The sequence below is a fragment of the Hakea prostrata genome, chromosome 11 (assembly GCF_041222555.1).
Source record: "Hakea prostrata isolate BN-2017 chromosome 11, UWA_Hpros_2, whole genome shotgun sequence".
Taxonomy (NCBI): Eukaryota; Viridiplantae; Streptophyta; class Magnoliopsida; order Proteales; family Proteaceae; genus Hakea; species Hakea prostrata.
The window spans coordinates 6,089,725-6,150,672 of record NC_142610.1 but is presented as its reverse complement, the minus strand read 5'-3'; the positions used below and the strand labels follow the sequence as shown (position 1 = coordinate 6,150,672).

The 60,948-nt window shown below is 38.2% G+C and overlaps 2 protein-coding genes across 3 annotated transcripts; one reads left to right on the top strand and one right to left on the bottom strand.

Moving 5' to 3' along the window:
* The first annotated feature begins 5,080 nt into the window (after window positions 1-5,080).
* On the top strand, window positions 5,081-9,211 carry LOC148999771 (glutathione S-transferase L3-like). 2 transcript variants are annotated; one of them, XM_089140803.1, is made up of 10 exons: window positions 5,081-5,383; window positions 5,531-5,602; window positions 5,719-5,779; window positions 5,911-5,997; window positions 6,139-6,237; window positions 6,363-6,462; window positions 6,546-6,622; window positions 7,297-7,404; window positions 8,754-8,835; window positions 9,096-9,211. In XM_089140803.1, the coding sequence occupies exons 1-10, from the start codon at window positions 5,286-5,288 to the stop codon at window positions 9,101-9,103; spliced, it is 792 nt and encodes a 263-aa protein (XP_088996929.1). In that variant the 5' UTR covers window positions 5,081-5,285; the 3' UTR covers window positions 9,104-9,211. The 2 variants fall into 2 exon arrangements, with proteins under 2 accessions (XP_088996929.1, XP_088996930.1); XM_089140804.1 differs by lacking the exon at window positions 9,096-9,211 and having other exon boundaries at window positions 8,754-8,843.
* A 46-nt stretch (window positions 9,212-9,257) lies between these two features.
* Window positions 9,258-55,468, bottom strand: RH1 (RNA helicase 1). The gene is made up of 11 exons (XM_089140802.1): window positions 55,084-55,468; window positions 51,326-51,480; window positions 47,929-48,163; window positions 43,613-43,867; window positions 42,319-42,470; window positions 32,915-33,092; window positions 25,559-25,746; window positions 24,169-24,373; window positions 10,833-10,938; window positions 10,300-10,437; window positions 9,258-9,577 (listed from the first exon to the last, which is right to left on the bottom strand). Exons 2-10 carry the CDS (start codon window positions 51,442-51,444, stop codon window positions 10,325-10,327), a joined length of 1,551 nt encoding a protein of 516 aa, XP_088996928.1. The 5' UTR covers window positions 51,445-51,480; window positions 55,084-55,468; the 3' UTR covers window positions 9,258-9,577; window positions 10,300-10,324.
* Window positions 55,469-60,948: the final 5,480 nt, after the last annotated feature.

Sequence of the window (60,948 nt, the reverse complement as noted above, 5' to 3'; positions counted from 1 at the left end):
CGGCAAAAATTTAACGAAGGCATCCAAATTCAAATCCAGACTCTATCGGATATCCGATAATAATCCAATCCGATTATTGATTGGTAATTGTCATTTTTTTATTTTTTTTATTTTCGATTTACAATTTTTGGTTACCGATTACCGAAATCCAAATCCAATTATCAACCATTTTTTGTGAAAAATGTTTAATATTTTACTCTAACCAGATAATTTTTTATTTCCGATTATCCGATTACCGATTTTTGAATCCGATTACCGGCTTCCGAATCCGATTATCATCCATTTTCAGAGAAAAAAATGTTGAATACTTTACTCTATTCGGATATTATCCGATCCGATAAGCAATTATCTGAATCCGAATCTGGTTGCTTAACGGACGGATACAAATATTTTTCGGTAAGAAAAATTTTGGATACGAACACCCATAAATGAATATGAATGCGAATTCAGAGGTGGATTTCGGCTATCCATTTACAGGTCTACTTGGTGGAAAGCAACAAGCAAAACAAGAAGAGGAAAAGTCATCAAGACTATAATGAGTCTTCTAAGAAGAATAAATTGGCTTGTTTTGTTTGTGGAAAGGTTGGTCATTTCAAGAAAGATTGTAGATTCAAGAAGGGAAAAAACTAAAAAAAATGTTTTCCTCCAATTCCATGTGCTCAAATGATGAAAATGCATTTGTGGGAAAGGAATACCTTAATGAGGATTTGTTTATTCTTAGTGTTTCAAATGTTGTAATTGAAAAGGCTACCACTTCTTCTGCTTACTTTGTTGTTTTGTTTAATTCTTTTGATTTGTGGCATGGTAGGTTAGGGCATAGTAGTGTGAAATATATTTCCAAACTATGCAAGTTAGGGATGATCACCAATAAGGTGTAATCTCCCAAGTACAAGTGTATAACTTGTGTGGAGGCTAAGTTAACCAAAATGCCTCACAAGACTATGGGTAGAAAGAGTGATCTCTTGGAATTGATCCATAGTAACTTAAGAGACTATAAGTCATATGAGTCAAGGGGAGGAAACAATTATGTTATCACCTTCATAGATGATTATTCTAGATATATCATGATATATTTGCTCAAATCAAAGGATGAGGCCGGAAAGACATTTATATTTTACAAAACGGAAGTTGAAAATCAACTTGGCAAGAAGATTAAAAGACTTAGAACCGATAGAGGGACTGAGTATTTTAATCTTGATAAGTTTTGTGAGGAAAATGGAATTTATCCATGAAATGACTGCTCCTACCAACCAGAATCAAATGGGGTAGCGGAAATGAAAAATAGATCTCTTAAAGAGATGATGAACTCTATGTTGTTGAGTTCTAATGTACCACTTGATATGTGGGGGAAGCCATGTTGACATCATTCAAATAGAATAAGGTGTTCAATGGTAAATGGAGGTATATACACCTTGAACACAATATTGTGCGATAATACATAGATGAAGGAATGATAGCTATCGATTATGTGAAGTTAGAAATGAATCAAGCTGACATGTTCACAAAGGTTATGTCTGTCAAAAACTTGTGTATTGCATCTATAGGAATGGGGTTAATGCCTAATCCTCGGGTCACATGATGGATACCCTACCTATGTGAAGAGGCTTAATACTTGAATTAGGTTCAAGGGGTACAAACGAAGTTGTTGGAAAAGGCCATGTCAGCATTTGCCACATCAGCCTCCATTGGTTTTGATGATAACAAACATGAATTACTAATGGCTATATTGAGTTATGTTGTTTTAGTTCAAGATGAGAACAAGTGAACCAACTCCAAGTGATAGCCATATGCTCATGCTCAATCAAAGATCATACCAAGATGGACATGAAGACCATGCCAAGATGGACATGAATGATCACGAAGAATAGAGTACAAGAAGACTCAAGAACTTCAATGATCAAGACTTAGTTGGAATTAGGACTTAGGACACTCTTGCATACACGCATATGTAAATATATTGAAAATATGTAATTCATGTCACTAAACTAACCTAGGACATAGTAGAAATGTGTTTGTGGCTTTGGTTTGACCAAAAAGTCCGAAAACCCAAGCCAAGTCCAAGTCCCAAACTAAGACAGCAAAACTGTGCCAGACGGATGACCGTCTAGTTTGCTAACAGAAAAACTAAGTCACAAGAATGCCGACGGACGACCGTCTGAAGCAGACGGTCGACCGTCTGGTTTTACTTAGCCAATAACGGCTAGTTTATAATGGCTCTTTTCCAGACGGACGCTCGTCTGGGCTAAAAACAAGACAAAAATTATATCTGTTTTCTATCCATTGGGGATTGGGTTTAGGCACTCAAAGGTGCTCTATATAAGCCCAATTCACCTCATTTGAGAGGGTTGAACTCCACACTTGATCAACTACTCCTCAAGTGATCTCAAGCTCTCGAATCACAAGCAAACAATTGTGCTTTGCTTCTCACTCTCTCCCAACCTTGAAGAAACATACCAAGGTGTTTACTAAGCTTGTGGACCAAGTTTGAGGTGATTGAAGGCATCGGTGGTACATACATTTCATATATTGAGCATACAACTCTTATTGCATCACATTCACATAAGAGGTAAAGTATCACACCTCTTGTAAGGTAACATCCTTCCTTTGTAACTGTTTCAATTCTAGTCTAGGTTGGTAGATTAGAATTGGTCATTGGGTGCTCTTGCCCGTGAACAAAGATTGCTTGGGTGCTCTTGCCTTAAACAAAGATTGTTAAATGGTGGTCTTGCCCTACTTGCTAAACAAAGATTGTAAAGAATTCTCTTGCCTTGTAACAAAGATTATTGTAAGGGTTTGATCTCTACCCATTGTATTGAAAGAAAATCATTAGTGGAACACTCTCTTGAGGCCAAGAGAGGAGTGGACGTAGACTTGTATAGTCATACCACTATAAATCTTGTGTTGTGGTTGCTTGTTATTGTCTAATTCGTTTGAATTTTCAATTTACATTGTATTTCCGTACAAATCGCAAAATTTGGACAATCCACTAGTTGGAACTAATCAACCCCCCTTTAGGTTGCACCAACAGAAGTCATGGGAAGACCGGTTCAGTACTACTATTTATAATTATTCCATTCTAGGGTGTAGATGAATTTAATAGTACTACCACAAGGGTAAGGTTGAGCGAAGCTCTTAATTAGTCTACCCCAATGAATGCGGGGGGGGGGGGTGTTAGTTGTGGTGCACATCAAAGACTAACCTACGTGGATGTAGGGGGTTTGGCCACCGCCAATGAGAACTTATAGGCGAGTTCTCTAAACATTCATGAATCCAAGATAAGGGACATGGCAAGTTCAAAAGTCCAATGTGTAATATAAAAGGTAGCTCCAAAAGTCGATCTTTAGGACATGGATGATGGGACGGTCATCTACGCTAATGAGGAAAGGTTCAAGGAGTCTGACTCTACCCGTACTTTGTAGCGCAACTCATTAGACCTAGTGTAGGTTCAAGTCCGAGAGACACCTACAACGATGTGTCTTTTAGTGTCTAATACAGTCACAACACATGTTCTTTTTTGTAATTTTGAAACTTGTGGGGGATTGTTAGGTTTTTTATTAAAATCTATATTAAGTTTCAAAATTAGTTTTTGCATTTCTTTTGTTTAATTGTTTTGTTAGTGTGTAGGACCCATGAGGTAAGGGTGGTAATGAGGCACCCATGAGTAAAGGAGTCCCTTCATCACCTTGGTTATGAGGCTCTTCATGACATTGGTCATGGGTCTTAAAGGTCTTGATCATGGTGATGAGGTGGGCTTACTTGAAGGGTGGAATTTACTTAAATTCTAACTCTTGACATTCAATTCTCATTTCAACTTCATGACCACTCATGGCCATTACCATGAGTGGGGTTAAGGTTATTGAATGGATTAAATCCAATTCATTGCCTAGAGAATCTCAAGGGGTGTATGGTGAGGTTTGGGCCTATATAAGCCCAACCCTTCCTTGCATGTGATGTGCAATAAAGACACTCATCACACTTGCATAATTTGTGTTACAAAGTTAATTTATTTCTTTGAGTTGGTCTAAGTGTTGTGTAGTAGCTTTTGGTTCCTTGAAGGGACTAGAAGAACTACCTCATCTTCTAGTTGGAGGTTGTTTTATCTTGGAGGTGGTGGTGCGAAGAACCCTTGGTAGTAGGGTGCATTAATTACCTTAAAGACAGCATTCAAGGTGTGACTTAACCTCATTGATCGGTGGTTCCGTTCGGTTGCAACATCAAGTTCTCCGGATTGGCTAAGGATTTTCATCTTTCAATTGTGTTGCAATTTCATTTTTTGTATTTTGTAGAATTTGTAATACAATTACCCTAGCAAGTTTGGAGGTTTCAATGAACTTATCTATATTTTAAGCTTTATCATTATTTTTCTTTAATTTTCATTTTCTTAGGAGTCAATGTAATCTCAACCATTAAAAAAAAATTGAAAAAGAAAAAAGAAAAAAAAAAAAAGAAAAAAAGAAAAACAATGACTCAGAATATGTAGTAATATTAAAGATTTGTTTTCTTTTTCCTATGAAGACTTTACATGTCTTATTTGGTGGAGAATATAAATTAAAGTTTATGAATAGTACCTTGAGTATTTTGTTAATACCATGATGAATACTCCAAACCTAGAAGAATTACTAATAATGTATTTGGATATGATTTCTCAGATTTCAAATTTGTTGGATAATGAAATCAGTTTTTAGTATTACCAAAAAAAAAAAAAAAAAAAAAAAAAAGAAATCAGTTTTTAGTAACTGTTTAAACGGTTTGCTTCAGAATCAAGAATCACATGGAGTTATGAATTAGGCTTAAAATTGGAATCATTTAGATTTTATGGTTTGAGGTTAAATACATGAATTCCTCCAAATTGACCTTGATGTGGCTTGTGTTGAGTGGTTCATCCACAGTGGCTGATGTTGTTTCTCCATGTACAGGGTTGTTTAACAAACATATCAAATAATTTTGTTTAGTTTCTGTCAGTTGTAAGTCTTCAGCATGAAACATGCATAGAAATGAAGTAGCTAGTGGCATGCAACATTATAATTCAATAAAGATACTTCTTTCTTCTTGTCTAGATCTTTCCTTTTGATTTGAATCCTTCCTTTTTTATCTCATGAATCAGATCATTCTTATATTTTCTTCCTGTTAAGCAATTTTCATGCTTGCTAATCAGATTATTTTTTGTAACTTCATGCTTGCATGCCATTCTTATATGACCATAACTTGCCGTTACAAATACATCACCATTAAACCCATATCCCCAAGACCTCTAGAAATCCATTTCTTTTAAGTGATCTATATATATGCATCTTAATATGATTATAAGAAGCCCTCTCATAAGAGTAATCGCACCTTCTATAACTCGAGCACCCAGAACTCGAATAGCAACAATGGCAACAGTGTAAGATTTCTAATCTCAATCCTTTCTGGTTTATTGGAAGTTCTCCATTTTCTTTTTCCTTGAGATGGTCTGGATTCAGAATTACTAGTTAATGGTGTTTTGGTTCTTATTCTCTCTCTCCCTTTCTCTCTCTCTCTCTCTCTGAAGTATTCAAGAAACTCTGCCAACTCCTCTCATCTCAACTTCATCACCACCTTCTCTTTTTGATGGAACAACAAGGTCAGTGCTGTTCACTGTAAATGTTCAATGGGCTCTCTCTCTCTCTCTGTAAGTACAGTTAATGTGGTTTATGACATGCTCTCTCTATTTCTCTTTTGGGGTTATGAAACTTGCAGGTTGTACACAAATTATCAATGCCCATATGCACAGCGTGTTTGGATAACCCGAAATGCTAAGGTTGATTGTTCCCTAAATGAGTATATTCCATGGAATTCATAGTTACTGCCTAAAGTATATTTTCACTCCAACTTCAACTAATGTTAAAGAGCAAATGTAGATATAAAATTTTCTTTCCTTTTTCCGCACAGGGATTGCAAGACAAGATAGCATTGGTTGGTATTGACCTTCAAAATAGACCTGCATGGTACAAGGAAAAGATCAACCCTGCAAATAAGGTCAGATTCTGCATCTACATTACTAAATAATATCATGCTTTAGATAAGTTCAAGCACAGAAATAAATTAGAAGTAGTACAAATTTTATTCATCTTTTAACTTTACTGGTTCTATTTGAAATGTTCTTTTCTTGATCTATAGGTCCCAGCACTGGAACACAACAACAAAATTATAGTAGAAAGCCTTGACTTGATCAAATATGTCGACAGTAACTTTGAAGGACCAAAGCTTCTTTCTGATGTAAGATTCCAGGTTTATCTCCCCCAACCCCTCAGAAAAAAAAAAAGAAAGAGTTCAACTCTTTTGTATCATTTCCTTGTTTAGCTCTAGAATCCTAACTTCGGATGTCACTGAAACATCTCTAGGATCCCAAAAAGAGAGAATATGGAGAGGAGTTGCTAGCTTATTCAGACACCTTCAATGGATCTGTATTCGCTTCACTTAAAGATCCGAAGGCAGAAGTTGGTAAGATTTGATTTTACATCGTTTGTAGAGATTTATCATGACAATAAAATTATCTGCTGATATGTTTCAACATCATGGATCAGGTTCTCCTTTTGATTACTTAGAGAATGCACTATCCAAATTCGATGATGGACCTTTCTTCCTCGGTCAATTCAGTCAGGTAATCTGTTTTACATTATTTATTTTTTTTTTTGGTGTGTGTATGTGTAAATTTTAGTGAGAAAAAACAGAATGTCATGAAGAGAGAGTGTGAAACAAATTAAGAATCATCGTTCTTTGGATTTAAATTAGAGCCAACATCCCCATCCTTGTCAAAAATGATAGCTCTTTACATGAAATATTTTATGATCCAAACCTAAAGATGGACATGGATAAAGAGTTATCAACTATTTTTTTTTTTTTTTTCTTTTTTTTCCTTTGCAACAATAATATGCTGGCTCTTTGGAGGATAGATTGAGGGGGAGAGTAAAAATTTTAGAGCAAACATCTTTATAAATGGCTTTTCAAATTTCGTCCTAGTACCTAAATTTGAAAGTTTATATATGAAGACCAGCTTCCTAATTGTTTCAATGATGGAGCTACCCTTAAACATTGCTGAAACACAACTGGGTTTGCATTCGAGGGGTCGAGGTCATCTAGAACGATGCCCTTAAATGAATTGGAGTGTTGTTTTCATATACTTTTGTACTTGGTGGTTTTCAAGATTTTTTACCTTATTTTTTTTCACTTTTGTTTCACATTTTCTCCCCCTTGTGGTCATCAGGTGAGGTTCCAGAGATAAATTTATATTTCAGAATTGCTAAATCTGACATGTAAATAATATGTAATTTTCAGGTGGATATAGCCTATGCTCCATTTATTGAAAGATTTCAACTTCTTTCACTAGATTTGAAGAAATATGATATTACCACAGGAAGGCCAAAGCTCGCAAAATGGATGGAGGTACAAAAATCCGTTTTTTTTTTTTTTTTTTTTTGGAGGGGGGAGAGAATTTGATATTTTTTTATCTAAATTACAAATTTTGTCATTGGTTTAAGAAATTGATCTTAGTCTAGTGTGTTTGAGAAATTCACTAAAAAGTGAAATTGTTTCTTAAGTGAGTGCTCTATCCATGAGAATGATGTTCATCAAACAAACAAAAACAGTTTTTTTGCTTGGTAATGACCAAATAAAAACATGAAAGAAAGTAAATGATGAAAAGAAAGAGGTGAAAATGAATAATAATAAAAAAAAGGGATAATTACTGTTGCCCCCCTGTACTTTGATTTTATTACTAATAAAACCCTGTTCTTTACAAAATTCCTGTTGCCCCCCTTCCTTATAACGGTGTTAAGTAGCCGTTAAGTTTGAATATGTAATGTCCACTTTGTCCTTCATTAAGATTAAGAAATCAAAAGCACGACCCCATTTATAAACCGTTAAATGTCAATTTTACCCTAACTTCATTTATTTTGAATTAAAAAAATTTGGTTTTCCACCTTCACTAAACTTATTTATTTTGAATTAAGAATTGGCAAAATTCAATTGGTTTCCCACCTTCTCCTCTAGCATACATAGGGAGGAAATCACAATTTTTTTGGGGGGGTGCTTTTTAATATTGGAAGCGGACGTACCCTCCCCATGGGAGTTTAGACTTTTAACCACTTTACTAACCCACCATTGACGAAACCACAAAATCTTGCCAGAGAAGGAATTAACAAAGTAGGTGATATTCAGTTTCCAAATTTGAGTTGAATTCTATCTTCCCTCCTCTTCGGTTTCTATTTTAATTTTATTCAATTATTATTTCTTTATTTTGGTATTTTTTTAGAGTAAAGCAGTTATGATTATTTTTTCTCTACAATTAATTAAGGGTATTATTTGCAAAGGGTAAATAAGTAAAGAGATAAGTAAAGGGTATTTTGGGATTTTAAAAATATGGAGATGCCACATCATCGGTAAACTACGGAACTTAACGGTAGGGGGGCATTAGTAATTATAGACAAAGTTAAAGGTTGGATTAGTAATTTTGCAAAATACAGGGGATACATTAGTAATAAAATCAAAGTATAGGGGGGCAATAGTAATTATCCCTAAAAAAAAAAGTCCATTCGATTCACCAAAAACCTTTCAATAAAACTAAGGAATAATAATGAATACATCAAATCTAGAATCTAAGGAAAGATTCTCATAAAAGAAAATTAAATTTCATAAAAAAGAGAGAGAAAAAAGATACTGGTTCAATTATTTCTTAACTAGTTGAGCTGATAATATACATCTTCATGCATATATAAATTAAATTTGTTTTGTAGGAGATGGACAAGATTGAGGCCTATAAGCAAACCAAATGGGATCCCGAGGCACTAGTTACAGCTTTGAAAAGGCATATTTTCCGTAAGTAATTTCTTTTCGAATCTAGATCTTCTACCCGTCAAGATAGAAGCCTGCGTTTTCCTTACATATCTTCATCACATATTAAGAAGGAGACCTACGGGAGTCACTATAAGTTTCATCTCTGAATCTTTTTGTAGTGAAACCCTTCTTAATATATGGCAAAGAGATTAGAGAACCCAGACTCTTCAGTAGAATGATCTACTCATCTAATTTAATTTTGTTTTTTCTTGAACCCCATTGATGAAATCAATTATTTGCAGGTAATTGAGTGCACGGGATCTCTAAAAATAAGGAACATAAGCATGAGCGAGGGTGCTTCGAAGTTCGGATAGAAGCATTTTTCTTATAAATAAATAAATAAAATAATGTTTGCTTCTAAGGTCTCATTGACCTATACTCTGATGAATGACACATATGTAACATTTTGAGGAATAAATAATATATATATTTTCTGATTCGAACCAATAAGCTTAGTGCAACTCTGATATGTGAATGTATATTTTGCCAAATCAAGCTTTACAGAACCAAAAACCATCAAAGACAACACCCAGGCAAGAACCACCATAAAATTGATTCTAGCGGCAAAGAAGTTGTCTGTGTCTTCAGTCATATAAGGTGACAAGCTTCAGACTTGAAATTCATTACCATCCAAACACCATCCTCTGGAGCAGCTCAGCAGGTTCATCCCTGGAGGGGTCACAACCATGGCATGAGCACACATCCGATGCTGTTCTCCGAACACCTGAAATTACTTTCATGTTAAAATTACAGGAAGTATGGAAATATAACAAGTGTTAAGCTCAAAGAAACTCAAAACAGCCCAGGGCACAAGAAGGTGGAGAATAATGGATACAAGATTAGAGATCCATAAACCCCCCCCCCTCTACAGTCTAATCACTATTCATGCACTCGTACTCTAAACTTAGAAAGATGGATATCTTGCTGATATCCATGCATATCTGGAACAATTTTGACTTCAATTTTCTGAGGCATATAGTCCACCTCACATCCCGAAGACAAAAGCCTTGCCACGTGCATCGCACCTCATGCACCAGGACTATACAACTCGAGTGTGGCCCGTGCACTTAACAACTTTCCCACATGATTACTATGGGTTCGTGGAGTTGCACAAACTGGAAACTCTTGCAAGTTGCAACCACCCTTAGTGAAAATTAGGTATAGAGACACAAGAAAAACAACAAAAAACACAATTGTTGGAACCAATTTTTGCATGTATCAAATTAACCAATGAACAGGATAATGATTTTAAAGAGTGATATGGGTAGAATCATGAACACTGCCAATTGAATGGTTTGGCCAACTCCCGAGTAAAACCAAAGAGGTTCACTCCCTTGGATGGTTCACGGGATTATAGTTGAAAAAATAAACTTTGTTAGTCTAAAAATACTAATTAAATGCCGAATGTACTAACTTATACCACACTATTTTATGGAGAAAACCGACCTGCTTGGAAGTTGGAATACAATATTTAATCTTTTGTATTGCTGACTTTGCTCCGTTTGCCTGCTTTTGAGGGCATGAAACTTACTGTATGTCGCTTCAATGTTTCTGATTCCACACACACTTTCAATTTTTCCAGAGCTGATACAATATAAAAGAAACAGTAAGGTCCAATGTTTAAACATCAAACAGATTCCGAGTCTTTGAAAATTCCATGCCGCCATCAGATTGATCAGAAGAAAACTACTAGTTGCATGATATTACAGTTGACTCAATTGCACAAAGGTACTGTTGAACACTCTATGGTCACCAAAGAAGGTAGATTTCTCCCCATTGAAAAGAAAAATAAACGGGTTGGACCGGGTTGGGTTCCCTTTTCCTTCTTTTTTTTTTTTTTTTGGGGGGGGGGGGGGATGTGATTTTCTTTCTAGTGAGACCAAGCTCACCGATGACTACTGTAGTGCCAGGAATAAATCCCAGCTGGTCCACATCTAGTCTAATAAAAGAGATCTAGGAAGGGAAAACCAGCACATTACCAGATGTATAAAGCGGGCGAAGTGATTCAATTGAATCTGAAGGCAAAGAATAATCATTACAAGGATTGTTATCAGCTTTCTGCATTACTTTCTTGAAACGTTTAACCTGAAAAAAAGTATGTCAGAAAGGGCAACTTTCACAATCTTTAAACAGCTGAATGATACTACCAAAAATAAACTTGGTTCAGAAAAACACCAGTTACTTATATCGTCTTGTCCAGTGAATCCCACCCAAGACAACTTCTTGATCTCACATTCCCACTTACCAACTGAATTGCTTCTATTTTCTTTTTCTTTGATACAAAAAGTAGAGAGTAAATAAAGCTGAAAGTTAACAATACACATGCACTTTTTGTTTCATTTTGTTCTTATTTGTCATAATACAGTTCAAGTTTGAGCAAGAGCAAGAGCAAGAGAAAGATGAGTTAAAACACTGCAGGGGAATGCAAAATTCCCATGTTAGTTCTGCCATGGACATTTTTCGGCATTTAGTTTTTATTCGTTACTACCAGTTTTGGCATAGTCGGAGAACTCATATTTTTTGAGGTCTAGTGGATATGTTGGCGGAAGTTTATATTCTACTCAGTTTTTTTCTTTTGGGGGTCTGAATTCTATTCAGTTCAAGCAGAGGTTTATTTGTTTTGAGTTGTAATTGAAAAAATTGAGGGCCTGCAATAGAGAGCCAATAAAAAAATGTATGGGCTCCAAGATTGAGGACATGTTAGATACCACTCAGGCAGCAAGCAATGGAAATCAAAGCTCATCAATCAAACTCATCCCCACAGACATAGCTTGATTGATTCTCTCAAACTATTATCACATAATCTATGGGAACATGTCTACAACCGCAACAACTCAGCTGTATACCAACTAAATAGGGTCAGCTATATGGATCCTTGCCTTCCAATCAGCTTAATTCAAGGTCAGACAACATACAAGACCTAAGTCATACATGTCTTTTCTTGCCACTACTTCTAAGGTTATTTTTAGTTTTTCCCTAACCCTTGCAGTTCCTTCAATCTGCATTAGTCACTCCTCAGTACTGGAGCATTCAGAGACCTCCACTGAAAATGGTCATGCCACCTCAAATGACTTCCTCTTTGTTCTAAAGCCACAACAAAAAAGAAGAGCAACATACATAGGTTGCTAGAAACTAGTCATTCCAACAAAAAGGCTTCAAAGTCATCACTCCATTCCCACGGTTCTACTTTATGTTTTCAATTGAGGCTGAAGACATTGACCACCTCTTCTTTCTTCGTGTCCTCATATATTGGGTAGAGGCTGGACCACTATATGATTATAATACTCGCTACTCCAAGGATTTTCATTGCTCAAAGCTAATTGACAAGGGATCGCTTAAGGAAAAGATTTTCAAGCAAAGGGTTAATAAAATTATTTGTCATACTTTCCGCCACTCAAGAAGTCATCTTATTAATCAGAAATAACCATTAAATCCTTTAACATTCGTTCAGAACACCAACTGTATATTTCTGTTCCTTAGGGATCCTAGATGGCAATGTTTTGAATTGTGAGGAAAGTATATGGCAAACCTTGCCACACTTCCATGAACCAGCAAATAAACTTGACTCACTCCTTGCTTGTTATAAAGTGTAATGATGCTTTCATTAAAGCAGGTGAAAGAGGAGAGCTAGGGAGAATACTAAAGGGTAACAAAAAAAAAAAAATTTGCAGCAGACAAGGACTGCAGAAAATTACTTCAGCTTATTATCTGACAAGCCACCCAATGAAATACTAACCCAAGCTTGGAAGACCTCGAATGCTATTTCATGAGGCAATCGACATCCATGTAATGGAACCGATGAGCTCATGACAATGATGGAGCAACCTGAACAATTTACCCAATTACAAAATGGTCTTGCGAGATCTTCCTCCCTCAATTTTGAGCAGGTTGAGATGGAATTAGATGCCATATTCTTATTCATTTCTATTACATCAATGGCCTTCACAAAACTAATGATCTTGTCTCATAACTCCATAAAATCCACTACGGAATCAGTAGAAGTAGAATAAATGATGGCATAATCTATCTTATCTTCCACCTATACCTATTTTTTGTAAGTCATAACTTGAGTTCAGTTAGGAGTTTTAGTCTAGTTGGGAGTTTGGTCTATTAGAGTCTTTATTGTTTATGTTTTTAGTCCCGCATCGGGGAACATTGTACTTGCTCATTCATCCTATTATTATGAATAAAGCCCTGTTATGTCACACAGGACATAAGTCAGGATTCTCTCAAGATTTCAACATGGTATCAAAGCCATGCCAAATCTAGGGCACCAACACTCCATTGCAGATTCCAAGTAAGTCAGAAGAATTCAGAAAAAGCTTCCGCCTCTGAATCTCCACACCTACCATCATTAACACCTCTACAGCTCTTCATCACCCATAACAGCCATCGCCTAAGCCTTCAATACCATTCTAACCGAAACTGAACCACCAACTACCCTTCCTACACCTAGCGAATGACCCTAGGAGTCTCGTTGCATCACCTGCGACTTTTCTGTGTTGCAACGACTCTCCTCGGATGATTAATGTTCCTTTTAAGAAAAAAAATATCTCTTGGTTGTCGTCTGCCTTCTTCTTCCTTTTACCTGCCATAGTTGCTAGAAGGGTTTATATGATTCAAAAGTCCCTCTAGAACCTATCGCCTGACCTAACCAAATCTTTTGAATGTTCCTAGAACCATTGATGTCTCTCAATGGTGTTTTTTAGGACCATCGCAGGCTTCCTTCCATGATCAGAATTTTTTTCTTTGAGGTTGATCGTGGTTCTGAGATTTCATAGGGAGTTGTTTTGTAAATTCAAATAGTTCCTAGGGGGCAATTTTTGAAAATTCAAATAGTGACAAGATTTTTTTTTGCAAATTCGAAATCAGGGATTTTTTTGTAAATTCGGATAGTTCCAGCGAACTGTTTGTAATTTCGCATAGTTCTAGGGGGTTGTCTGTAAATCCGAATAATTTCAGGGAGCTGTTCGTAGAATTTGAATATTTTTGTTCCTTTGATGGCTGATTTCAACACATCTCCCTTGTCTGGCACGTCTGAAGAGTCTCCCATGTCTTCCATTCATAGGGATCGTGAATTTTCTCCCCTTTAGATGACCAATATGAAACTCAATGGGACAAATTATCTTATATGGTCTCGTTCAGTTTCCCTTGCTGTTGGTGCTCATGGTTTTACTTCTACCAAACCTTCCACACCTGGTCCGCAACTTTCCAAGTGGTACACAGATGAATGCTTGGTCATGGGTTTTATCATCAACTCCATTGAATCAAGCATAGCAAACAATTATCTCTTCCTTCCTGATGAGGCAACTATTTGGAAGGTCGCTAAGGATACATATTCCAGAGTAGGCAATGATGCACAGTGCTTTGAAATTAGACGGAAGATCAATCAGTTGTAGCAAAAGGACCTTATTCTTTCTCAGTACTATAACACTCTTCGGAGATATTACCAGACTTTAGATTTCTATGGGAAGTTTATACCAAAGAATTTTGAAGATACCATTGTCTATCAACAATGAGAAGACAAACAGAGAGTTTATGAATTTTTGGCAAGATTGAATATAGAATTTGATCAAATTCGTGCACAAATCCTTTCTAGAGAGTCTTTCCCTTCTCTGGTAATCCTAAGCCTAGTTTTGGTAACTCTCGACCATAGTAAAAAATTCGAGGGAAACTCAAGTTTCGACCGTGTGAAAATGGGAAACTTAGGTGGAAACTTGGGAAATTTCAAAGAAACTGAGGACTTTTCCGTACAAGTTTTGACATCAAGTTTCGATAGGTTTTAGAGAGTATTTGGGGTGGGATCCTGTATTTAAACTAATTAGAGTATAAAGAATGCGTTTGTTGTATTTTACTAAAAAAATCAATGTAGAAATGTCATTCAATGTACATAATATCAATGTAGAGTTGTCCAAAAAGTACATTATAAACTTAACTACTTAAGCACATAACATTCAATATATAATTTCTAACTTCAAAATAGTTGACAATAAAAGGAAAATACAGCTTAGTGTTAAGAGGAGTGCCAAGAGTGGATTCATCCTGTGAGCTGAGTAGTACTATGCCTGTAACATCCTCTCCTCCAACAAACGAACATAGACATCCCATGACATTTTATGCCTATGGTTGTCAAGTTAATCGACAACTGTAACTTTATGAGTCTTGTCATCAATATGCTTAAGATAACCAACCTGAGGGAATACGCACTTTGGATAGGGAAGTTCTGATGGACAGGGTATTTGTCGTGGGTATTTGGGGAAACATGAAATAAACAAAAAAAATTGAAAATTTGGGAAAGCAACAAAATTTACAGGAAAGTCCCAAGTTTCCATAAAATTTCCTAGGTTTCCACGAAATTTCCCAAGTTTCCACGAAATTTCCCAAGTTTCTATGGATTTTCCCAAGTTTCCACGAATTTTCCCAAGTTTCCCACGAAATTTGAGAATTTTTCCCCCTCATGAACTAGTTGGTCCAACTAGGTTGAACCAAGTTCCGACAGGTTTCAAGGTTTCGACAAAATTTCGACAATTTCGATCGAAACCGACTTTTTTTCGATCCTCGTGTTTCGTTTCGCATTTTCCAAAACGGAAAATTTCGCAAATTTCGATGGAATTTTGTTCTATGCTCTCGACCCATGTGAAGTGTGAATATTGTGGGAAGGAATGCCATACAAAGGATAAATGATGGAAATTACATGAACGTCCAACCAGTTCTTGTGGAGGAGGAAAGAGTGGTAGTAGGGGCAGCAATCAAGTATCTACAAATCAAGCTTTTCTAGACATACAGAGTACTCTATCACCTACTTCCATAGACGAGATCCATAATCTTTTTTGTCAATTGATGACCAGACTTAACAGATCCTCTTCTGGTTTGACTCCCAGTGCGAGTGTTGCATCTATCGTTGCCTCTACCTATGGTTCCCTACCTCCTACAGGCATTTTTGGTTGTCATAGTGTCAATTAATTTATCCCTCCTAAATAATTGACTATGGGGCAACCGACCACATGATAGACTCATCTTCTTTATTTTACACTTATTCTTCTATTCCACATTCAGAATGTTTGTATAGCTGAAGGATCTCTGTCCCCTATTTCTGGAAAGGGCTCCATCATCTATTCCCCTAACCTAAGCCTTTCATCTATTTTGCATGTTCCTAAATTTTCATGTAATTTATAATCCATTAGTAGCCTAACCGGTGATATGAATTGTAAAATAACATTCTTTCTATCTCAATGTGTTTTTTAAGACCTGAAGACAGGGCGTACGATTGGAGCGCTTAAAAGGAGGGGCTCTACCTATTGGATGGTTTTGGTTCTCCATCTGCTCTTTCTACATTTCCTGCATCATCCTCTATTGCATTAGTGACTTTATTACAGTGACATAATCGTCTTGGCCACATTCCTTTGTTAGTTTTGTTTAGACTCTTTCCTAATTTGGTTAAAAAATGTCATTTGAATGATTTTCATTGTGATGCTTGTATTTTGGCCAAACAAACAAGACATATTTATCCCATTTCAGTTAATAGAAGTAAATTTTTTTTAATTTTATTCACTCTAATATATGGGGTCCTTCTCAAATTGTGTCTATATCTGGCCATCGTTGGTTTGTCACATTCATTGATGGTTGCACCCGCACTACTTGGGTTTATCTCTTGCTAAAAAAAGTGATGTGTTCTCTTGTTTCCAAAATTTTCACAATATGGTTAAGACTTAGTTTGGGGCTGTAATAAAAATCCTTAGGACAAATAATGGGACTGAATATTCGGATGGCAGTTTTCGCTTTTACTATTTTGATCATGGGATTATCCATCAAACCAATTGTGTTGATTCACCTCCTCAAAATGGGGTTGCAAAGCACAAAAATAAGTATCTCTTGGAGGTGGCACGGTCCCTTATATTTACTATGCATGTACCGCCTCAATTCTGAGGTGATGCAGTTCAAACTGCCACCTATCTCATTAATAAGACGCCTTAATGTGTCTTCGATCAGTGCAGTCCTCTTGAAGTTCTCCTAGGTACAACCAATTTTACAGAACCCCCTAAGGTCTTTGGATATGTTGCATTTGTTCGCAATCATCATAGTCATGGTAAGCTTAATCCCAGAAGGTTACGGTATATATTATTGGGCTATCCCCCTACACAAAAAGGTTATAAATGTTACCATCCTGGATCTCATCAATTTTTTCTGTTTATGGATGTTTTTCACGAACAAATTCCCTTTTTTACTCCTCTTCTTCAGGGGGAGAGTCTTAGTGAAGAAGCTCTGGTGTTCCTTGAGATTCCTCCTAAAGGTCCTACTGTTGAGTCTCCTTTGGCAGATTTCCTATTGGAAGATGGAGTGATTGGATAGGAACAATTGGTGGATGATGTGTAGGGGGAATCTAGACCTCCTCTGAAGACTTATGAAAGGAAGCAGAAGCCCTCCTCTGAGCCACGGCAATTGGAAGCACCAGATCCTAGTCTTGAAGAAACCATTCCTCTTGGTGAGTCTGTCTTTGATCTTAATTTGTCGATTGCATTAAGAAAACAATCACGTACTTGCACAACACTCTATTTCTAACCATATATCATATTATTCCCTATCCCTAGAATTTCAAAGCTTTATTTCTTCTTTGTCTTCCACCTCTATCCCTAATTCATGGCAGGACGCAATGTCTCACTCAGACCAGTAGAAATTTATGGATGAGGAAATGCAAGTCCTAGGGAAGAAGAAAAAAAGACATAGGATCTGGTATCCATGCCTGCAGGGAAGAAGACTGTTGGATGCAAATGGGTGTTTGTTATAAAACACAAAGTAGATGGGACCATTGAGAGATATAAAGGACGACTGGTAGCTAAGGGCTTTACTCAAACCTATGGCATTGAGTACCAAGAGACATTTGTTCCTATTCCTAAGATGAATATTGTTCAAGCTGTTCTTTCATGTGCTATAAGCCATGGGTGGAGTCTTCAACAATTAAATGTGAAGAATGCTTTCCTATATGGAGACCTGAAGGAAGAAGTATATATGGATATGCCCCCTAGTTATTCTAATTCAAAGATCCATAGGAAGGTGTGCAGGTTAAAGAGAGCTCTATATGGTCTTAAAGCAGTCTCCTAGAGTATGGTTTGGAAGATTTCACAAGGCAATGATTTCTTATGGCTACAAGCAAAGTAATGCAAACCATACCCTGTTTATTAAACGGGATAAATATCATACTACAATACTCCTTCTATATGTGGATGATATTGTCATCACAAGAAACAGCGAAGAGGAAATTACAGCCTTGAAGACAATCTTGGGGACAGAATATGAGAAAAAAGATATGGGCAGACTCAGGTACTTTCTCGGATTAGAGTTGCCCTACTCTGCTAATGGTGTCTCACTCTCGCAAAGAAAGTACACCTTGAACTATTAGAAGAGACTGGAATGCTAGAGTGTAGACCTGCTGAGACCCTAGCAGAGCCTAATCAGCACTTTAAAGAAAAGGAAGGAGAACCAATTGACAAAACCAGCTACCAAAAATTACTTGGGAAGTTGATTTATTTGTCACATACTAGGCCAGATATCACCTTTGCAGTCAACCTTGTAAGTCAGTACATGCATGATCCTTATTCTTCTCATCTTAATGCAGTATATCGTATCTTGAGGTATTTAAGGCATCTCTAGGGAAAGATATTTTAATCTCTTCTCAAGGACATCTTAGAGTTGAAGCATACACTGATGTAGATTGGGTTGGATGTCCGGATGACAGGAGGTCTACCTTTGGCTATTGTACTTATGTGGGAGGAAACTTGGTGTATTGTAGGAGCAAAAAATAGGTTGTAGTGGCTCGATCAAGTGCTGAAGCAGAGTTTAAAGCCTTAGCTCAAGGTATTTGTGAAGTGTTATGGTTGAACGGTCTTCTTCAAGAACTTGGAACAGATCTAGAAGGATCTATAAGGTTGTATTCTGACAGCAAATCAGCCATCAGCATTGCCCATGATCCAATTCAGCATGATAGGACCAAACATGTGGAAATTGATAGGTATTTTATTAAAAAAAGGGTTGAGTCTGGTTTGGTTCAGATTCCTTTTGTTACCTCTGACAACCAGCCTGCTGAAATATTCACAAAAAGTTTGAGTGTCAAGTTATTTAGTAGTACTGTTAGCAAGTTGGGCATGATAGATATCTATGCACCAACTTAAGGGGAAGTGTTGAAAGTCACAAGTTGAGTTCAATAACAAGAGCAAATATCAAAATCTTCATCAATGATGTCCACAAGTAATAACAAATGCTGATAAAAACTAAGAGAACTTCACCAAGGAGATAATCAACAGCAACCTACATAAATAATCTTTATGATGATGAGCCATTCAACAATGAGTAGGCAATAATGAAGATGAACCACATCCACAAGTATAGTAGCAATAATAATTTCAAAGGCACAAGAGATAGGTAGTAAGCAAGATCTCCACAAGTAGATAAAAATGTAGCTTCAAAGTCATACAACTAGATGACACCACAAAAGTAGATAAAGAGTGTAGTTCCAATGTTTGTAGTCTCACATAAGCTCTTCACAAGAAGGCAAGTAATAGGTAGTAATTTTGCTCAACCAAAGGGAGAAAGAGACTCAAACAAAGGTCTATACAAGTCAAATATAACCATATAGATGGGTAAAAGGCCATATCGATTACTGCGGACCAAGTAGGCAAGTAGAAGGCAGTATGGGTTATTGTGGACCAAGTAGGTAGGTAAATAGCAATATAGGTTATTGCTGTCCAAATAGGTAGGTGTAGTCACCACAAATAATACTTTTCAGAAGGTCTTGAGTAGACAACAACCCAAAAAGTGCAAAACAGTAGTAACAAGTCAACAAAAGTGCAACAATCAATCAGTAACTATTTATCAGAAGAGTAAACAACAACAATTTTAGTTAATTATGATAAATAGGGCAGCAGTAGCATTGATATCCATTAGGGTATAAGAACGGCGTCTTATTCACCAAAAACTTGAATAGGGCAGCAGTAAAGTATTTCCTAGAACAGTGTCTTGGTAACCAGTAAAAAAGAACTGGACAAGCACCAGCAATGGAAACAGGGCAGCAGTAATTTAACGTTAGTCATTCTTTGATGCATCAAAAAAACAAACCAGGGCAGCAGGAAAACAAGGTCTATATACCAGAAGAAAAGAAAGCTAATAGTGATTCTGGTAAATAATATGGAAGCAAATTAATGCAACAAAGGCAGCTATAGTCGAGACTGAAATTAGACATTGCTGCTGCAATTGAGTACTCTGTTTTGGAGAGGCAGCTGTCAACTAATCAGGCCACCTAACCTAAATGCTCCAGAACCAGGATCAAGGATTCCATTGATTGTGTAAGAACAATCTTCAAAGAAACAACATCAGTTGCCGAGCAGCATGTAATCAGCAGGTACCTCGGACTGCTGAAAAAGAATAGGAGCAGCAGCCAGTGTAAATTGCAGACTGGATAAAATTTATAATTCATCAAAGGAGAGAAAGAGTGAGGACATCCCAGAGAAACACGACAAGCAACAGCAATCGCAGCAGATCACAAACTGAAGGAGATGAATCAATAGGGCAATAGCAATCACAGCAGATCTTGAATTGAAGGAGATGACTCGCGCTGAATCGGGGACAGTAGCAGATCTCAAACTGAAGCAGATAATGGCAAAAACAATGCCACGTCCTCTGAGTCTTCTGTAGCAGTAGTAAATTAGTAATCAAGTAGGGATTACTTCATATTTTCAAAGAAGTATCTCAATTACATGATTAAAGCAGCAATAGATTGCTGCACACCAGGTAGAAAGATTAAAAAACTACACAGGTAAGAATCATTCTCGTTTCCTCATGCTGGTTACAGAAGCCCTGATACCATGTTAGAATTCAGGACCCTATAACGACCCAAAGGACTGAGAAAGAGAAGGAATTGGAGAAGAAAGTTGGTTGCAAGCTTGAAGGCGGCCTTTGATTAAGTTATTTCCCTAATCGCAGATTATGTTTTTATATAGATTTAAATTCAATTCAATACCAATTCTGCCCCTGACTAGTTAACGGCAGAAGTAAAGGGCATAAGCAAAATAACATATGGATTAAACCTAAGAAAACTAAACATGACACTCGGACAGGATTGCCCCTAGTGTTGCTTCTAGAAGCTGAACATTATGGATTAGCAAAACTGACAGCCCATCTATGAGACAGTTTAACTATTGCATTGCAAACCGTTCTAATTTAGTTAATGTCCTAATGAATGTGCTTTCTTCTGATTCATCTTCTGGATGAATTTACAATGGTAAGAGGTGGATTCCTCCAATTGATACTTTGATGTTTTCTACATGCCAGATGTCTACATTGCCCCATCCCCCATCAGTCCGATACTGCAAGACCTTGTTGTCAATCGGTAAATGGACCATGGCACATAATTTTCTGGCCTCTAATTGTGGGTGCTGAATTTCCCGGCGAGTCACATTGAGGTGAGCCAGGTTCTGGGCTGAAATAGGGACTAGGGTAGCTTCCCCATACCCTACAGCCTAGTACCAGTAGGGGTATTTTGGTATTTTTGCTATTATTAGGGTGAGTTCACCTAGGGTTTAGCTGGGTCCAGTATATATTTTTGGGACCCTAGATCTACTTGTATTTTTGAGTCATTATCTGTTAGGTTACTGAAGAGTCATCATTAGGCTAGGTTCCTAAGATGGAAGCGAGTGCTCTAGTTTTTGTTCTACTTCTTGCAAGTATTCCACATCTACTCTTAGATTTCAATTCAGACTCTTCTAAAGTGAGATGTGGAAGAATCCTTGTGATGAGGCTGCAGTCCAAGTAGGAATTTTAGTTTGATTTGGTTTCTAAATTAGAGTCCTACTTTGAGTTCCTTCTAAAGGCTATAAATAAGCCTCACTATAATGTAATCTTCAGTTTATGATTAAGAAAAATACAGCTGAGAGTTGAAGCAGCAAAGCCAAGAGTCGTGGGCTCCTTTGGAGGGAGCCTGCGGCAACTTCAGAAAGAGAATTTCTGCAGAATTTGAAGACCTTGCATCCTCACAACCTTCAAGTACAAGAGCCCCCAAAACCCTAGCATACCCATCCCTTTCCTTCTTCCATCCGCAGGCCCTACTGCATCCTCCTAACGCTGTTTCTACCACCAAAGCCCCCTCCCCCCATCACAATTTCCCCACTTTCCTCCCCAAACCCTGTGGCATCACCCTAGAGCCTCCCCCAGCCCTAAACCGATGCCCCCTACCTTCCCCAACCCTAGACTATTAATCCAGCCCCCTCTTCTTCTTTCAAAGTTTGCGGCACTTCTGGAAATTCCAGAATTCTAAAAACCAGAAAGCCTAACCTAAACTCTAGACTTCCCCTACCCAAGACCTATTCCTATTAGGAATTAGAATCCCCTCCCCATACCCTACCTTCAATCCTAGGTTACAGCCCCTCCATGTCCCCCCCAAAACCCTAGAAAATTCTGAAAAGTCATTTTCTTCTTAGAGAACCTAAAACCCAAAAAGAAAAGCCCTAAATCTCCTCAACTGCTTATCTAAACTTAATCCCTTTTGGGATTAGCATCCCTATCACCTGTGGGCATTCAACCTAACCCTAAACCTAAATCCCACCCTAGAGACCCTAGATTCTCAAAAATCCTAAGTTCCAAAAGCCTAGCCTTTGAATTCCAGTCTGAAAATAAAATTAAAGCAATGAACAACGTTGTAATTCCAAAACCCTAACCTCCAAGACCTACAAACCTAACCTAACCCTTTCCCAGCCCTAGAACCCCTCAACCAGCCTATTTCCTTCAATTGTAGGGTGTTCCAAACCCTAATTGACTGCTGCTTCGCTGGAAGAGGATCCTGAGGGTGGACCTAGACCTAGGGCTTACATTAATCACTTAAACCCTAGATCATGATTCACATCACAAAGGGAGCCTACTTTAGAATATAGAGAGCCTTCCGAAGCTGGCACAAAAAAGTCCTAGGGAGCAGAGCAAAGACCTTTCTGATGTAAATTGTAACTGTAACTTGGCCAAATCCAAGGGTACCAGAACAGAAATAGAAAAGAGAGATGATGTAGGAGAGGAAAGGGGACTGTCTAGAGAAAATCAATTGATTTGAAAGTCCCCCAACCACACCTTCATTCATTAGAACCAGAATACAAACAAGGGACTCGAACCCTACTAGGAATCCAAACTTAGAAACACAGTAAAGAGATTAGACTAAGACAAGGAATAGGCAAAATCATAGAGTAACTAAGGCTGACTTTAATTTTAATAGAGAAGTGGACTGGATTCTCAGTTAGAACAACGAATATCCTAATCGAACCCTAGTAATCCTATGTGCTTCATACATCATACAGTTACAAAGACATGTATCCTAGAAGTTTAACTAGGATAAGAATTGGGACGCTAACTGGAGGAGCATCTGGTTCTTAACCTCCTATCATTCTTACCTACCATATACTGACTCTTCAAAAATAATAAAATATATCCACCATTGAAAATTTTCATGACATGTTAATTCGATAACTCTAAATTCCCAGGTTCGGTTTTTTCAATTTAATCCCATTGCTGGATTTCAACTGCTCTGGCTTTTTAAATCTGTTGGTTAAATTCTTATTCCCCCTGTTTCTAACAGTTCCTTTAGATTCATTCTGATGAAAAAGTGAAAAACAGCATCACAAGAATCAATGAAGAAAACTATATTTCTGGACGTCAAGTTGTCAGATAAATCACAAGGAAAGATTGACCAGGGTTTTTTGAGATTTGGGTCAGAAACCTGTTTTCTGGCAAACATCTCCTGTTTGACCCTAAATCTAAGTGTCTGCTTCTGTTACTCTCTTTCTTAAATCTGAAAAATGTATTTCTATTCTGGCATTAAAAGTAACAGTTCTGTTCATATCAGTGTTTTCATATCACACCCTAGTTCTTCTGCATCCACTCTTAGCATAGTCATTTACCTTAATTTTAGATTCCTAAGTTTTTTATATGATATAACTTCCAAAAATAAGTTTCAACCAACCAATAATGGAAGCAACTATTTGGCAAGTCAGGAGTACCAACATCATTACAGGACCTGGTAGGGAAGTTACGCATACAGTCTCAGCATGGCACACTTGAATTCAGCCCATTCATGCCTATTTAGAAGGGTGGCTTATTTTTATTAAATGTTCTAAACGAACCACAATGCAGTTGGTAGGCTTTCATAAAAATATGGGTGGTCAAAAACTTAGAAACCAAATTGCTAGTCTAACTTCATAGGCATGTGCATGATCAGAATAGTAGATTTTTAACAACTTTTAGCACCTATGTATGAAGCATAACTTGGGTAAGATTAAAATGACATACCTCGCCTCTAAGCAGTAATGTGAAGCAACGTCCAGTCTGACCAGCTCTTGCAGTCCTTCCAGCCCTATGAATGTATGTCTTAATATACATGGGCATGTCATAATTAATGACACTTCTCACCCCTTCAACATCCATCCCACGAGTCATTGCATCTGAAGAAATAAGTACCTGTATTTCTCCTTCCCTGAATGCCCTCAACGTCTTGCTGCGATAAAAACTCACCATTTAGTAATTTTAATCCAGTCAAAATGATTGAGTAAATTAATCCTATATTTTATGCAACAAGTATATAATTTTCATTGAGTCGAAAGCCATTGCAGTTTATTGACCATTGAGATGGACCATTTTTAAACGATCTTTAGAGTTAACTCCCAATTTGGCAGCCATATACTAAGATGACTACTTTTTAATGTTATTTAGAATGACATCCTAAAGGGGAAAACTGGACAACCATATATAGAATATAGTAGTGTTTTTATATATTTTTTCTTAAATCCATGAATTATTCCAGTGTAACCAATTTTGAACTGCCTAAATACTATGGAACAAAATTCTCTCGAAACTCATGGAATAAATTTCGAGCAAAATGGTTGAAATTTCGACCGAAATCATTGCATTTTGGAAATCGAAACAAAACATCAAGATTTCGTCGAAATCATAGGTTTTGACTGAAATTTCATAGATTTCGACTTAAATTTTGCAGGTTTCGACTGAAATTTCACAAGTTTCAACACTCCAACTTATTTTTCCTTGGTTTTTGTTGATTTCTATCCCATTTTCACCTAATTTCCATAACTCATTTGCCTTCAAACTCCTCTTTTGCTCATTTTTTGCCTCCAAACACCTCTTAAGCCACAATAGCTATAAATGAAAATCTGGCCTCAATAGAATAGCATGAGCCATAACCAACAGTTCCAAACTTCCCTTCTTTTTTTAATTTTCTTTTTTTTTTGGTCCACGCCTTTGATCTTGTATTGCCTTGAAATTAATATATGTTTAGCCTAGGACTATGATCTATGATGGTATGTTGTTAAACTTTTTTTTTTTTTCATTGCTACTATTTTTTCTGATTTTAAAAACTATATTTTTTAAATTATGTATTTTGAAAAAATGCATATGTATACATGATATATGGGCTTCAACTTAATATATGTTAGACACCATCACTTGATCTGGTTGGTCATTGTATTTTGTTGACTTCTTGTGTATGTAACAATTCTATCAAATTCATGTATGTTGATGATTCCATGCCTATATGCTACATAGGTCTGCACAGGTTGATTAGGTTCAGAGCAGCCCAGCTGTAGACCCCTATAGCATGCCCTAAAAAGTAATTGACTTCAGTATTAGCAGCCCACAATACAGATTTCTGGCTTTTAGATCTACTAACCTTCGTAAAGACTGACGCTGAAGACCAGAATACTCCTTGATCTTAAATTGCAAGCCATCAAATAAATTCAATAAGGTGCTCAGTCTATGAGTTGACTCCACAGATTTTGTGAAAACAATACACTTCTCGCCTTTCAATTCTTGAAGAAGGGCAAACAAATATAGGGGTTTGAGCTTTGATGAACAAATCTGTACAAATGAAGAATAAACAGGACACTGTTATAATATAGGAACATAAAAATCCTTTCTATATGAAAGAGAGGAATGAAACATTACATTTATTTTATTCACATAACCAATATTACAATGTTGAGAAAGGGTAAGCCATAGAAGTAAGCTTATTGCTCTTCCAATCTATTGTCCGAGCCACAAATGAAATCTGAGATGACTTACAGGCTATGGCTTATTCACAGTTCCTTGATGGATAAATCCAGATTCCCCAAGTTTAATGCATTTAGTCATTCCAATGACTTGTTACCCCAGGCTTATGTTCTTTGCAACAGCAGCAACACCATGATAACCTAATCCCAACAAAGTGGGTCTGGCTCCATGGATCCTTCTTCTCCATTCAGTTCTATTTGGAGTCATAAATAATTCAGGCCCTAACCTATGCATGTCTTTCCTCACCACCTCTCCTATGGTAAGTTTTAGGCCTGCCTTAGCACATTTAATCCAAATCAAACCACTTCTTACAGCAGCATCGCATGGCCTCCGCTTTACATAGTTATGCCACCTCAAATGACTTTTTCATTGCTTAATGTCTATAAAAGCTGATTCCATATCAGCTCTAAGATGGTCATTCCTTACTTTAACATTCCTAGCTTTGCCACACATCGACCTCAACTTACTTATCCTACTACACCTAATTCATCCTTTTGACATTCACATACTGCCCAGCAGTCTGTACTATACATCATAGCCAGTTGTATGGCAGTCCAATAAAACTTTCCTCTAAGCATTAAAGGAACCACCAATCATACAACATTTTGACAAGACATCCATTTCATCCATCTTACTTTAATTCTATCCGAAAACTCATCCTCTATATCACTTCTTTTTGTTTATGATTGAACCTAGATAGTTCAAATTGTCACTGAGGAATGTCTCTCACATTAATGTTCATCAGATCAATAATCATTGCAGTATAACTAAAGCACTGCACCATCCACACTATCTTTGTTATAATTATCTAACAATCTTTTGATTCCAAGGTTAATCTTCACAACTCCAACTTCTTGTTATTCCATTCTTTTGTCTTGTCCAAAAATATATATCATCAACGAAAGCATTACCAAAAACCTCATACTAAGTGTCTTCAATTTAATCATTTATGGAACCCACTACCTTGACAAACCCCCCCCCCCCCAAAAAAAAAATTCTAATTTTTTTTATTATTTTTTTTATATATAAATTACTTACATCATACATGTCTTTAACTATGTCCAAGTATGGACATTAAACTCTTCTCAAGAATATATGCCAGATTAATTTGAGGGATTTAATCATATCCTTTATTTAGGTCAATAAAAACCCTAAGGAGATACTTCTAAATTTTTGTATGAACCTCCTCTAAGTAAAGATAATAGCTTCCATCATGGATCTCCCTATCATAAAACAAGGTTCCCGAAAATAGCAGTTTCTTCCCCCCCCCCCCAAGTGGGCTTCAATAAGACAATAACCCTCTCCCATAACTTCAGAGTTTGGGTCATTAATTTTCCTCTACTTCAACTTTGAATGCAACCATTATTCTTGTAAAATGGGACCTTCTGCTGCACTCATCTGGCATTTTCCTTCTAATATCTCCTTTGCAAGGTATGTAATTATAAACAACTGAGATGGGAAAAGTCTTTGATGTAACCAGCATTGCAACTATAGGGTCCCTCAAAATTTAAGCCCAAAACAGGCCCCTGTTGGCCACCCAAGGGGTAGCAGAACCCCATGAAGGGTAATTTGGTAATTTCCCCCACCTCCTTTGGGGCTCCAAAATGCTCTAGAAAAATACAGAATAATTTTAGAAGCAAGGATCTACTCTTTGTTTTTCAGTTGGTCAGTTGGTTAGAATCCTTATCTGAGTAGGAATCCTAGTTGGAATCCAATTCTTAAGTAGGATTCCTTCTTAAAGTTGATATCATATTTTGCAAGTTGTATTTCTTTAGGAACACTTACTTAAGAGTCATTTTCCTAGTTTAAAAGTTAAGTGATTAAGTCTAATTGTACAAGGGAATTCTAATCCAAATAGGCTCCCTTGGTTGCGTCCAAGTAGATTTCGTTTGTTGAGTCCGAGCTAGTTTCCTTCAATGTAACAAGGCTATAAATAACCCCACCCCACACACACACACACACACCATGTAACAAAGTAGATATGATGAATTTTATAACAAGAATTGATGGAAGACTTGGAATTGAGGACGAGAGCCCACGATCTGGGTTTTGGAGTTCTCAAACAAATTCTGCAATTTTTTTATTTTGTCCACCTTCTTCAAAGCTTGCGCAGCCTTGGAGTCCCTCAATTTCAGAAGGTTGTTCAAGGTTCTTCAACCACAAACAAGTAACCACCATCCTCCTTCATCCCCTACCCAATTACCCTTCCCCAACCCTTACGCAAACTACTCCACCCCTCCTTCATCCCTGTGGCACAACAGCACCCCTCCCCTCCATAAACCCCTAGAATTCCCTACCCTATTTCCTTCCCACTCTACTAATAGGATCACACCCCTCCCCTAGTCTCATCCATAATTCCGTCTTTATCAATGGGCTTTCATTCCATTAGTTTCAGAATTTCTGCAATTCACTACCTCTAGAAACCCTAAAACCTAACTTCATCTAAAACTGTCATACCTCTCTAACCACTCAACCAACCCATTAACCCCCTTGGGATTACCTTCTCCTACACCTCCTCTACCTCCCCATCCAAACCCTAGTTCTAGCCAACACCTCAAGAGTCCTAATCCAACTAAGAGACATATTTTCTACACCCTAGACTGACAGGATTAATTCTGAATTTACAGAACAACAAAAACAGAACTACCCCATACTTAATCCTAGACCCTCCCCTAAATAGCTCCAAGGTTGAGAAGTCAAACTAATCCTAGGCATAGGGTTTTTAGTGCATTTTGGTGCAAGTTAGCTGCTATGCATTGAGTTCCAAACCTAGAAATGCAGGGTTTAAGTCCTCGAGAGCCTGCTAGTTCTTAATAAAAGATCCTATATCTAGCCCATTATTCCTGGGATACATCACTCTTCCCCTCAGAATACACAAAAAGTTCTACAAACATATATCAGACTTGTCAACCAGACTATCCATGACATTGAGAAATCATTGATAAAACAATTAATACCTCCATGGGACAAGGAAGGCTTAAAATTCCCTGCATCCAAACCACTAAAACACCTTAAATTAGAAACAAAATGGAAAGCTCAATGTTTTAATCTCTGAGCTCCACTCTGATAGTAGGAGGAAAAATTTTCTACTAAAAGAAACATCCTACCAAGAACTCCTAAATCAAAACCAAGAAAACCAGCTGACCTCCTATGGTTCCTAAATATTTTGTCCACTGTGACCTATTAGGAAAAGTGCAAGACTTAGAATTAAGACAAGGATTAAATAATAAAACTAACTACAATTAAGTTGATTGAGACTAAAAGTAGATGTTCTCAAGTGTTTCATGTTAGAGATAATGAGAGATACATTGATGTAACACAATAGGGGGAGTCCCCCTAGCATGGTTTCCATATTGGTTTAAGTTTTGGTTATTAGTGTCCCAATCTAAGTGAGTTTTCTACTCAGCTTTAGGCCTCACTAGGTAAGAGTTGAAGAGTTACATTTGAGTTATATTTCTTTTTGTAATTTTATTTCAGTTTATTATAAATAATGAAATATGTGCTTGCTGGTACAATAGAACATACAGATTCTATTGCCAGCCCTGTTCTCCAATTATTTTGTCTTCTTTTTCCCTCAATCTCTCTTTCTTCTTCTCTCTACCTAGTACTTGTTACAAATCTAAGGATGGTTTACTAGGTATCAGAGCCATAACCAGTTGTCAGTTTGAGAGTAGTTTTCTCCTTTCCGATTTAGACTAAATATGAAGATTATACATGGTGATGCCTTATTATTAATTTATTGCGTAATCATTTTCCAGCGGAGGTTACAGAACCACTAGCGTCACATATTGCTACTGCTGTATATTGAATATGACCTTGGTTCTCAATCTTATTTTAAGAGGATCCTTTGCATCTTCTCAACTTGCTGTTGAACCCACCAGATGATGTGATAGCCATTAGTTGATCTGGTTCAGTGGTTTGATTTCTAAAGTTCTTTGATAATGGTTGCTGATGTTGCATCTATTTTGCAGCCGTAGTTTAGTTAAGCTGCTTTGTTGTTGGACAGTTCAGACCTGAAGAATGATCCAAAATTCTCCTTACTGTTGTGAGGATTGAAGCTGATCTGCTGCACCTTTTTCTCTTGATTTTTTGGTTCGCTAGAAGTTGTGATTGTACAGTTCATTTCTGTTGAAGGACCCGCTTTTTCTTTGATCGATGCTTGAAGACCCTAGTTGCTGGATTTCTACCATCGATTGAGCCTTGGGTAGAAGATGGTTGTTTCCAGATTCATAGATTAAAGATGGATTTTATCTTCTCATTTAATAAAAAGTGAAGTTGTAGATTTTATTTTATCCTCCTGGATAAATTCACGATGGAGATCCTTATTTCTTCAAGTTTTCCACTCTGGTTCACAATAGAGATGGAAGCACTTACTATTTCTGTTTCTAATTTCCCATTCTCCAATTTCAAGCTTCCTTTTTTTTCCTTCCTCCCCCCCCCCCCATTCCTAACTTTTTCCGATTTATAGTTTCTTTTTTCTCGATTCGTGACTTCCATTTTTTCTTCGGTTCCTAGATATGCTCTATTAGGTGTTTCCTCACTGATTTGGTTGGACATCTAATTAGGATTTGTTCCATTTTAATTTATTTCACATTCAGCTTTATTTTATCCTTTTTATCCATTATTTTGTCTTATTTTCATTTTTTATTCCCCAAATTTAAGTCATTCATGGTTATTTAGTTAGGTTTCCTTTTTACTAAGTTTACCATTTGCCTTTCATTTGTGTTTCTTTTTTTAGTTCTCCTAATTATATTCATGCCATTATCTAAACTTGATGGACATCACATCCTTTTGGGATTTTAGTCGCTGTGTGAGGATGATCAAAGACACATTGGGGGTTTATTTATGGCATCTTTTGTCATGAAATTTATTGAGGTATTCCTCATTTGAGGTGATTATTAGTTGCTTTTGATCATATGTAATGATACACATGAGGGGGAGATTGAACATGTCTACTATAAGAAACTTTTCTTAGATTTTATGGACTAAAGAATGAGTCTGATTGTTGGGGTGCCTTCCCTGGCATAGGCTTTTGTGTAGCCACTGAAGGTACACTTTTATGGAATTTTTGTGCAGCCATGGGAGTTGCAATTCATGAGATTTTTTGTGCACGCATGGGAGCTTATGGACTTTTACGAAGCCATGCAATTTTTTGTTCACGCATTGGAGCTTATGGACTTTTACAAACCCATTAGGGTGTTACATTTGGTGTAACATTTTTGTATCTGTTAGGTGCTACATTTGATGGACTTTTCTAATGTCGCTACATGCTACACATTGAGACCTTCATTAGGAAAGGTGTTTGATGTTCTCATTGGTTGCTGCAAAGATATGGATTTAAACTAGTTGATTGGGGTGCTGATTTGAGCTTGTTAGTGTCTAATTGCAACACGGTTCAAGACTAGTGCTGCCTTTCAAGTTTATTCTTATTTGTCCCAGTCATAGCTTTCTCTGTATACACTTCAGCTTGAGGGGGAGTTTTAGAGATAATGAGAAATAATATGATGTAACAAGATAGAGGGACTGATTTCCTTATTGGTTTAAGTTTTGGTTATCAATGTCCTAATCTATGTGAGTTTACTACTAAGCTTTAGGCTAATTAGTTAAGAGTTATATTTGAGTTATATTTCCTTTTGTAATTCTATTTCAGTTTATTATAAATATGTGTTTGCTGCTATGGTAGAACAAACAGATTTTATTCCCCAACCCTGTTCTCCAATTATTCTTTATTCTTCTCTCTACCTAGTACTCGTTACAGATCTTGGGATTGTTTAGATTTTATAACCACCATGGGCATCAACAAAAATTGTGGTGTATGAGATGGATACTCAAAATAACCAAGCATAGCTTAGGGAAGGACCAAATAGTAGAATCAATATGTTAATAGGAGAAGATAATCACTAAGATGTTGTCCTCATGACTAATGATGTACATTGACCATGGTTGGAACAGGGACAAAAAGATACATTAGAAGTTAAAGAAGACCTCAAGAATAAGCAGAATTCCATAAAGAACAGGTCTTCACTGATTAGAAGAATATTTGATGAATTCAGATTTAGTCGCAACTATGGCACATGCAAGACTCAGAAACACAGGCAAAAAAAACCTCAAGACAACCTCAAATTGACCTATTCAGCCTTCTTCGACAGGGTTGAGTTAAACTGTTGGCATCACAATCTTTTTCTTCGACCCATCCTCAATAGGAACCATTCTTCTAATTTTTGAGTAGTATATATAGTTGTAATGGTGCAAATGATGCAAAGGTATGTTTCATGTTCTAGGTTTATTTTCAAATCAAGATAGGCTTTCTTCATAACTTGCTTCTCGGTGCCATTGCCTTGGGCGTCAGCGCTACCTTGCCACCTAGGGGCACCTAGACACCTCATGGCTGCAAGCATAGTCGTCCTGATTCCCGAGCAAGCCACGAACCACCTTAATGCCTAGGTAACGCAAGTGCCTTACACATCTTTCGTCTTATAATTGTAAATATATAGTATTTAATGCGGGTTCATAGAGGTTAAATATAGATAAGGAGGCATAAGAATGTAGGCACATACAAAGAGAGAAGTTGAAATTTAAAAAATTGGGTGGCAATGTCATCAGGTTTTAGGCTTGGGTGCCTTGGAAAAAAAGCTAACCGGTCTCCTTCAGCCTCAGGAAGCACCTTATTGCCTAGGCATCGCCCGTAATTGTGAATTTCATTGTTATTATCATTATACTTGTTTAGCTACTCTTATGGTTTGACAAGTACCTCAACCCCTTAAGAAAAAATTTAATGGTTCTATGATGGTTGCCAGCATTCAACTCTGAAATGTTACATGCAATGTTGAAAGATATATTGTTAGGTCTTGGAGCACATTGAAAAGCAGAGAGCCACAATTTTTGTTTCTTTCCTCTTTAAAAGGTTAAACCTAAGGCCATCTGACATGGTCTAACCAATAGGAGCAACATAATTTATAGAAGCACAATCACATACCATCCTGTAAGATTCTAGCTTTTCAGGAAGCTTGTAACGCCGAGGTCCAGTTGTCAACAGCAAAGGGTGATGCAGTTCGAGCTGAGTAAGCTTGCTGGGATCTTGGGTTAAGGTAGCAGACAGAATCAATTTCGCAAGTCTTGGGCCAGGTTTGCCCCTAAAACCCCTATGAACAGCACTGCAAAAGAAAATAGTATTTAACAAAGTTAACACAGGTTTAAGGTGAAAAAATTAGTACAAGTAGAGTTCAGCTTCAAACAACTTATACAAGGATAAAAAATATCATTTAGGATAATTAGGATTTTTTTTTTTTTTGGGGGGTGGGGGAACAACTAAAGAAATTGAATTCAAATGCACATGAAACCATGCAATGAGTATAGAATTGAGAATTAACCGCCCAGAGCAGTTAGTATTGTTATGCTGTACAAGAACCCACCAATGGAGGAGTAGTAGGATGGTTAGGAACCTGACTTCTTAGTGGGGAGGTCAGGGTTCAACTCCTACCGGCGGCATATGTAATATCCCTATCCCTATATATAAAAAGCGCCTTTGTACCAAAAAAAAAAAACCCACCAACCAAGAGGCCTTGGGTTCAAGCCTCCTTAATGTAATCTTCCCTACCACCCCCATACTATAACTGCTCTGGGCGGTTATTTCTCAAATCTATACTCATTGCATGGTTTCATGTGCATTTGAATTCAATTTCTTTGGTTGTCTTCCCACCCCAAAAAAAAAAATCCTAATTATCTTAAATGATATGAAATTGAGTGCAAATTTGGAGTGTTAGCTGCAAAACAAATAAAAAATGAGAACAATCCTAATACAAAATTCCAATATATTCTTCTACTTCTTTTTCTATTCTATTTTCTTTCTCTTTTTTTTTTTTTTTTTTTTGGGGGGGGGGGTGGGTGGTTTGAATAAAAGGTTCCAACAAAGCCTACAACTCATCCTTGTCCAAACTAAATGCAGTTGGCTACACAGATCTTTTTCACTAATCAACTCTATTCAAACCCACAATTGTTACTAGTCCTAAGTGATGCAGTTAAGACTCTCCAAATGGGTCAATTGGAATCTATAGGCATTAGGCTTTTCATTTTTGGGATTATTAATTTAACATGCTTAACTTATTACCCCATTAAGTGGGGGTAATAATGGCTTCTTTTTTTTTTGGAGGGGGGTGGGGAGGGAGACAAGAAGGGGGGGTGACGTTAGTACATGAGACCAGTAGTTAGAAATATTTAATTTTATTCAAGTCTTAATTTGAAGTTGCAATCTAGATAATATTTGCTAGTGGATTGTAGTTAGGAACCTAGCTTTAGTTGGCCTCTAGGTTTTTCAGGAGAGACGAGAGGATTCATGTCAATACATATTGGTATTGCAGATACCAAAAGGATACATACTGATACATCTTTATAATTTTAAAACTCCATAGTGTAACTTATGTATCCATTATATCAGCCAATGCAGTGGTATTGATGTAACCAGCTCAACCTCAAAAGAGTCAAAAGAGGCCCAAGCCCATGCAGAAGTAGGAGCCAACCCAGGAGAGCCGAACCAAATCAGGGGCAAATTGGTCATTTTCCACCCTCTGGTTCGAGTCGTATTTAGTTGGGTCAAGTCCTGCTAAAATTCTAGAGTTCGACTCTGTCCTTTTTATTTTATTTTAAGTCCTAGTTTGGTAAGTAAGTCAGTTGCTTGTTTTTAGTTGTTGGGTTGTTAGTTGGCTAGGATAGGGTTCTTAAAGTGGTTTTAAATTAGTTTTATTCTGAAATTAAGAGTTGAATCCTATTTTATTAAGTATTTGTTAACCTAAGGGTCAAGTTTAATCAATTTGGGGATTCAAGGCTATAAATAGCCTAGTCGTTTGACGTAATGGACAGTTTTGTGTTGAATAACGATGGATTTGAGTTTTGGCTTAAGAAAAGTTGTGGGAGCCTTCGGGTGACCTGCGGCTGGGTTGTATTCACTTGCTTCTTCAGTTTGATGTCTCCATCTTCTTCTTCAAGCCTTCCAACTACAAGTTCCAGCAAACTCTCCCAGTTACAAGTACAGAGGTCCCCTAACCCCTCCCCACCTCCCTTAGTCATGGCAACATTCCCCCCATCCTTCCCCCTGCAGTTCAGCCCAAACCCTACCCCCTCGCTAACCACTGTGCATTCCCCATTCTCTTCTTCTTACCTGCATTACAGCATACCCCCTCCCTGCTCTACCTTGATCCCCAGCACCTTTAGACCCCATCCAATCCTCCCTAGAGTTGCCCAAAGCTTCTTCCTATCAGTATTTAACCAATCCATCCTATTTACGCCAATCTGAAAATTTCTGCAACTCATCTTCTTCCTCAGGATTTTCAGCAGAATTTTCAAATCCTAAAGTCAACCAAATTCAGACCTTAACCTCAAGTCCAGCAATGGTTGGAGCCTTAGAACTACCCAAAAACCCTTAGGTTCAGACATTCCTCTTTGCTGGACTTTCCTGGGCTAACCCTAAGTCTAGGGAATCTACCTAATTACCCTTAACCCTAGACCCAGGTCACATTAAGGATGCAATAGAACAAGATACATTGCAATAAAGGCATTTTTTTTAAAATGAATTTTAAAAATTGAAACTATTGTTGTAACCTAGGTCTAGGGTTTTAGGTAAATTCCCTAGGCCTTAGGGTTAGCCTAGGAAGGTCCAACAAGGGGGAAAGGCAGAACCAAAGGGTTTAGGGAGGGTTCTAGGTCCAAACGAAGACTGGAGTTGGAGTGCTAGGGACTGAATTAGGTTAATTAGGGTTTTGAAAAATTCTGTAAAATTCGATTGAAGAAGAAGAGTTGCAGAAAATTTCCAGAATTATATGGCAAGAGCAGTCACTAATAGGAAAAGGTTCTAGGGTTTAGGGGAGAGTAGAGAGGGTCCATAGGGGCTGGGGATTAAGGGGTAATAGAGATGGGTGGGAGGCTATGTCACAAGGAAGAAGAATAAAAGGGGAAGGGCTGCAGGCTTCTTTTTTTTTTTTTTTTTTTTTTTTTGGGGGGGGGGGGGGGGGGGCTGGAACTGCAAGAGAAGCGGTTAGGAGACTTCTTAACTTACTTGTGAATGGGAGAGCTTGCTAGAAATTGTCTTTGAATGCTTGGAGAAGTAGATTGAAATCTTGATTGAGAGAGAGGAGCACATCATCCAGCCGCAGGTCACCAAGGAGGTTCCCATGACTTTTTCAAAGCCAAACTTCAGTTAAATTCATTCAATAATCAGCAAACTGACTCTTATATTAAAAGATTAGGCTATTTATAGCCTTCAAAACCAAAATATACTCTAAAAAGGAATTCCTAACTAATTGGGATCCACGTAAACAAATACTAACTATTATAGGACTCGACCAACTTGAAACCACTTTTAAAGATAACGAATCCTATTCAAACCAGCTAACAACTCATTACTAACAAACAAATACCTAATTTTACTCATCAACTAGGACTCCAAAAATAGATATAAAAAACAAAATTAAATTTCAGAATTAAAGCTGAACTTGATCCAGCTAAATATGACTCAAACCAAGGGTTGGTAAAAGACCAATTTGCCCCTGGTCTATTTCGGCCCCCCTAGGTTGGCTCTTGCTCTCACATGGGCTTGGGCCCTCTTTAGGGGCTGTCCAGGGCTGGTTACATCAACTATACTGTATAACAGACATGTATTGGCCACTCCACGTTGATATGGAGCAATTTCAAAAAAAATTTGAAAACTTAAGAACAAAATGATATGCACCAACTCATATCACCATGTATCAGCATGTATTGATATGCACTGATATATACCGAGATGCACCAATATGTATTGGCATGTATTAATCATAACTTAAAATCCCAGTTTTTAGGTTATGCTTCTCATAAAATTCAACGGAAATGGAATACCAGCTTCCTGTGGTGCCAAAAATTCAATTTCTAAGCCTTTTCTTGCTCATTTCTAAAAATTTGTTGGAGCTTCCCACATGGACTGGATTAAACTAATAAGTCATTCATTTTGTTTATTCACTCCGGGTTAAAATTTTACAAAGGCTATCTTTGTAAGGGATCCTCACATCGATCCACCATTGCCCACCACAGGTTGGTCATAAAGCACTTACCATCACTATGAGATGGGAAACTTATCAAACTTGTAAACCATTTAATTAGTAGGTAATACAATATGTTTCAATGTTTCCATTCAATGCATCGTCAGATAACAAAAATTGAAGGGTCCATCAACCATAACAAAACATACACCTAAAGAAGCATACCTTGCTTGCTTTTAATTATAAGAATAATGAGACGCAAATAAATTGAAAGTTAAAGGTGTTGTTACTTGTTAGTTAGAAAACTGTTTAGGGGTTGTTTGTTTAACAAGTATGATCAAGAATCCCCGATGAAAAGCAAAAGGAACATAGAGACATAAAGATGAATCTACGTATGCCTTTGAACTTCCCCAACACTCTTTCATGGTTTTAGAAACACAATACATGTACGGAACCACATTTTTTGATAACAACCACCTTAAGTTAAAAGAACCCCTAATGGAAAGCAAACATAACACAGAAACAAACAACAACAACAATAAGCCTTTTCCCAACTAAATGGGGTCGGCTACATGGATTCTTGCCCTCCAATCAATTATGTTTGAGGTCATCCTAAATACAAGGCATAAGCTATGCATATCCTTTCTCACCACTTCTCTTAAGGTTATCTTAGGTCTGCCCCTAGCTCTCCTAGTTCCTTCAATTTTGATTATATCACTTCTCCGTACATGGGCATTTATAGGCCTCCATTGAACGTGGTCATGCCACCTCACACAACTTTCTCGTAGCTTATCACTTATAAGAGCAACTCCCAGGCCAACTCTTATATGATCATTCCTTATCTTATCCTTCCGAGTTTTTCCACTCATCCATCTTAGCAATCCTCAGAAACATTGAGTTTATCTACATGATTCTTTTTAATAGCCTAACACTCTGCACTGTACATCATAACTAGTCAAACGGCGCTCTTACAGAATTTTCCTTTAAGCTTTAGTGGGATACGTCAATCAGACAAGACCTCGGACGCACCTCTCCACTTCATCCACCCTATTTTGATTCTTTGGAAAACATCATCCTCTATATTAGCTCTTTTATTTATGATTGAACCAAGGTACTTAAAACAATCACTCTGAAGAATCTCCTTATCTTCAAGTTTAACCACCTCATTTTCTGACCGATCATAACTAAAGTTACAAATTAGATATTATGTATTTGTTCCACTTAGTTTAAAACCTCTTAATTCCAAAGTTGCTCTCGATGATTCTAACTTGGTATTAATCCCTATTTGAGTCTCATCTATCAGCACAATATCATCAGCAAAAAGCATACACCAAGGAACCTCATCTTGAATGTCTTTGATTAATTCATCTATTATAAGTGCAAATAGATATGGGCTTAAAGTTGATCCTTGATATAACCCAACTATAATTGGGAATTCATTACTTTGTCCCCCCACTGTTCTTACACTTGTCACAAAAATGAATCAACCTATGGCTTTAAACCTCCCCAACACTCTTCATGGTATTAGAAATACTAACATATGCAAGTAACTTCATAATTTGATCGCTAACAACAACTTTACATTAACACACTTACCTATATAATATCTTCAATCAAGTGTTTATGTATGTTAGACCGACCATTTATTGGCTGTATATTTTATGTTTAAAATTTACCATTTCCACAAGTATTTTGACCATATCCATAAAATTTTGCACCCACAGGGACATATCTGATATACAATATGATACGAAGTGAAATGTCTCTTAAAATCACTCAACTGATAAGCGATAAATTGGTCAAATCATTAATTATATATAAATAGAGAGAGAGAGAGAGAGAGAGAGAGAGAGAGAGAGAGAGCATGTATGTATCGACATTCCAAGCTTGAGATAGATAACCAAAATAACCAAATAGTAGAATCAATACGTTAACAGGATAAGATAATCACTAAGATGTTGTCCTCATGACTAATAATGTACATTAACCAATGGTTGCAACAAGGACAAAAAGATACATTATAAATCAAAGAAGACCTCAAGAATAAGCAGAATTCCATAAAGAACAGGTCTTCGCTGATTAGAAGAATGTCTGATGAATAAAGATTTAGTTGCAACTACGGCACATGCAAGACTCAAGCAGACTAGCAAAAAAAACCTCAAGACAACCTCACATTGACCTATTCAGCCTTCTTCAACAGGGTTGAGTTGAACTGTTGGCATCACAATCTTTTTCCCCGGCCCATCATCAATAGGAACCATTCTTCTAATGTTTGAGTAGTAAATATAGTTGCTTCTTCTCTTTTGCACCTCTCAAGAAGATGTTGATAAGAGTCTCAGTTGAATGAGGGGCCAATTCTTCCGATATCTTTTAAGAGAACCAACTAATAAGGGGTGGATAGCTTTTTCTAGGGGACAATGGTTAAGCTATGGCTATGAGGTTAGAAATCACATACTCTTAATTCTTAAATGATATTTAGAGCATCAAGCATACTATTAGCCCATCCCATGGGAGATATCGGGTAAGTTCCTTAAGATGGGAAACTAGGGTCTATAGGTGTCAGAACAGGTTGCAAGTTGCAACTTGGAGAGAATGCAGGTAACAATATAGGGATATGATCCCCCAAGTTTGGTTAGGTTTGCACGGTGAAATTAAAAGATATGAAGATTTTTCAAGCATACTATTAGCCCATCCCATGGGAGATATCGGGTAAGTTCCTTAAGATGGGAAACTAGGGTCTATAGGTGTCAGAACAGGTTGCAACTTGGAGAGAATGCAGGTAACAATATAGGGATATGATCCCCCAAGTTTGGTTAGGTTTGCATGGTGAAATTAAAAGATATGAAGATTTTTGTTATGAGGGAAAATTCAAGAAAATAGCTATATCTTGATATTGGATGATCAGAATGGGGTCAAATTAAGATCTAAGGTAATTGGGTTGGGGGAATAATGTACCTAAAGTGTGGGGGAAAATCTAACAGTTAAATTAGTGTAGAATTGACCTTGAATTTTGGGCCTCTTGAAACGTTCAAAAACTAAGAAAGAACTCAAGAAAAATAAAAATAAAAAATAAAGAAGGGGCAATATGAGAAAAGCAATAGAACGTAAGCTGCCAGATACCTAGACACGGCCGCCTTGCAAAGCTTTGGATTCAATTGGGATGGAGTTAGTAGGCTGTTAATTCAGCCATAGCAAGGATCTAGCTTGACTTTACCATAAACCTCAAATGTTCTTCAATCTTGACCTTCCAAACACAATTGCAGTAACAACGCATAAGCTCTATTAATCATATCGGATGCCTTCTATCTAGTGGAGGGGCTCATTTATACATAATATATTGGAGTTCTAATCCAATTTGAACTCCTAATTGAACTCTAACTCAAATAAACCAACTTGAAATAGAAACTAATTGACTTAGATTAGAACACTTAGAACTGAAATAAAAAATAGGAAAAAGACTATTCTGCCCTCACAACTTAAGTTAAACAGAATTTACATGATTAGACGAATTAAACTATTTAACTCACCTATTTTCATACTTGACTTAGACATAAGCTTCTGGGCCCATAGAACAGGCCAATGACCACACAAACCTATCAAAACCAAGGGCCAACAAAATATCTATCTACCCTAGGTTGACTTCCAACAACAATAGGCGAATTCAGTGCTGGATCTGCATCACATGTTCAACCATTCAAGCTGTTGTTCAAGGCATTCTTGCAATAGTAGAAGGTTTAAAACATTCCTAACCTCATGCTTCCTCTAATCCAAAACTTTCCCAAGTCCTCGCAGCTTTATTTCACCATTAGGAGCCATTTGAATTCAGCCAACAGCCCTTCCTCATCAACCCAGTCTACTCCCTCCATTTAAAACTAGATTCCCCATTTCTAACCTCAAGCAAGAACCCTAATTTCCTTCTCAGCCCTTACCAGCCATCTAACATCTCTTAAATTTGGATCAATTATAGCCAATATCAACATGCAACCATGCCCCATCCCCAAATTCAACCTCCAACCCCAAGTTAAAAAAGAGATTCCCTTTTCAAGCCTGAAACTCCAATCCTAATTTGCTAAATGTCCAAAAAAAAAACCAGCATTCATAACACTTCTGTGAAACCTTAAACCTTCATTAATAACTTCTCCATGATCTACTTGACTAAAACTTAACAATTACCTTACCCTAGTACCCTAGCACCGTCAAGTAAACCGACACATTCTTTTGACCTTACCTAGCTTACTAGTTCCTAGGATCCTACCAATTGGCTCCTAGTAGGCCTATAACCAATCTTAGGACTACATGACAGTCTATGCAAGTGTCCCCACCACTACCTAGTCATTCTAGGCCTATCCAAGAATCTTTTAGCTCCTCGAACCTGAATCATATCCATTTTGCCAAAATTCAGTGAAACTTTTCTCTCGGTTTCACAAACTCCATGCAATAATTAGAAAGTGAATTTTTTGGTCAAAATTTCATTGTCAAGGGAAAATTTTGTATAATATGTCTGATTCTGCTTGAGACAATACAGACCTTCAATCTAGAATGTACAGCTTTGAACGAAATGAATGACAGTTTTGTTGGGTTGACTGGTTTCAATTCAAAGGTTGGTAGAAGCTAGGTTTTTTGTGAATTTTACCAAATCACTCCCATCCAAGGTGGAGCATGTGCTGGCCAGTGATGAAACAGATTGGAAGAGACAATTGCTTCATTTGTAAAAGTTCTCAACAAGATTCAAAGTTGTAAAACTACTGAACTAGGCTCCAATGTAAAACTACCATTCTACGTGTGCTTTCTACAATCTAGGATTCCCCTATGTTTAGATGGTGTAAAATAGGGTATCCTAGAAGAAGTTCAATGCCTAATTTTTCCCATTGGGCCTTGAAACCACATGTTGGAAGGTTTTGATTGAAATTCTGCAGTTCCACGAAATATTTCAGTGTGCGGCCTTCACCAGACATCAGCAATTAATATCACACCCAAACCTGCCATTATCATTTCTCATGGATCAATTCCTAATTCAAGGCCAAGTCAACTTAAATTTTGGTAAACATGCAAAAGAGATTTCATACAAAGAAGATCATGTCCACTCGAGCAGGGTAACATCAGTTCCTCATCAACTGGACGGACAGACCTAGTATCTTGGTGACTTGATGTTCAATTCTTAATGATTTCAACAACATCATGGTTTGCAGTTGAGGAGATACTTGGGGCTAACATTCCGCCGGATGGCTCCTAGTTTCCTAAACCAAGTGCATGTGCTTGCCCTCACTTTAAGCTTTTCTGTATATCTAATTTGCTCCTTTTATGAAATTATTATCTTGCTGCATAAACAAAAATAAATAATTACACAAGCAAACAACAGGAGCTGCAAACTCACGATCTTCTTATAGTCATCAAGGGACCAAGTGCTGGAGTAAATGATCTGGCACTGGGAAACAGAAGGTCATCGTTTGAGCGTGTTAACTGAAGTACAGTAGGCAGCCAGGATTGATACGCCTCTCTAAGCAATCGATCTGTTTCATCAACTACCTGGTAGTTTCAGAATTGCTTCATTAGAAATTGTTAAAACAAAACCCAGCAGATACAAAGATGGCTCTATGCATTATAGAATGAGTAGAAGATCCAATTAATTTATTTTAACACACAAACCCATCATTCTTCAGTATCCAATTTTACCGTCACATGAGAGACGTAGGAAAGGTGCATAATCACTGCACCTAATCAGACTCTGAAGCCATGAGGTTGGACCATAAGATTTAAGTTAAAAAAATTAAGTAATCATGTAGTTTGGATGTAAAGTCTGATTCGGGTATGCTCCTAGCACATACAGCAAAAATAATTACATTGATCTCGATCAAGAAATGGATCAAAGGTAAAGCTCCAATTTAATAGAGCATAACAGATTTAGTGGATATAGAATATTTCCACAACCCTTCATATTATATATATATATATATATTACCATTTTATAATCAGAATCCCATAATTTTACAAAATCTTTTCCAACATGGGGTCACACAAAAGTAAATAGTGGAACATAATCAAGAATATTTTTCTGTGAGGTTAAGAAAAGTCCAAACTCGGATGTAGATTATAAAAAGTCACGATAAAGCCAAAACCATTATTGAAATAGCATGATTTATCTTAAAGCAGTGAACCCCCAATAAATATTTAGAGTGGTTGTGCTCTAACCAGACAATAGATTCAACATAACAGGAAATCTATTAGTCCAAAAGCACCATCGGGAGCAACAAAAGTCCACAGACCACCTTATTGACACCAAGAAGTAAAATCCCCTTGTGATTCAGGACCTCATGGTGCTAAACTGTTTAACAGGAGTACAAATGCGGTGGTTAAGAAATTGCAACCTTGCAAATAGGAACTGGTCAATCTATGAGTATGCCACAAAGTTACAAGGATCATCTCAATACCAGGAGGAGAAACATACTGCAGGTTAGACATTATTGGAATTTGTCCCTTCAATTAATATTCCAGGGCTATCCACAGTGGCTTAACAACAGATATGGCTCTGCTAAGTGGAAATAATGATGAAAATAAATTTGATTCACAACTTCAGTCTCGAACGCTGCTAACACCACCAAAACCACAGAAGAAAAGTCTACTCTGGGACAATAATAAAAGCTACCAGAGTATCACGACCAGCTACTTACAAGAAAAGTAAGATGCTCAAGAGTAAAACCCTTTGTGGAGTTGATATGGTCCATCAGCCTCCCAGGGGTTGCCACCAAAATATCCACTGAACATTGCGGTTTTATCTGAAGATCTTCAGGATCATAACAGTTAGGCAACTCAAGCTTTGGCCTCTTCATAAGCTCTGCAATTTCATCTTCTATAGAAGATTGTCCAACTGCCAAACCTACAGACAAGCCAACTGAGGGTGCAATAGAAGCAAAAACTTCCTTGACCTGGACCAACAAAAAAAATTGAAGGATAACATCTTATCTCAAATCCATTAGTTAATTAAAACAGGTAAAGATATAACTCTTAAGGCTTGACTATTAACAAGATAAGTAACAAACTCCTGACCATCAAAACAGGTAAATATATAACTCTTAAGGTTTGACCATTAACAAGATAAGTAACAAACTCCTGACCATCATAAAACGAAGGGGGGAAAAAAGGAAAAGAAAAAGAAAAACATAAGAGGATTCAAATCTACCTCTTTATATCACCAGGACTAGGTTACATCAAAGGAGTCTATGAAACTCAGAAACTACCAGGTGGCTTCAGAAGTTCAGAATGCACAAAATACCAGGTGTCCTCAACTGACACTATTTAACTATCACTATCTAAATGATTCTTAAGGGATCATGACCTGTCATGTGGGAGTTCAAAGGCAGGTTGCACTCATCTCATTAAGCACAATATAAGGCCCAAATTGAAATAGAAAGTGAAGTTCAAATTAGGTGCCACAACAAGTGATGTGAACACAAGACAAACACCCCCCCCCCCCGCGGCTGAACCATAAAGTGGGCCCCAAGGCTCACCCAAGCAAGCTGGCCAACCCTCTAGGAGGGGTATTTTGGTCACTTTAGCCCTAACTCAGTGGCTGGTTTTTATTTTCAGAACTTACACTTTATTTTCTGAAGAGTTTCAGTCAGTTAGGAAGTGCAGTTTGAGTTGTGTTTGAGTTGGTTAAGTTGTGGATGAGATAAGACTCTTTTACAAAGAAGGTTCCTATGTTTTAGGAGGGTTCTTTTGATTAGAGTTTGTTTTGAGTTAGTTATTGAGTCCTTGCTTATTTTAAACCCTAGCACATGTGCCATTAGAGTTTTCATTAAAATATATCTCAGGCATGTGCTTATTAGTGTTTGAGATAACTTGAACTTCTATGTTCAACATGTATCTTTATTAGATTCCAATTCAAGAGTCTAGATTATGTGGTTGAATCCTATATTGTTCAGGAATCCCAGTTAGTGTTAACGGGTCTTTTAGAAGGCTATAAATAAGCCAATTGTTCATTGTAATTCCTTAAGTTTGATTATTGAATTAAAATTGTTTGAGTAAAGGATAATGGTTTCCTAGTTGAGTGGGCCATGGTTGAGTAAGAATGTGTTCAAGGATCAGCACATCTCTCATCAACTTCAGTTCCTTCTTCCACATTCCAGCACTTACAGTCAGTCAAGCAATCTTCTTCAAGAGATACAGCAGTAAAACAAGTAAGTCCAGCAGCCCCCGCCCCCTTCTCCCACCTACTCTCTCACCCGCAGGCCGCAGCCATGGTTAGAGAACTCGCTCTCGCCACCAATCTCGCCAACCTAGAAAACCGAGAGTCAAGATCTCGGTCAAGATATGAGAATTTTGATTGGGGGCCATCTCCGGGGGTTTTAGGGTCTCAGTTGGGCTCAAACTAATTTAAGCTTTCTAAACACACTGGTGGCCTTAGATTTGTGAGAAAAATCCTAAGTAGGTTTCTAAGTCAACCCTAAGTTTGAAATAGAAATGCTGCAGGATTAGGGAAAGCAAGGTTATACAACATGAAATATAGAACCTTTAAGACATAAATGAAAAGCAAGTGTATCAAATACATCAAATAACTTAAATATCATTAAAATTCCGTCCATATGAGTATCACAATGAGTCTTGAGGATAGAAAAATAAAACTATATAGCCATTAGAAGTTCTATATAAGTCAGAACTCATAAGTTCATAAGCATTGAATGAGATAAAAATTCAATCAAGCCCTAGCTCCACCACCAACTCCAACATCAGCTTGACCACCAGCTACAGCACCAAGTCCACCAACTCGAGCAGCACCATGACCACAATCACGTCATATACCGAACACATCAGCCTTCAACTCCATAGGGTGGGTGATCTACCACATATTCCCTCACAAGATTAGGGAAGCAAGGCACATGAGTGTATCACAATAGCCACCAACCAAGTGTTGCTTGAACTAGTGTTTGCCTCCATTGAGGGCTTTGTCGCAGTAGTTGTATGTGATCCTCTAGCCCCATGGATCCGTAGGGACTCCGTGTTGCCAAGTTACATCGTTGTCCTCCGTGGTTGAAGATCTACTTGAAATAGGCTTGATTGATCTTTCTTTGGTGTTGTAGTTTTGTTAAGGGTAGTTGCAAATGAAAATCCGGCTGAAATCCGCAAGAAATTGGGCGAACGTTGAGAGTTCCGACAAGATATAGAGAGATATGGCGAGCAGTCTGGCGAGATATGGCAAGATCTCGAGCAACTTGTGGGAACTCCGAGATCTCGCAAGAGATCTCCTCTCACCTTCTTAGAAAAATGAAATATCGCCGAGTTCTCAAACCATGCCAGCAGCCTTCCCCCACCCCCTTTTCTTCCTTATGTAAGTTCTAGGAACACCCCCCCCCCTCATCGCAGACCCTCTCAGCCCTTCCCCAACCCCAACAGCACCCTTGTTCCCCTTCCCTCTACTTCCTGCAACAGCCCCTTGCCCCTCCCCCACCTCTCCCCTAACCCCATGACTCCCCTACCCCCTCTTCTCCCCTGCAGCAGCTTTAAAACCGCACCCATTGTAGCTCCCTTTTCCCCAACCCCGTTAACCTCCCTTCCTCTCTCCCTAGGATCACACCTACACCTAGGCCATAGCCTTACTGGTATTCCCCCAATTAAACCTTGTTTCCCTAGTTCTAACTTCGAAGAAATTCCTGCCCTTCATTCTCCTGCTCTGAATTTTCAGCAAATTAATTTCAAACTGCTGAAACCCTAACCTACTTCAATTCAGCCCATATCCTACATTCCAGACCCTAATAACAAGTTATGAAATAAAACAACAGCAAGTACGCCCTTCTTCCCCCTAGCCAAACCACCCAAACCCTATTTTTCAGACTATGGGGAAACAACTCGGGTCTGGACTTCATAATACAGCAAGATTTCAGGTTCTAAAATCGCCTCCCCTTTCATTCTACACTTGGCCGAACCTTCCTAGACCTTCACACCCTTTTGAACACAAAACCCAACCCTAAACCTCTTAGAATTTTAGTTTTCTTTGCTGGAAGATTCTGGGCAGCCCTCAGTTTTAGGAAAACCCCATTACCAACCCTAAAACTGGGTTTACATCAACAAGACAAGTGAAACAAAAGAAATACAGAATTAAGTCTCAAAAATTTTGAGCAACTTCCCAAATTTTACACCTAAATTTTACTAGTTGAATAGAAGCAGGGTCTTCTATCACATGGACCCACCCATGCGATGCTACAAGCAGGCTGTCAGGGGTAGTCTAACCATCGCCAGGCAAAGTGATAGCATGAAAGTTAAGATTTCCCCACTGTCAATCCCAAATAAAATGAATCACATAATAAAATTTCCCAAAAATAGGAAGTGTCCAAATATAAAAACAAAAAATATGATAAACACGGGGTCTTCTATCAAATGGACCAACACATGTAATGCCACACATCAGGCTGTCCAGAGGAATCTAATAATAGCTAAGCAGTGTGATACAGGAGATTAAGATTTTGCTTTCATCAAAACATAACAAAAATGAGCTGTCGACATACAACAACAATAAATTAAGATAATTATCCTTCAAGAGCATGTAATATTAAGACATAATACATTGGGACTTCTAAAATGAAAGTGCTCTTCCACATTAAAATGGAAAAAAGATAGAATAAATACTCAAAATATTACTAAAGCCTTTCAAACTAAATGGAAATCAATAACGCAAGCATAGTTGTAAAGGCATTGCCTCAGTGTCATCTAGGCATACATGCACTGTGGTGGTTCTGGGTGTCCTGTTGTTGCCTTGTCACTTAGGCGCCATGTTTGGCATCACCTCGATTTAACTTCCCACCCCCCCCCCCCAAAAAAAAAAAAAGAAGACGCCTTGTTGCCTAGACATCGTGATAACTATAAATGCAAGTCTTATTATCCTATTTCACTCCAAACAGCACAAGAAAATGTCATTCTGGGTAGAAAGCAATATTAACAAGAATAAGCGGAAAAGACGATATAAAAATTGGAGAGAAGGGAGATTATTCACCTGCAACGCCAAATCACGAGTTGGCAGCACCACTAAAGCACGTAAGCATTTGACATTACGAGTTGAAAGCATTTGTACTATTGGCAAAGCATAAGCTAGAGTTTTTCCACTTCCTGTTGGTGAATTTATACAAAGATCTCGCTCAAAAGAACCTGGTCCAACTGTCTCTTGCCACACAGCTAATTGTACCGGGAAGAGTGAATTAACACCCATTTTCAGCAAAGGCTCCTCCAATCTGAACCAGTGGACAATTAATTACCAAAAGAGTAACTGAAGTTAATATAGAGAACTGATAAGCACCTGAGATTCAGCAAACGGGAAGGAAAGAAAGACATGATGTCCCCTTCAATCATGAATACTACTAAGTAGATGTCAACTATAAAGTTCAATTTTCATGTGTTTACAAAGTGCCACACATCTAAGTCTAAATGCAAGGTCTTCTAGCTTGTCCTTGCTTCATTCTTTAGCTCTTGGGACATTTCTCTAACTTAGGAGTTAAGAGCGTACCCCTAGAGAGATTTGTCAATTGAACTGTTGAACATGAACAACTTCTCATAAAGGTCATAGATACATGTTATAATTTTCTAATTTTCTCCTACAAAAGACATCCTTCAAGTCATCCTAGACACCCTTGGCTCGAGTGTGGAACATTACATTACTAGCAATATCAGTTCCAAATAAAGGCACTGTCTTTCATCCATGCATAATAATCATCACCAATAGAAACAGGAGAATCAGAAGTAATGTACTTGAGTTTGTCTGTGGCCATAATATAAGCATTTAGAGGCTCACAATAAGTAGTTGGAGCTCCTTTTGGGTTTAATAGACAGTGATGGTTATGTTAACATTATTAGTAAAAGCAACAGAAGTCTTCATCCGGTACATAATAACGAGAAGCACCTATGGGCAGCAAGGGAAATATTGACAAGTGACAAATTACCACAAACAAATAAAACTAGTAGCTGAAAAAATAAATCACCTTGCAAGCAATATAAAATCCAGAAAATAACAGTCAAACTGTAAGCAGAATCATTGGTAGAATCAAAGCATGGCTCTTAAAATCACAAATTGATGAAGTCTAGTAAACAGCAGCAGCAATCAACCAATAGAGATCCATTGCACCCAATCAACCGATAGAAATCCATCGGATCCAAATAATCAAACCTTCACTCAAAAAAGATTGCAGAAATAATTGTTGGAAAAAAAATATATATCAAGTAAAATAATCCTTAAAACAAAACAGAGAATGAGAAACCTCTGATTCGGTTACGATAGCTCTGGCAACCAAACCAACGTAATAAGAAGGCAACCAAACCAACGTAATAAGAAGGCAACAAGTGCTTAGAGTCCTAGCCGATTTCATCCTTTCCCTTTCCTACTCAATTTACTTTCTATCATTGGGCTGAACCTCAACTCTACTGATTGAAAATACAATAAAGCTTCAGCTGGGTTACTTCTTCTCAATATGGTTTTTATTTTTTTCTCCTTCTTCAGACTAGTTGATAATTTAGGGTTTGTTACACTTTTCTTAGGTAGGTTTCAGTAACTCTCCCCCATAACTCCATCGCATAACTCTTTACTTTTATGCCACCATGGTTGTGGCAAATCCGAATATCACCACTATCTTTGTAACTCAAGGCCACAACGATTCTCCTCCATTCAGCTGACACTTTCTTTGTGCCCATAATCTTGCTAAACGGCTTGGTTAAACAAGATAAACCATGGACTCCTTTGCTCTTCCACAATTTTATTGAGACTCCACTTGGGCCTGGGCCTTGTCTTCTTTCATCTTTCTGAAAGCTTCTTTTACTTCCCAATGAAGTAAACTAATGCTATCACATTGAAAGAAAACTAATATCCTAGCACAAAGTTGACCAAACTACCAGAAACAGGTGTCCCAGAATAGGGGAGCACTTCATCTGTTGGACCTCTACCAGAAAAGGAAAAAAAATTACCTGATCAATAATCACAAATTTCTTCAAGTGACACCTAGGAGACTAACAAATCAAAAATGAATTTGGATTAGGTTATTTTTAACCAGTCATTGCCACAATTCTGGGAACTAACAAATAGATAAGATGTAAATGGTTGGAATCATCTACTTGTACTGAATAGTGCCCAAATATATCCCCTTATGTAAAGCTATTTATTTCGACTAGTGTTGAAATCGGCGTGCATCTTACTTACTGGAGATTACTTACTAGAGAAGAGTTGAGCACGAAGCAACATCAAACAAAAATTAAGCCAAACAAAAACAAGCTTTATCACAACTAAATGGGGTTAGTTACATGGATCCTTGCCTTCCATCAGCTCTATTAGAGGCCATACCAGACACATGGCCTAAGCCATGCATTATGTTTTCTCACCACTTCTCCTAAGGTTATTAGGTCTGCCTATAGATCTTTTAATTCCTTCAACATGGATTAAACCACTCCTCCGTACAAAGGCATTTAAAAGGCCTCCTTTGAACAAAGGCCATGCCACCTTGGACGACTATCTCGAAACTTATCACTTACCAAAGCTTCTCCTAATCCAACTCTAATATGATCATTTCTTACTTTATCTTTCCTAGTTTTGCAGCTCATTCATCACAGCATTCTCATTTCTACTACACTAAGTTTATCAATATGGCTTTTTAACAGCCCAATGTTTTGCCCCATACATCATACCTGATCATATAACAGCCCTATACAATTTTCCTTTGAGCTTTTAAGGTATAAGTCAACGATACGAAACCGCAGACGCACCTCTCCACTTCATTGATCCTATTTTAAATCTCTAGAAAACGTCATCCTCTATATCACATTCTTTATTTATGATTGAACAAATATACCTAAAATAAAAGAAATCCACATTGCATAAGAATACTACATACATGGATATTACAGGCGCAAAAAGAAACACAATTTTTCTTCAACATCTTAAGATGAATAGGCGACTCCCTATAATGACAATAAGTATCAAAATTAGCATGTAAAATAACCATAAGAATTAGGATACTCAACAATCAATTTTCAAATCCAAATAGAAGCTAATGGAATGGGTTGCTAATGGTAAGTTTCCCTCGAGTGTCTAATTCAACCATAAGTCAATTGACAATGTTGTGACATGGATACTAAAAGTAAGCCTCTAGTGATTACAATGCATTTGATGTAGAGTGGGGGAGGAATAATCTCAAGAAGCACCAAAGAAAAAGTTTTCATTATGAGAAAAAGTCCCTTCAAGTACGAAGACGCTTGATAGAAGATTAACTACAAAAACTGAAGACAACATTACACAAAGAGCATTGGATGATGCCAGATTTAAAAACAAAAAGAATTCCAGTTTAAGGGGTTGTTTAACAGAAGAAAAACAAAGAAAAACAAAAAAAAAACTAAATATATAAACAGGGAATCACCTGGGATCTAAAAATGGAAGAAGTGCAAGAGGGCACTCTTCAAAGAGACTAACATCAATAGGGTTTCTCATCCACGGCAAAACTGGAACCTTTTCCTGCTTCAGGTCCTCCATTTTCATCAAAACCAAGTGACATAAACTTGCTCGCAGTTGTGTCTGTAACAAAGGGTTTCACCATAAAACATATGCCATTGTATTCTTCAAGCTGTTTAAGTCATAAAATTCACCAAGATAGCCATTTTGGCAATTCACAAAATTAAATCATACGCTTCACCATTAAGGATTTAACAGTTGAGAGAAATATTTCAACAATGTAAATAACATTTTAGTACAAGGATGGTTAAGTGTACACAGACAGTGTAAGGCCTTTCAGCTGCCTGGTTTTTCTGCTATTAGGATAGTCCATAAATAACATATAGGAGTATGTTATGTAGACCAGTGACAGAAAGTCCACTAGACCAATCAAGGTTTAAAGTATGCCCCCAACAAATTACAAATTACAAATATTGTTTCAGGTGTTTAAAATTTTACTCAGCTAAGTTCAAATTTTATTCAGAAAGCTCATATAAGCTATCATGTTCATTACTGGGTAAGGTCAGGAAAAGAGCTCCCTGCCTAGAAAAGCACACTTGGTATATGTGTGTGAAATAGATCCATCCATCTGTGAAAGAAGAAGTGGGGGGGGGGGGGGGGGGGCTGGCTTGTAGCCTGTAGGAAAGAGAGAGCTATGATTCACTTAACGAAGATGGAAATAGAGAATGAGAAGAAAAAGGGAGCAGTGGGGCAAAGACATGAGAAGAAGAAAAGCAATGAATTGCCTTCCCAAGTTGCCACTGCTACAACTGCCGATGTTAATCTGCAATCTTGACCTTCAACGCCTGTCCACAACTACAATCATCAGGGAATAGAGCTGGAGAAGAAGACATAGCTAGGAGTCCAAAATCCAACCCCAAGTGATGCAGTAAAAACAGCCTCAGGTGTAGGTCAGGTGTAAGGGGGTACCTGATATTGTGGATTTAGCTTCAGGTTATTCTGATTTTTAATAAACTGTTTTATTTACGTCTTATTTGAAGTTGTAATTCCAAAAAGAAAGCTGAAGTTAACCTTGAATAGAAATCCAGTCCTAATTGAGTCTTAGTTTCTATTTTAGTCATAGTTTTATTCCAAAGTCTAATGTCAGCCAGTGTGTCTATATACATTGATGCAACTGCTGAGTCCACATTTCATTAAACAAAAGTTTATTTTGAGTATTATAGCTTTATAAATTAGTTTTACTAGTCCCCCATCTCTCTCCTACAGTTCTTCAAAGCTGCCTCATTTGGATAGTTGTCATGGCGATGAGGGCGATGTGAGGCGGTTTAGGCTAGTTGAGGCAATGAGTCGATGAGGCGCCCTCCGAGGCACTTTTGAGACGGTTGGGGCGTTTTAAGTGAAATTTTTAGTGTACATCTCATTCACTCCAATTCATTATAAATCTATCATATCTTATATGATAAAAAAAAATTTAAAAAAACACACACACACACACATACACTAATATTAGCCTACCTCAAGTCATCCAACATACTACAAACCACACATAGTAGGTCCTAAATAAAAAGTCGCAGGAAGAAAGGAAGAGAAGAAGTCATCTATCGCGCGGCTTCCCAGAGTGTCGTCACGGGAATGGAAGAGAAGAAGAGAGGAAGAGAAAGAGATTAGGGATTAGAGTGAGAGTGTGAGACTCGAGTCAAGAACTTATTCTCTTTCGATTTTGTTTGTTTTTTTATTTTTTATTTTAACATTTGATCACATGTAGCATCATTATAAATATGCATATAGGTTCAAACAATAGATACTTTACAATTGGAATCTAATAAGTAATTCAATATATGCCTTCGATTTGACATCTTTCATGTGATTTAAAAAAGAAAGAAAAAAATGGACACCTTGGGGTATAAGGCGTCCGAGGCTCTTGAGGCAATGCCTCACACCCCAAGGCGGTCGCCTTATTGCCTGAAAATGAGGCGACACCGATTTGAGGAGCTCAGAAGGTGCCCAAATGCCTAGGCGACGCCTTGACAACTATGCTTAATTGGTCTCCATTAGAAACTTCAAGCATTCGAGGAGCTGCTCTGTGATTACAATGAGTTCTTCTTCTTCAACTCCTCTACATCCCAACCCCTTTACCCTTTTCCTTTATATTCCATTTCCCTTATAACCTAGCCATTAAAACCGATTTCCAGCCAAACCATTAGAATCCAATGGAAATCCATACCACAACATAAACATACTATCCCCTTCTTCCAATCAAGAGAATACATCATGATGTCATCCAAAATTCAAGGTTTTAACCCCCTTTTCTGAATTTTTGTACTTCTCATAAAACCCAAATTTCAAACTTAGATCTACACAAACCTAAAGGTTAAAACCATCCCAAAACTTAAGGATCATCTCCGTATATCATTACTGAACTTCTTTCCAAGTTTCATTCCCATCGAATCACTAATACTTATGTTCTTGTGTACCCCAAGAAACTAGCCAAAATCCTAAAATCCTGGCTATTAGATTTGAGATCCTAGAAGACTAGCCCTTACTATTCTATACAAGGCTACATCTCCAAGTCAGCTGCTTCAATGCTTGGTTTCACATTGTAGACCTAAAGGGTGATGTCGACAATTATTGATTCCAAAGGAGAGGGTCTAGGGGTTTGCAAAAAGGGTATCTGATAAGCTCCTTATAACTCACGTCTACAAAAGGAAGAATAGGAAGGGAAGCAGGGGATCAGCACCGGCAGATTTTTTTTTTTTTTTTTTTTGGGGGGGGGGGGAACCCAACCAGCAGGGGACAAATGGCATGATACTATTAGGCAGCATCCATAACCTCACTGAAACAGGGGCATGCAGAGGAGCCTCCACATGGCAGTGAAAGATTGGTGAGCAATGGGAGTTTGTTAGGAGGGTGGAGGGTGGAGGGTAGAGGGTAGAGAATAAGAGGGGGTCATGCGAGAAGTGGGCATAGTTGTCACGGCGACGAGGCGATGCAAGGCGGTTTTAGCTAGTTGAGGCGATGAGTCGACGAGGCACCCTCCGAGGTGCTTTTGAGGCGGTTGAGGCATTTTAGGTGAAATTTTTACTTTTTAGTGTACATCTCATACACTAATTCCATTAATTCTCAACTCTCTAAGTATCAAGTTTCCTGATTTTCCCGTTGCAACTAAAGTTCCTGAAATTCTGATTCCTAAACTGAGTCATTCTTCTTCTGAATCTCGTTACTGCTTACTTCATAATCAATAATTTTGGTCATTCTTGATTTTATATTCTGAACTCTAAAATCCCTGTATCAATCCAGATGTTCTGTCTTGATTTCTAATTTCCCAATCACCCAATCAGAAGAGCAAAAGCTCCCTAACTTGAGAAAAATCCCATTCTGACTCTTGAATTTATTCTTCCGCTAGAATTCCAGTATATCGTCAAGTATGGAAAACCAATCAATCAAGACAACTAACTGATCCAAGTCTAAACCAAAATACTGCAGGTTTTCTGTGGCTGTTTGCAGGGACCTACTAGTAGCAATGGTGATCAATCTTACTTAATTAATAAGAACGACAGGGTGATCAAAAGCACACAAGCCAATAACCAGCAGGTAAACGGTAAACCCAAACATCAGTTTTAATGCAATCATCTTGATAGGCTAAATGAATGTATACAAAGGAAAAAAATCCTACGATTTCATCAAAGATAGAAATAGAAAAAGAAGGTGAGTCGAGAAGTTACAAACTTTAGCTGTCTGATACAGTGCTGCCAACTCGAGAGCGACCGAAAGCGAGAAGTATACAAAGGAAAAAATTCTTGCTCTTATAGTCTTCCGCTGCCGCTGGAGGTTGCGGGCTTGCTGCCGCTGCAACTAAGGTGGTTTTTGTATGACGAAAAAAAAAAAAGCAGAAATAAGAGAGTCGCAGGTGTCACTAGCAGTCGCAGAAATAAAAGCAGTTGTACTGCTGTCGCCGGTGATGTCGCTGGCTGTCGCCGGTGTCACTGGTGGTCGTCGTCGATCGTCTGGAAGAGAGTAGCAGAGGGAGAGGCAAAGTGAAAGAAGAGAGACGTTCGGGATTTTGGGTTTTCACTCGACAAATTCTCGATTTTTCCCTTTTTTTTTTTTTTTTTTTTTTTTTAATGAATTAATGTTACAAATGATCCATCCACGTAACATTTATATAAGCATTCAACCATTAGATTATTTTCAAGTGGAATCTAATTTTTAATTTATTTTTTGGCCTTTGATTTAGAATAAAAAATGGTGATTTTTTAAAATCCCATAAGGCAGTCGTCTCAGGGTCCGATGCTTCCGAGGTGACAGCCTTGTGGGCTCCAACTGAGGCGAGTATTGCCTTAGACCCTCTAATGCCGCCAGGACGCCAAGGCGAGTGACAACTATGGAAGTGGGGGGAGGAGAAAGAAGGAAAAGGAGCAAGCAGAGCTTGCTAGGAGAGGGCAACCTCTCGGGCAGGGCATTGAATATGTAATGGGGTGGAGTCTGTGTAATGTGTATCGATTACAGAGTTTAGTTATTGTTCTTCTAATTCTAAGAATTGAATCTCATCGAATAGAATTCAGAGTTGTATCTATTCGTGTGGATTATCAGAGTTTATTCAATGAAATGAGTTTTATTTTGTTTTGTTCTTACTATTCCGTAATGGTGAATGTTAGTAGTTATTACTTTCATTAGTGATTGGGAGAGATCCAGGGTGACTACAAGAGAGTCATATCAACTTTGTATCAGAGCACGTAGTCTAGGGAATGGTTAGAAGCAAGATGGAGACAAGAATTGAAGTTCTTGAATCAAGTATGAGGGAGCTGCAGGACCAAATGCCTGAAATAGACTCTAAACTCAACAAAGTCGAGCACAGCCATTTAGCATTTGTGAGTGAGTTGAGAACATACTTGGCAAAGGGAAAGGCACTGGAGGTGGAGTCACACTCTACGGAGATTCTGACTGGGAGAAGAGGAGAAAGCGAGCATACCACCGTCGGGGACAACCTTCGAGGAGAGAAGAGAGGTCCAACAAAGACGAGTCAACGCGATTTTCTTCCAAGGTACCTTGAGTTACCAGTTTTCAAGGGTGAGGACCTAAACGGGTGGCTGAGTAGGGCAGAGCAATACTTCACAATACAGGGATTGAATGAAGATGATAAGCTTCAAACGACACTCATCAACTTTGAAGGTCCAGCGTTGGGACGGGTTCAGTTCAGGGAGCTGCAACATCCCTTTCAGTCATGGGCAGAATTGAAGGAGTTGCATCGTCGATTTGCATCACCTCAGGCGAAGTCTCCGCAAAAGGCACTTGTGGATTAAGGCATAGCACTTTTGTCACAAAGTACTAAAGCCAATTCGAGCTTCTGGCAGCGGCCGCCGGAGTACGAGAAGAAGAATGGTTAAATGGTGCCTTCATGTCTGGGCTTGGGGAGGAAATTAGGGCTAAAGTTCAGTTATTCGAACCCAAGTCCTTAGCCCATATCATGGACTTGGCCTAGTCCAAAGAGGCAAAAAATGGAGTGTTGTATGGGCCGAAACAATTCTTGAGTGGCTAGCCCATCATGCCATGGGGATCTGGAGGGGCCTAACAAGGAGTGGGTATTGGAGGGGGCATGTTGGGTGGACCATGAGCCAATAATCGCTCGGTTTTTCAAACCAAACTAGACCTAGCTCGATTAGTAACGATCGAAGCACTAAAGGAGCAACAGGGGTCTTAATTTCACCCGCAGCTTCATCTTCATCGAAGGCGACGACGGCAACTCCTTCCGACAGCAACAATCGGTTGAAGTGGTTAATGCCCGAAGAGATGAAGGTGAAAATGGACAAGGGGATCTATTTTCGATGCGACGCACCATATTCGAAAGGGCATCAGTGCCCATTTAAACAGTTCAAGGTTATGTTGTTCCACAAAGGAGAAGCAACAGAGGACAACGAAGGAGATGACCTGGTAATAGTTGAGCAAGAAGAAAGGATAAAAAACGAGTCGTTGGGGGTAGAGCTCTTTCACAGTTCACTGGCAAGGTTCGATTCACCGCATACAATGAAGTTCAGAGCTCAAATAGCTTCAGTGGCGGTTTTGGTGGATTGCAGTGCAACACTTAATTTCATCGCCCAAAGATTGGTACAACCACTGGGGTTGAGGGTAGAAGGCGTAAGTACATTTCACGTAGTACTGGGATGTGTGAAGTTGTAAAAGGACAAGGGATATGGCGAGGTATTCACATTGAAATTGAAAGGGCCAGCTTCATACATGATTTACTCCCTTTCGAATTGGGTAGCGTGCATGATACTGGGAGTTGAGTGGTTATCGTCGCTAGGCGACATCCGCAGCAATTGGAAGACTCAGACTCTGCAATCGAATGGAATCAGCAGTAGGTGAAATTGAATGGGAATCCTTCGCTGCTCAGGTTGGAAGTTGCTTGGGGCCAGCCTTGGCAGACTATCCACGCTGGAGGTGAAGGATTCTTGCTTAAACTTATGAATAAAAACTCTACCTCAGGAACCGACCAAAATGAGGGAGTGCATACGCTACTAAAAGAGTATGAGGTCTTATTCACTGATCCCATTGGCTTGCCCCCCCCCCCAAGCGAATGTATGACCATTCGATACGGCTGGTCGAGGGAAGTAGCCCACCTAACATCAGACCTTACCATTACCCACACTCTCAAAAGAACGAGGTAGAAAGGTTGGTTGGTGAGATGTTGGAAGCAAGTTTAATAAGACCAAGCATAAGCCCTTATTCCAGCCCTATTTTGCAAGTGCGGAAGAAAGACGGGATGACGATTTTGTGTGGATTATTGAGCACTCAACAAGCTAACCATACCTGACAAGTTCCCTATACCTACAATCAACGAATTGCTCGATGAGCTAGGAGATGCGAAAACATTCAACAAATTAGACCTCAAATCAGGGTACAATCAAATACGTGTGGCTGAAGGGGACAGCGAGAAGACAACATTAGGACTCATGACGGTCACTATGAGTTCCTCATAATGCCATTTGGGATGTTCAACTCCAACCACCTTTCAAGCACTCATGAATGAGGTATTCCAAAAACACTTGAGGAAATTTGTGTTGGTATTTTTTTGATGATATATTGGTGTTTAATAGGACCATGGAGGCACATTTGCAGCACCTTCATGTGGTTTTTAGCTTGCTGGTACAACACAAGTTGGTGGTGACCAAGAAGAAATGTTCCTTTGCCGTTACTACACTAGACTATTGGGACATGTCATTTTAGTAGATGGAGTAGCAGCAGATCCGGCAAGATAAGTTGCATATTGGAGTGGCCAATACCCAAGAATCTTAAGGCTTTGAGGGGATTTCTAGGGCTAACAGGGTACTACTGGAGATTCATTAATGAGTACAGGAAAATTGCCGCTCCTCATACAAACTTGTTGAGGAAGGATAAGTTTCACTGGGATGCTACTGCCACTTCAGCATTTGAAGCTCTAAAAACAGCAATGACTACATTCCGGTATTAGCCATGGCTGGTTTTTCTAAGGAGTTTGTAGTGGAGATAGTTGCATCAAGTTTGGGCCTAGGTGCTGTGTTGATGCAAGAGGGCCCTCCCATTGCATACTGGAGCCAGACACTCTCACCTCGAGCTCGCACCAAGTCAGTTTACGGAAAGGAATTGATGGCTATGGTATTGGCAGTACAGAAGTGGCGACATTACCTTTTGGGGGAGTCACTTCAAGGCGTGCACTGATCAGAGAAGCTTGAAATACTTGATGGATCAGAAGCTAATGGCAGAAAATCAGCAGAAATGGATCATAAAACTACTGGGATTTGATTTTGAGATCATCCACAAACCAAGATGTGAGAAAAAGGCTACAGATGCATTGTCGCTTTGCACAGAGGAGGAAGTCCAACTCTCTAACCTCACAGCAGCAGTTTGGGAAGAAGGAGAGGGATTAGAAGAGGAAGTATGTAATTCTCAGCGGTACAAGGGTGTGACCCAGTCACTATTGGGTGGTCCAACAAAATTTCCAAATTATCAGCTGAAGAACGGGACCCTTTTGTATAAAGGAAGGTTGGTGATTCCTGAAAATTCAAAATACATCCCTAGACTACTGGTTGAGTTTCACGCTACACCATTTGGAGGACACAAGATACATATGCACTCATAAGAGACTGTCTGTTGTGGTGTATTGGATAGGGATGAAAAGGGCTTTTAAAAAGTTTGTGGCTGGTTGTGATACTTGCCAAAGGAGCAAACACCCATCGATGAAACCAAAGGGACTACTTCAGCCCTTACCTATCCCAAATCAGATTTGGGAGGACATCAGCATGGATTTCATTGGTGGGCTGCTGAAGACTAAAGGAGGGGACCCAGTGTTCGTGGTGGTCGATCGACTCGTAAAATATGCACATTTCATTCCCCTTACTCATCCATACACAGCTAAGGATGTTGTTATGGTTTTCAGCAAAGAGGTAGTTCGATTGCATGGGTTTCCACAATCCATTGTTTCCAATAGAGATCAAGTCTTCATGAGCAATTTTTGGACTGAGCTGTTCAAACTAGCGGGGACCAAACTTAGATTCAGCAGTGCCTAGCACCCCCAATCGGATGGCCAAACCGAAGTCGTAAACCGCAGTTTGGAGATCTATCTACATTGTTTCTGTGCTAGGCAGCCTTGCAATTGGACTACATGGCTTCCATGGGCGGAATATTGGTATAATACCACTTATCATTCAGCTACTAAGCTAACCCCATTCCAAGTTGTATATGGGCATGCACCACCAACACTACTAAGGTGGGAGGGAGATTCTTCCAAGGTGAATGAAGTTGATGTTTATCTTCGGGAACAAGATGGCATTTTAGAGGAGTTGAAACACAACTTGTGGGTCGCACAAGATCGAATGAGAAATTCAGCAAACCAGCACCGCAAAGAGGTTTTGTACCAGGTAGGGGAAGGGGTGTTTCTCAAACTCCAACCATATTGATTCAAAAGATTGGCCAAAAAGCCTAATGAGAAGCTTAGCCATCGTTACTACAACCCCTATCAGATTACAACTCAAATTGGCCCCATAGTATACAAGCTCAATCTTCCAGCCGGCGCTAAAGTAGACCCTGTATTCCATGTCTACCAACTGAAGAAAGTTAAGGGTAGCAATATCAACATGCAGCCACTACCATCATGCTTAACTGAGGATGGAGAATTATAGCTAAGTCTAGAAGAACTAATGGATATTTGCTACTCCCAGCAGGGTATCCTTGAAGTGCTAATAAAATAGAAGGCTTTACACTTGGGAGGATTTTTGGGAGCTACACAAAGAATTCCCAGAATTCCACCTTGAGGACAAGATGAGACTTAAGGGAGGAAGTCTTGATAAGCCCCTTATAACTCACGTCTACAAAAGGAAGAATAGGAAGGGAAGCAGGGGATCAACACCAGTAGATTTTTTTTTTTTTTTTTTTTTGGGGGGGGGGGGGACCCAACCAACAGGGGACAAATAGCATGATACTATTAGGCATCATCCATAACCTCATTGAAACAGGGGCATGTAGAGGAGCCTCCACATGGCAGTGAAAGATTGGTGAGCAGTGGGAGTTTGTTCGGAGGGTGGAGAATAAGAGGGGGGCATGCGAGAAGTGGGGGGGGAC

What these genes read in the sequence shown, in the direction of transcription:
- LOC148999771 (XM_089140803.1), top strand. Translation starts at nt 5,286, where the DNA reads ATGCATCTTAATATGATTATAAGAAGCCCTCTCATAAGAGTAATCGCA. An exon ending in AGATCAACCCTGCAAATAAG is followed by an intron (nt 5,998 to 6,138) that starts GTCAGATTCTGC and finishes CTTGATCTATAG; the next exon opens with GTCCCAGCACTGGAACACAA. An exon ending in AGCTCGCAAAATGGATGGAG is followed by an intron (nt 7,405 to 8,753) that starts GTACAAAAATCC and finishes TTTGTTTTGTAG; the next exon opens with GAGATGGACAAGATTGAGGC.
- RH1 (XM_089140802.1), bottom strand. Translation starts at nt 51,444, where the DNA reads ATGAAAATGGAGGACCTGAAGCAGGAAAAGGTTCCAGTTTTGCCGTGG. An exon ending in TTGATGACTATAAGAAGATC is followed by an intron (nt 33,093 to 42,318) that starts GTGAGTTTGCAG and finishes TTTCTTTTGCAG; the next exon opens with TGCTGTTCATAGGGGTTTTA. An exon ending in AGCTAGAATCTTACAGGATG is followed by an intron (nt 25,747 to 32,914) that starts GTATGTGATTGT and finishes TCATTTGTACAG; the next exon opens with ATTTGTTCATCAAAGCTCAA.